The sequence below is a fragment of the Ipomoea nil genome, unplaced genomic scaffold, assembly GCF_001879475.1.
Source record: "Ipomoea nil cultivar Tokyo-kokei standard unplaced genomic scaffold, Asagao_1.1 scaffold3047, whole genome shotgun sequence".
NCBI lineage: Eukaryota > Viridiplantae > Streptophyta > Magnoliopsida > Solanales > Convolvulaceae > Ipomoea > Ipomoea nil.
Window position 1 is genome coordinate 672,299 of NW_017619475.1, and position 71,727 is coordinate 744,025.

Genomic DNA, 71,727 nt, shown 5'->3' on the forward strand with positions numbered 1-71,727 from the left:
CCACCCAAGCTCTGCACTGCTAGCTAGGTTCAACTTTCCAACTGGAATCTCAAGCTCTTCAACTAACGAACTCCTCTCGACAGGGGCTTTCCTTGCGACCTCTTCAAGAGTGATGTAGTCATCATCATCCAACTGAAACAGATTGCAACTGCGGAGATTTGTGGCATCTAGAACCATCTTGCCCACGGGCTTGGGCACATAGCCTTCAACACCCACCCCCTTCCTAACAAAGATCCAACTTAAAACCATACCATAAGGCAAACTCTTTCGGTTATGATCTCTACAATAGACCATATGTTGCAACATCAACGAAGGCAAGTTGAACTTCACCTTGTATTTTAGGCAGAAAGCAAAAGTGTACTCCAGCTTACCCAACAAAAGACTCTTATTATTGTTAGGCAACAGACAATCAGAAACGAGCATAACCAAAATCTTTTGCTCGGCAGAAAGCCACTTCCCCTCCGGCCTCGTGGCCTGGGTGAACCCACTAGTTCTTCCCAACAGATAACTCAGGTAATTCCGATAACTCATGCTGCTTGTCTCAATCCAAGAGTCACCATTGTACTACGGGACTCCCGTAACTGTCAAACTCAAAAGCTGAGCCAACCGCTTTTTGGTCAAGACAATTTTCACACCTCCTACCTTTGAGGTAATTTCCAATTTCCCACCATCTTTGGTCACACTCATGTGACAGTAGAATTCCTTTACTAAACTCGGGTAAGTTTCGGTCCTAATTGCGAGATACCCATCCAACCAATCTTGGTAATTCAACAATTCTAACAAAGAACTCGAAAAAGAGTCGGGATCAAAAGCTTTACATTCCAAGACTAGGTAATGGGCATCCACCCATTCCACTCTTCTCGCAGATTTAGACCTCCTAGGCATGATTTGAGATGACCCAAAACCAATGTAGACCCAAACTTCTCCTTTTTCCTCCTTGTTTTCTTCTTCTTTTCCTTCTTCGCGGCTTCTTCGCGTTCTGGCAGGTGGCAGCGACGGCGGCGAGCTCCGGCGGCAGCTAGCGACGTCGAGTGACGGCTGGCGACGGCTGGTCGGCGACGACGGGGGTGGGGGTTTCTCGGCTGGTCTCACGGGTAGAGGGGAAGAAAGAGGGAAGGGTTTTGGGGAAATTTGGGGAAAGAAGATTTTAATTTAGGGATTTGTGGATAGATTGGAAATTATAGGTTAAAAGGGGTTTGTGTGTGATAAGGTTCAAGAAGTACAATTAATTTAGATGGTTTAAGGGTTGGGTTAAAAACTCAAAGACCCAGGTTTAAAACTCACTAGTTACGAATTAAACTCCCTTTAGCTTTTTAGGCTTAACTTAAGAGGTTTCCTAATAAGGGACTATTCTAAGTTTTAAGGTAACGGTTTAGGCTTAGGTGACAAGGAGGTGAGATCCTAATTTTAATGTATACTCATAAAGTTTCGGGATTAAAACTAAGGTTAACCACTCAAAAGGAACAAACAAATCATAAAGGAGGAATTCACTCAAAAGATAACAAGGGAAAACACACAAAAAGGTGCAAGGATAACACGAAAAGGTACGTTCACAAGGTAAAAGGTAGGCTCTAGAGGGTTACCTGCGGACTCCTCCTCCACCAAACCCTCGGCCTCAGCCTGCGACCGGCTCATCACGAACACTCTGCTCGGAGGCCTTGTCCCTGCCACACCACGACCGGAACTCCTCCCGAAGGTCCACTGGAACTCGTGCCTGGTGGCAAGGCTCTCTGGTTGGATTGAAGACGGCACTCAAAGGCTTTGTGGCCACTTTCCCCACACTTGAAGTATCGAAGCGCGTGCCCATGGCAATCCTTCCCAACGTGATCCTTCCCACATCTCTTGCATCCAAAAGTCTTCACTTGTGCTCCATTCTCGACCCGAGTTGATCCTTGAGACTGAGGAGGCGCGGGTCTGGTTCTGAAATCTTGTCTCGGCTTCTTGAAACTGTGGGACCCACTTCCTTCACTTCTCTTCTTGGAAAACTCAAAAGACCCCCGCTGAAGCTGTTGCACTCGATACAGATCTGCTGCACTCAGATAGGCATCATTCAGCGTCCTAGGCTAGCTCACAATCAACGCCTTCCGGGCTTCGTAGTTGAGCCCCGCCACAAACTTCTCCACCTTTGCCAACTCGGTGGGAACCAACATCCGAGCAAAACGGGCGAGCTCAAGGAAGCGCTTGAGGTATTCCGCCACGGATGACGACCTCTGCTGAAGATGTAAGAACTCCTCGTACATGGCCGCTCTAACGTGAGATGGGTAAAACCTCTCCCTCAACTTGTCCTTCAGGGCTGACCAGTCGAATCCAGGTTCTTCTTGGCACGCGGGGCCTTCGTGCACCCACCAGAGGTTGGCCTCGTGGCTGAAGTAGAAAGAAGCCAACTCCACACGGCGATCTTCTGGGCAATCCACAACGGCGAAGATTTTGTCGAGGGACCGAATCCACTCCTCAAGCAACACCGGATCTTCCTCTCCGGCGAAAACTGGCGGCCTATGCCCCGAAACTAAGCGTTCCACGTCTCGATTCCCGACAGGCGGCGGTGGAGGAGAAGGGTTGTTATTGTGCAAAAGGGCATCACTCAGCTTCTGCATCATTTGGGTCAGATGCTGCAAGTTCTGAGCCAGCTACTCGTTGGTCGGCGTCTCAGGGGTACGGGCACGATGACGAGGTAGAGCCATGGCGAGACTTCTACAGAAACAACACGGTTACGGTAGGCACAAACAAACAGTGCACCCTTACCCGGCGCTAACGACGAGAACGCTAAAACTAAACAGAAACAACGAAACAAACACAACAAACAACAAACAACTCACAGCTCGCCACGCGTCCTAAAAGTCTTAAGTCCTAAACACTTAGGTACTTAAAGGTCATCTTATGGTCTCAAACCACACTTAACTTCTTAAAGTCCAAATCCTAACATCCTAGGCCCAAACCTAGGTTCTGATACCAACTGTAACACCCCCAATTTTTCAACATTTTTAAAACTTAATTTCAAAGGTAAGCATCTAATCATCAAGATAAACAACATCGGAAACTTAATTAAAACCAGAGAGATGTTATGCCACACCTATCTCAAACATAGGTGCACAGGCGGAAAACTATCAAGTCAATAAACAGAAAACGTCTAAGCACACAAGCCACTAGTCTAGGCTCACAGGTCGCTAATCTAGGCACACAGGCCAACAAAAGGTAACGTCTAAACATGGGAGCTACTCTATCTAGCGTCCACATCTAGCGCGCTCGGCATCTACTAAAAACCTGTAAAACATGGGGATAACACCCGGTCAGCAAATATTGCTGGTAACCCATCAATACGCGTTAAATAACATATATAGATAGATATAATCAAAACCATTTGGAACGGGAATACAATATATATCGTTTTAAAACCAAAGAGAGACGTCAACATCAAAGACTCATCAATTACTCTCAATAGAAACGAGGATCATCATCCTCACAATAACAACAAGACCACAAACATGAACGACAACACAACTCAGGATGCATCCTACTGATCACAAAGTAGAATACATCAAGACATTCTCATAAGCAAGGAATTCACATTCACACAGTGGCAACTACATGCCACAGTGACAACTACATGTCACAAGTTTCATAGTTCCAACCTTATGGCTACCCCCGGCCTTATTTCAGTTTCAACCATTACCTCCTAGTGCCACCCTGTACTTCTGAGTCCAACCTTATGCCTCTAGGGACCGTCGTCCCCCCACCTACATCCACCCACATTACCACCGAACTCTCAGTACACGAGGGTACCATTAATTTCATTCACACAACCTCCAACAAGTGAGCAAAGCTCAAATAACAACCACCAATCTCAATCATATATAGTCACACAAGGTCATCATCATTACCAAGAGGACTAAGGCTTAACAATAGCCTCAATCAAGTATCAACAAAGGGTACAACGATTTGCATACGATCACATCATAGGAATCAATCAAGAGATCACAATAAAGACATGAGATCATAGTCAACAACAAATGATTACAATCCAACACCAAATGATTGTCAACACAAGTTGCCAATCTCAATAAGAAGGAACAAACAACACATACTAGCATTTTAACATCAGACTAGCATGCTTATCAAACGGGTCAAGATGAAATCCACTATATTTTGTATAGAGTCGGTACATGTACAATTGGGTGTTCTCTAGAGAAATGTGGGATGAGAGGATCTTGATGCCTTTCCTTATTACTGACTAAGGCTTTTAGAGAAATAAATAGAGTGTATGGTAATCGGGAGTTATATTGTAATTTGATATTTATGGTGAGGTAGGGTAATTAATAAGATTTGGAAAGGGATTTTATGGAGGAGAAGGATAATTTAGGAGGTATGAGCTAATTTAGGTTAACTTTGATTGTTCTTCAATAAATGCCTAGTTGCCATATAATTCCTTTCTTTATTGTTGTGGTTGACCACCCGTAATCCATGTGCCATCATGGACTCTGATCTGGATCCTTCATTGACGCAAGGGAGACTCTAATTATATGATTTAAAAAATAATTTGTGAAATAAGAAACACATGCTTTCCAAAAAAAAAAAAAAAACATGCTTAATACCGAGAAAAAAAAATTAAGATTCTTATTTAAAATCAATCATTTTTTATATTTATTTATTTTTAATAAAAAAAAACACTAATACCAAATCGCTCTCTACACTCAGGTATCTGAAATCCAAAACCTAGTCAACTCGGCACACTCGGATTCGAACTGCCAAGCAAGGCGGATTTCAAACCACTGGATTAACCAAAACTCGTAGAATTATTTTCACGTCCGTTTTTCCAGATTCATACTTCCCTCGTCTCTCTTCTCCATTTCTGGCTGAATCACACAATTGATTCGCACAATCCTTTTAATCAATCAATTCCCACTCTCAATTCACGCTCCCGTGTTGGTTTTTTGTTTCTTTTTGCTGCATTTCTTCAAGTCTCTCTGCCAGCCCTAGTTAGCTCCAGTGTTCGCCATTTCTTCGACTTCAGCACAAGCTCTATATGGAATACGAGCCCTACGATAGCAGCGGTGAGTGTTCATTCATTTTTACTGCCAAAGATTTGAGCTTCTGGTGTGTTACTGAGCACTAGGGTTTGCTAATTATCATTTCCATTATTAATTTTAGTTCAATTCTTCAACTTTTTGTCGAAAAGGACCAAAGCTTTATTCTAACTGTGTTGAGAGAGTGGCCATTGTTGCAAGAGTGATTTCAGCTGACATTATATGCAGAGAATGTGTAGTGATTTCATTATACTCCGTATCAATTAGTATTCTTCTTAGTGGGTGGTGTACCCATTATCCAAATGCAGAGAGGTTCTTGAAGTTTGATCTGCTAATGATATTTTGGAATTATTGTGAAGTCACTGGTGTGAGTAAAAGTTGTCATTTTTATGCTACTGAGTTCATTCTGGCATTAATTATGGTTGACCTTAAGACTGTTGATTGTTTGAATGGGGTTTGATTTTGTTTATCAGAAAAAAAATGTTTATTTTATTTTTTAAAACCTAGAGAAAGAGAAAATGTTTATGTTTCTAACTCACATATCATATACCTAAGAATTGCAGTTTTGCATGTATTATATGTAAGTTGAAATAACAACTATCGGATGAAACAACAATGGGCAATGTCCTAATTTGTCCATTGCAAATGTCCTATGGAGCTGTTCTTGACTTTGATAGTCAAGAATAGTCAGCTATGAATTATGTTTTCATATTTCCAATGCTCATCTGGGAATGATTATATGGAAGTTCCATTTAGTGTATATTTATGACATGATTCTTTTTGGCCATGAGAGTTTTGTTTCCTCTATTATAAAAATAAATTTTTATGTATGCGGGATGGGCCAGTGGGCAAGATGCCTTTAGTCAGTAGTTTCTTTTTGTTCCAGTAGAAAATTAATATTCATAAATCTAGGTTTCAAGACTTGTCAACTTTGCACAACTATGGAAAGGCTAAGTTCTTCTTTCCATGATTTCTTGTATTCCCATTTTCTTCTGCAACCACTCGATTGCTTATGTTTTGGCCCATTTATCCTCTCTGCTAATCTTTTTTTTTTTAATCTCGTTATGATTATAAGCTGTAGCTTAATTTATATTGGGATTGAACTGTTTATTTCCTTGTTGGTTGAATGATCTGTCGGTCCATTCTGGGGGTTTGATGTTTATTTTATATAGGTTTTTACCTTAAGTGTGGTTTACTTCATGTTACATTAGTTGGTTTTAGGTTCAGGGAATTGGTTTACATTATATATAGGTTAGATCCATCTTGTTGATGCCGGTAATTATTGTTTTGTACATTTAGCTTAGACATAAGCTGGATTCAGTGTTTCTATGTGCATTTGGATGATATTTTGTATTCATACTCAATAAATTCAGACTTTTATTGTTGCAGGGACAGATGATGATCTTCCTCCATCTCATCAAAATAGGATTCCTAGAGGTGGCCGGATTGCTAATAATGGTAGATCTGCTGCCATAGGCTCTGTCCCTTATCCAAGGGTGCATGGGGAAACTGATATGGAGGCTCAAATTCACCAGCTTGAGCAAGAAGCATACAGTTCAGTTCTAAGAGCCTTTAAAGCTCAAGCTGATGCGATTACTTGGGTACCTTTAATCATTTTTAAAATGTGAATCTAATATTTGTATATTTGTTTGATCAGGGGTTTAAATGATTGCTCAATAAAATGTATTTTCTTCAGGAGAAGGAAAGTTTGATCACTGAACTTAGAAAAGAGTTGCGGTTGTCAAATGAAGAACATAGAGAACTTCTTAGCAGAGTAAATTCTGATGATGTCATCCGAAGAATAAGGTTAGCACTTAGCTATATTGTGTTGCTTGCATTTTTGTAGGCTAGGGCTCGGTGATGATATATATATATTTTTTTTAATTTTTTTTTATTTGTTAGGGAGTGGAGACAATCCGGTGGGCATCGACCAGGAATACTTAGTACAGGCCCTCAACCAGGCATGCATGGTACTGGTCAAGCTATTCATGATCCCGTTCCCAGTCCTTCTGTCTCTGCTTCTCGGAAGAAACAAAAGATAGCCCCGTCATTACCTTCTCAATCCTTTGGTGGACCATCACCTAGTTTTCGTCCAGCAGAGGTAACCACAGCTAACCAACCATCTTCATCAGTTGCAAAGCGAGGGCCTATGGTGGGGCCTAAGAGTAAAAAACAGAAATCTGTAAGTTATTTGGACGTCCGAATTTTACATGCTCTATTCATCTTGTTGCTATTTAACCCTTCTTTTTCCACAGGGCCCAATGTTGCCTGTTGCAACAAAGGTGCAATATCCTTCCTCTGGTCCTTCTGGAAGAGGCCGGTTTGGTAATAGGATTTCTGAACCTACTGAAGGAGCACCGTTTGATCCATTAATTGGGAGGAAAGTAAGGACCAGATGGCCTGATGACAATAATTTCTATGAGGCTGTCATAACCAATTATAATCCAGCTGATGTATGCCTCACTTTTTGTTGCTTGGATTTGGAAAATTACTTAAATTTCTTTTGTTGCTAAAAGAGTTGCTTTTATAGGAGTTAAATTCTGAAATTTTATTCGTGTAACATTTTAGGGACACCATGCTCTTGTTTATGACATTGGCACTGCAAATGAGACCTGGGAATGGGTAAACCTTTCAGAGGTAGTTTTTTTATTTGATGACATCACAATATAATTAGTTAACATATTTTATTGCTTTTAATATTTACCAGATGTTTCTACTGGCAGTTTCTATCACATTTAGGCTGGTCTGTAATTCTGCCATGCATGCCAAAGTTTCTCTTATTGGGAGGAGAGTAGTTGTGCCGATTGCTGATGTTTGGAAACAATTCAAAGTTGAATTTTCTTAAAGTATAACGCAATAGAGGAAAAAGAACATAGGGTATTTAAAAATTCCAAATTTGAATCTTTCCAATGAAATAATTGTTATAGGTATTAATTTTTCATTATGCTTTCCATTATGCTTCTTTTGTGCAGTTTATGATTATTCCTCATGAATTTCTATTATGTATAATCTATTTTGTTAAGGTGAGCAAAGATATAATACCTAGTGTCAGGCAATTTAGAATATGTTATCTACGTCTGGGGATAAACTGTTAGGGTGTCATATAATGCTATCAAATTCAAAATGTGCGTGTTAAATAGTTTTACTTTTCAGCAATTTCTTGGATGTGATTCCTGTTACATTTCCGTTTAGTGCTGTAGTTTCTTCGAAAAGATTGTTGGATTTTTACCTTTCTTTTTGAATTCACCTCTAGATTTCTCCTGAAGATATACAATGGGACGGTGGACCAGGATGCCATGGTGATAGATCGGGAGGCCATGGTGATGGACCGGGAGGCCATGGTGTTAATAGAACTATTGGTCGTGATAGTGCTCCATGTGTGGGCAGAGGAAGGGGATTGACTAAAAAAGCTCAGTCCAGAAAGGAATTTCTACCATCACAGAATGGCATAGGAAACAAAGGATCGGATGATATTCAATTACTGCACACTGATACATTAATTAAGGAGGTAAGGGGTGCAGCAATTTTTATTTTTTTTGGATGACAAGGAAAAACCCAACAACCCTTTTGGGTGTAGGTAAACCTTGCCTTGTGACCCTAGCCGGCAAAGGACCAAAAGAAAGTAAACCAACCTAGGTTACCCATAGCTGACCAGCTCGGGGTGCAGCATTTTGATATATACTATTTCTGTACATGTATGTATCGCTCCGCTTTTCAATTGACCGGTAATGCTGGTTAGGTTGAGAGGATATATGGTGGCAGTCATCCTGATCCTGCGGAAATTGAGAAGGCCAAAAAACTGCTAAAGGTTAGAAGTTTGCCTGCCTGCATGCTGGCCGGTTATGTTACTGCTTTCTCCCTTGATTGTATACTGATACTAATGGCATTTTAATGATGCAGGAGCATGAGCAATCACTCGTGGACGCCATTTCAAGGCTTGGTGAGATTTCTGATGGTGAAAGTGGTATATGACTACTAACTCAAATTATCACTGCTTTGTTTTTGTCATTTTATCATATTATTTCTTCTACAGTGTCTATAAACTCCACTGTTTATATGAATGATTTTGTTCGAGATCTCTAAAGTATGTGGTGCTTGGGATGGATGCTCAAAGATCCTAAAGCCATCATAATTTGGTGTTGTATCCACAGATTATGATGGCTTTAGATCTTGAACATGCATGTACAATTATATTGTTGTGACTTGTATCTAGCCCTGGACATAATATTAGGATGAAAATAAAACAAAATCCCGATGGGGTACATCACTAAATTAGGATGGTGTTGGATGTCTGATGTCATGTTTTCTTGCCCCATACTTTATCTCCATATTATATATATCTAACCACCAACCAGGGATATATTCTTTTTGACTTCTGTATGAATGAATATAAAAGAGTGCAAGGTGGAGATAGTTGAGTGGATAGGCAGATGATAGTTAATATATTATTGTTTTTTTTTTTTAACGTGATTATCCCAACATCCTTGATTGGGATGAGACTCGAACCTGTGACTTGAAGAAAGACATCATGGATTTTTTTTTTTGCTTTTCCCCCTCCCCCCCTTCCCCCCCTTTTCTCTTTGGGTTGTATTCTAATTGCAAAATAATTCTAACTTACCTGTATAATTGGAGTGAAGGACTTGGAAATGGAAAAAGAGCCAAAATTTACAGAATTGTTATAATATATAAAAGTTTTCATGAATATGTAATGTTAATTATATTAAAGTTCTCGTGATTGTTAATTATTGAGTATTTTATATATTAATTGTATTGTATCAAGAAAAAAAAAAACAAAAAAAACAAAAAAAAAAAGTTGTATGTTGTGTTTATTGAATTGTGGTTTTTGGTGTTGTTTCCTACAGATGAACGCCGCCGGCATTTCATGCATGGGCAACCAATGGAGGCGGAATAACATTACAATGGTAATAAATAGGTAGAGTAGTTGTAGCTGAAGAAGAAGCTGTTTCAAATTATAGTGTGATGATGGTTTTCCAGTGTATTAAACCCCACCAAAAACCCAAAAAAAAAAAAAAAAATGGCAGAACTAATCTTTGCTGACTATGATCCCTGTAATGTGTTTAGCTAGCCTTCAAACGTAGGTTAAACTATAGCTGTGGTGATTATTTTCCTTTATTTTTGTAAAATTATTGCCATAGATAGGATATTAATACGTTTGTTACTAATCATGTAAAGAATTTTTTTTTTTTTAATATGTATTGACTATTTTATTATTCCTATATTTTTTGGGTATGAGAATTTAAACAAATTTTAGCTGGTAGAAACTGGAGAAAATCCTACAATGACTAACCCTAGAATCAATCCGATCTGGTCATTCCAATTTCCAAAAGCAAAAGAAGCACCTGACCCACCCACCCGTAATGTACAGTTCCACTTAAAATAATAATTTATTTACACTAAGCTAAAATTAAATTCCTACGCCATTTCCCATTGATTTTACCTCCTGGTGCGTTTCTTTGGTCGTTTTGAGGATTCTTCTTTGTCAACACTAGTTTCTTTCCCACGCTTCTCCGGCGTGGCGGCGGCAGCGTCCCTTCCTCTCTTAGGTGGCCTCCCCACGTTCCTCTTTGACAGGCTACTCTCCTCTGCCGCTGCCGCCTCTTTCCTCCCACCGGCGCCGCCACTACTCCGCCTCACCGGTCCGTCTTTCCTCTCCTCGGTTGCCTGCTGCTGCTTTCTCTTTTGTTGCTCTCTTCTTCTACTGCTAGGCTTAGCGTCGTCGGAAGAGTTCTTCACTGAGACCGCCGCCGCCACGGTGCCTTGTGAATCCTTCTTCATCCGTTTCAAGAAATCAGCGGCACCACGCTTCTTGTCTGTGGTGGTGGTAATCACTTCTTCCTTATCTGTTTTCGCAACTTCTTCCTTCGGGGGGTTTCCTTTGCTGCTCCTCCTCGTGCTCCTTACGCCCGTCACAGGCTTTTCTTTCATCTTCAGCTTCGTCGAACTATCATCTTCGTCCTCGTCCAGATTGCTTGAAGAAGACAGTTTCTGACTGAGAGGAGGCTTCGGCTTAGCCTTTTCATCCGACACTTTTCCTTGCTTGTTACCAGAAGTGGCAGTTTTCCCTCCTGATATCGAACTTCTCTTCCGGCACACAACTATAGGGGCAGTAGACTTGTGCTTCGCCAGCAAAGAATCGGACCTTTCCAGTTCGAGTTTAGGCTGCTGAACCGGTTCAGGTGACGGGGTTTGATTCTTCTCCTTCTCCTTCTTCTTCTTCAACTCTTTCACGGCAATGTCACGGAGTTGAAACGCCGCTGTTGACTCCGGAGATGACTTGGGGAAGAAGACAATGGCATTGTTGAATAGCAGTAAGAGATCCAAGTAGAATCTGGTGGAGCAGGAAGAATAAGACCCGTCGTCAATCCGGGCTTGAACCGTTTCAAGATCCACGTGTCGCCGAATCGCTTTCTTGTAATCCTCTGTTTTCTGCGTTGCGTTAAAGACCATAGTTTTTGGTTAAATAAACAAACAGTCTATGAAAGGAAACCTTATCTACATAAACAATATGTACAACTAGAATTCAGTTTAGGTAAAGGTAGGTAAGACATAAATTATACGTGAAGCTGGTTGGTTGAGCTTATATCTAATCTGGAATAAAACCTGAAAGAATAATAAATAATTCCCGTTCCCTTTTTCCATCGCCAGAAATGATGAAAATGGAGCATTTAATTAAGTTTAAAAGAAAAGAAATTAATCAATACAATAAAATATACTCCGTAAATAAAAGCTTCGAGATTCGTGAGGCCCATTAGATATGGGCCGGCCCACAAAAATATATGGGATCCAAAAAATTACGATGGGTCAAAGCATTCGGTTCAGTGGGACCACATCACGCAAACAATGGAACAAAGCATTTGGTTTATGACATTTTCCTTCCCTAACCAACCTTCTATAATTTACCTCAAATCATTGGTGCACACCCCATAACTGAATAACTTTCAAGGCAAAAAATTTGTGTGATTGTTTCACACGTCTAAATCCGTGAGACAAGTCAGATCTTTAATTAATGAGGTCAAAGATCCAACCAATCTCACCGATTGAGACGAGATAGTCTCACACAAGCGTTACTCAATTTTCAAATATTTGGTTCCGTTTAGAAAACGTAATATTCTAACAATTTTCACGATTACTTAAAAATTAAATGCAATGAAAAATAAACAAAAAATTAGTCTTAAAATCCTATATTCCTACAAGACCAGCAAAAACATATAACACATTTTAATATTTTCAACAAATATGCAAGAAACAAGTAAACTAAAATTTATTTTTTACATTTTTTGTTAACTTAGAGTAACTAAAAAAAAGGTTATTTGGGGAAAAGACATTATGACCTTGTGGACCATGATACGGCAGTAACCACATACACGTCATACGACAAGCGTTATGTTTTATTAAGTTTTTTTAATAATAAATAAATAAATGGCACCCTTTTCTTAATTATTTTTTTTCTTGGATAAGTTCATTTAATGTACATGTTGAATAAATGTCCCGAACATAACGTTAACGGCGGAGTTAAAATAAAATCAATATGATCATTGATCGGGATTTGGGATTTTAAGAGACTAAATCAATCATGACGTTCCCGTTAACGGAAGAGTTAAAATAGTTGCATTTTTACTGTTCCTTTTTTTCATTTTATCTTATTTTTATCTATTATACTATTATTATTCATTTATTATACTTATTATTGGTCAAAATAAATTTTTTTTATTCTTTTATTATTTTTAATAATTAATAATTTTTTGTGTTTAAATATATAAATTTTGTATATTAATACAAAATTTAATATTATAAAAAATTAAATTAAAAATAAGTGAGTATTTGAACAAGGAAGCATGGGATAGTTACCTGACTATCGAGCCGCCGTTGGAACACCTGGCCGTGTTTGTGCGATCGGATAATATCTAAAAGCCCAACCAACGCCTCTGGTTTCACTGCGCCGCCTCGTTTTGTGGAGATGGCCGGCGGAGACGGAGACGCCGCCGCCGTCGTCACTCTTCCCCCGACGGAATTAGTTCGCTTACGCCTCCTCTCCGTCAGACTGGCAGAGCTTTGAACGTCGCTGCTATCCTTTGTCCCCTCCTTGGACTCGCTAACCGAGTCACGCAACTCGGAGTCTGTTTTCAGTTTGGATGCCTTGTGCCTATCGGAACTATCGTTACACGAGTCCTCCTCCCAAACCGGTTTGGCTTCTGGATCCGGTTTAATCGGGACCGAATCCGGTTCGAGCTTCTCACCGGTTCGCCTATTCTCCGTGGAATTCGACTCGTTGAAAGACCGGTTCTCGCGGTCTGAGTCCTTGCAGGAGAAGGAGACGTCCTTCCCCGACGTCGTCTCCCGTCCGCCGTTATTCTCGTCATTTTCCGATCGCTGCTCCTTCCCGTCGTCCTCCAGATCTGGCGGTTCCACGGACACGTCTTTGCTGCTCTGTTCTCTCTCCTCCAGCCGCTTCACTTTCAACTGCAACGACCTGTTGAAATCATCGATCAAACTCTCCCCCTCTCAGATCCGCAACAAAACAAAACCAAAATTTCCGACGTAAAAAACCTCGGAACAAAAAAATCAAAGGCAGAGAGAGAGACTGATTTACTGGATCGAAAGATCGTAGCGGTGGACCTCCTGTTTGAGCTCGGCGACGCGGAGTTGTCGCAACTCCTCGAGCCAAGGAATAGCGATAGCGTCGCCGACGCCGCCGCCAACACGGCCGGCCTCCGCATCACCATCCGCCGCCGCGTCGTTATTCATGAAGCGGCGGTGGAGGTCGTGGTATTTGTCCTTACATATTTGAGCGGTGATGACGGCGGGTATGGAGCACCGGTTCTGGAGCTCCATGGCGACGGAGTCCCAGTCCTTGAGGCCGTGCCGCTTCACGGCGAACGCCAACAGAAGCTCCTCCCATGTACTCCACGACGTCTTCTTCCTCGTCTCCGTCGCCCCCTTCAACATAATATATTTTAACAACTAAGCCTACACTGATTAAAGACATTCATTTTGAAGGGAAATTTTGTTTTTTGAAAATAAATAAAAAGCATAAAAGCTAGGGTTTATTAGTGCTGTGTATCGTCGTATTTGGTTCGTCCTTGTTCGCTCGCGTAGATTTAATTTTTTTTTTTTTTTTTTTTTGGAGTTCGAAAACGAAAAAGTGGAGTGGTTTCACTTTGGTTTTTGGGTATTTATAGGTCAACCCTCCCGATGGGCCTCATCTCCACCACGCTACTCGTTTTTACGGACATTAATTGACTATGTTGCCATCCGTTTTTTCCCTTTATTTCCGTTTTTGTCCTCCATTCAAATGCATTTTAGGAGCGCTGCCACGTCCGACTTGGCGCTACTGCCTACTGGATGAGTGGATGAAATATATATATATATATATATATATATATATATATATATATATATATATATATATATTCATGCTCATGCTTAAGTAAAGAATTAAAGATCACACATTTTTTCGTTTCAAGATAAACATTGTTGAAGGTTAGATTGCTATTAAAAGAAATCAGTATTTGTTCATGGTCAGTTATATGTGACTGCATCAAGAACAAGTAATCCAAACAACCTAAAAAATATTACTTTGTTGTGAATCATAAAATAATTATACTTCTACTACTACTATAGTTTACAAATAAGTTTTTAATAATTTGTAATTTAAACTTTCTTTCAATAAGCATTCAAAAAAAAAAACTTTCTTTCAATAATATTTCTTTTTTTTTTTTACAACAACAATTTATTTTTATTAAAATTGTATTTACCCCGTGCATTAGACTCCATAAAAGTTGGGTTCCATTTCTAATCTACTATAAAATATCAAATATGTATTATAGTAAATTATATATTGGTTTGGTGATAGCCCTTTCGTAGTATCTTGATTTTTTATTTTTTATTTTTTGCAGGAATCAAGCTATGTGAGTGCAGTTGAAGAGACCTAAAGAAAAAAAAAAAAAAAAAAAAAAAAAAAAAAAAAAAAAAAAAAAAAAAAAAAAGGACAAGCTGTGCATCAAATTAGACCAAAACAATGAACAAATCAAGATCTACCAAATAAAAGAACAGTCTTGGTTCAACAAGAACAGGACAGTTAATAACATGAGATGTACCTTAGACTCGACAAACTGAATTCTAAGTCCAAAGTTTACAGTACAAGAACTATGGAGCTTTTAGTTGATGTGTAACTTAACTTTGTAAGTAAAAATTAAGTGGGGAGCATGTAGATTGTACCAGATTGTAGATATCCCAAGCTTATGGTTAATCAACTGATAAAACTAATTATATCAAACTACTCTAAGTATGAATTAAACTTACATGCCATTTCGGTGGTATGTCAATCTTATTGATTAACCACCATACAACACTACTTAAAACACAAAAAAACAAAAGTTAACACTAAATTAAATTATCAGAATTGCAATTTAAACAGTCAGAAAAAAAACTTTGTGATTCAAAATTATAGTAAAAGAAGTAAATTAACTCTAATTTAATTAGTAGTAACTTACCTAATTTAAAGCATAAAAATGAAAACTTGCTGGTGGGGTGTGTAAGAATTCCTGTGATGGTTGTTTCCAGCCATAGTTCATTCAAAAGCATAATTATGCTCCATAGGAGAAAGCAAAATACTAAGTACATACTACCAAAGTTAAAAAATAAGAAAAAAAATATGTGATTCAAAATGCATAGTAAAATAATGATTTAAGGAACGGAATCATTTAAACCATTTTGTTAAATAAAAAGTCTACTTTAAAAAAATAAATAAATAAAAAATCAAACCACCAAGATCAAAGTATTTTGGTGAATTTATGATTGCAGATAATGGAGACAATTCATCATTAACAAATATTGCAACTGAACTCTCACAATATGATAGTTCTAACATTTCTAGAAGATACTCGGTTAGAGCTTATTCTACAAAAATAATACACTAATGAAGGTATTTTGTTTGTTTGTTTTTTTTTTTTTTTTTTGTATTTTGTTTTTGTTTTTGTCTATTATATAATTATCTAAATTATATAAATTATGTAATGATTCACTTATAATTTCAATTAATATCATTTATTATTTACAGTTAATGAAGGTACTTTTAGTATACCCTTTAGTAGCCGTAACAAGTCACAAACTAAAGGCTCAAACAATTTCAAGCATTTTAGATTACGAAATTTAAAGACCGTAATATCAACAGGATAGAAGCGATATATTACCGGGTAACTTTCTATACTCATATTTGTGTTAGTGTTTTAATTGTTCAAAAACCCCAACTTATAATTGGCAATATTATTATGGTATACTAAGATAGGATTAGTTCAGTGTCTGTTTTGTTCCACAGAGGACTGATCAACCAGATTCAACAACAGATCAGAAGGACTGACACTGAAGATCTGTTTTAGGAAGCTGTTTTCCTAAATGCTGTACGCGATTTTACAGAAGTCAGATTTGGAAAGAAGATCAGCGTATCTGCTTTGGAAAGGTATGGACCGAATCCTTAAGATTACATTCTTCAAATATCGTCCTACCATCTACAATCAAAGACATCTATGGAAGGAGTGTTCTTTTGACGGAACTATAAGTATCCTCATTCGAAGAGAATTAGGGTTACGACTTTGAGAAAGAAGAAAAACACTTCACATCAGTTTGATGAGATAAGATCTTTGATTATCAGGTGTCTTCTCAATACAACATGTTCATGGTGATTAAGATGACGAACTTGAGAAGAATCACTGCTGCTTAAATGAAAGGACACTGTGATCACACTGTTGTGGGAACAACTGTAAAGAGCGTCATTGAAGTGGACTGCATCAGAGTGGACTCTCCAAGTGAAGGGATTTCATTAGACTTCTGTACGCATGACTCTCCATCTTCAACAATCCACTAAACCTGTGTAGACTGGGTATGTACCTTGTGTGGGGCAGTTGGGTAAGATTATTGTATATCTACCTTTGTACATCGGATTATGATTTAGTGGATTGGACGCCTATGTGATCGTCCCCCAGACATAGATACACATTGTATCGAACTGGGTAAACATTTTGTGTTGTTGGCTTTGTGGTGTTATCTTTTCTTTAATCTTCACTATGATTTTCTGTTACTGATTGAATTCATCGCTGAATCAATCAGTCCTTTTAGTCAGTCGATTAATCCAGTTAATCTGTTTAAAAAGAGAAAATGCAAAATTACAATTTGATTTGTGGCGAAAATGTACCAATTGTAAGTACAACTAAAAATGTTATGTACAAAGAAATTTTTAGTAATGTGTAATAAAATTGTAATTTTTATCATTGCAAAATTTTTAGATTTTCATATATTATATTCTCTTCTTATTACCCTAAAAAAAATTATCTTCTTATTATATTATACATATTCTATATATTATATATATGGCCGGGGGATCAAGGATTGGGTATCTGCTAGGGGAACCTACAAATACAACCACTTCGTTGTTCATGGGCCGGGTTTGGGTTAATAAATTGCTTTGGTTATTTGGGCCTATCCTGAAACCAATTAATATATTATCATTGTTGGGCTAATTATGTTTAAATCTCATATCAATTTATAATTTGTTATATTTATGTGAAGAATAAATATTTTTAAGACATACTATAAAACTTTTTTATTTTATCAACATATCTATCATAAAATTTCATAATAATAGATTGCTTTAAGTTTTTGGGTTTCCTTTTTTTACGAAAGAAATATCAAATTATGTAATTACTGAATAAATTAAATTTTTGGTTTATATATTATTTTATTTTGGGTTTGCAAAAAATGTTGAAAATTCAACGGTCGCAAAAAATAATAATGCTATTGGGAAAGAAAATCAAACTAATTCATCTACGGGATGCATGCCAATGTTGTCCTTCTAATACAACCTTTTTGTAACATTGTATGTTATTTGCAGTTAAACACGACTCTTTGAGTATACATCTAAGTAGCCATAACATGGAATATATGACAAGCCAAAATAAATGTAGGAAGTTTGTATTAGGAAATATTGATCACTCATTGGGGTTGTGCAATGGTACAAGGATGATCATTTCAAAGTTGGTTGATCATATTTTAGAAGCTCAAATACTGTGCGGATCAAGTGCTTGTACAAATGTATTAATTTCAAGGATGTCCTAAACACCTTCTGATCCAAGATTGCCTTTTAAGTTCCAAATAAAACAATTTCCACTAATGTTGTCATATGCCATGACAATAAATAAAAGCTAGGGTCAAACACTATCCAACGTGGGTTTGTTTTTGAAGAGGACGGTATTTAATCATTGTCAAATGTATATAGCAGTGTCAAGATTTAGTAATTCTAAGGGATTAAAATTACTTATTTGTGAAGAAAATGTACAATCTAAAAATACAACTACAAATGTCGTATATAAAGAAGTATATTCAATAATGTATAATAAAATTCAAATTTTGTGTTATTTTTTTAAATTATAATACTATATAATCTATTAATTATATTTATGACCGTGCATCGCACAAGTGCAAATACTAGTTTACTTATTAAAAGAGTTAAGTTATTTGAGAGAGGAGAAACGTCTCGAGAAGCTATTTTGAATGTGCTAATAGAAGGATGTAAGAAAGTGGTGGAACATCAATAAGAAATCAAGTTGATTCATGTTTACAAGAAGTAACATATAGTTGCAGATTACCTCGCCAAGATGGCATTCTAACATTAGCGGGGGTTGAAATTGCTTATCAATATGCCACGCAGGTTTCAAGGAGATTTTTGCATTGAGTTTGATTTGGCATGTCTTGTGTGTCAATAGTCATATGTAGTAGTTGAGTAGTACTTACCTTTTCATCACCCCATCCAATTTAAATCCAAAAAATTAAAAACACAAATTCTACAACATTAAATAAGTAGTTCAAGGGAGGATCAATGAGAGATCAAGTTGATTCATATTTATAATGAGCAAAATAGAATTGTAGATTACCTTATTAAAAATAACGCACTAGGATAAGTATAGTTGAAAAGTAGATATATTTTGTTAATTAGAAATAAAAGAGTTTCCTAAAATATAGAACAAAAAAGGACCCGATTAAAATTAATTTTATTTTTGAATGATGTGTCATCTCCTCATTAACTGCCGGTGTATAGCATCTATACACCGGTGGTGCATCAAATATTAATCCTAGTTGAAATTGCTTATTGATATGCCACGTGTGTGGCGAAGATTTTACATGAAGATTGCTTTGGCTTCCTTGTGTATTGAATATTGTATGTAGTAGTTGAATTGTGCTTGCATTTTTTTTTTAAAGTATCCTCTGTCCAATTTAATTTCAAAAAAAAATTGTTTGTCAATTATTATAATTAAAAAATCTGTGATTATATTTTTTTAAATAAAAAACAAATTAGTTGCCATTATCACTATTTCGGACTTTACAATTTATTTATTTAGAAACAAATATTTTAACTCAATTTAAATTAACAACACATTTGAACTTTCATATTATAATTATATAAACTTTATGTAGGTAGTGTTTGCCCTGCTATATGATTTAATTTCAATCATGATATTTGTTTGTCTACTTTTGATACTTTAGTCTTTGATTCAAATTCTTTAGTAACTATAGATAACATTTATCTTCATATCCCCTACTTTTGAATAATGGAATCAAAAACATGAGGAAGAAAAAAAATTTAAAATTAAAAGGTCATCTTATATACATTCAATCTACAGTTCTAATATATATATATATATATTTGTTTATTTTTATTCTAATTTCTATTTACTATCAAAATTAGCTATATATTTTTTTTTTCTAAAACCCATTGCTATTAGTAATTATCTACTCTGTAATTTCTAACCCAATTTCAATTCTCATATACCAACTAAACTCCCTATTTATGCCATCATTATTCCATGGATCATGATCCACACATTTCTATTTTTTTTTTGGGTGTAAATCACGAGTTGATCCGAGTCTATCATTGTCAGTTTAACAGTCCAGGTCCACCCGACTAATCCTTGTTCGCTCTGAGAGGCTGGGAGCTTGTTCGGGAAATCGTCACTTGTGGAAATCGAATCCGAGTTACCCCAAAATTCTCCCCACGAATAGAGCTCATTTACCATCTGAATGATTAAATGTATATTTAAAAAAAAAAAACTAAAAATATATTATTTGTATACATAAAGTACATTATTTGAACGTACATAATTTTTTATATATTATCAAATAATAATGTACACTCAGCCACAAATAATACATTTTTAATATATTAAAAATGTATATTACATTTATAGTCTACAAAACCATGTGAATTATGGTCCACACAATAATTTGCCATATTCATTTCATAAGGGTACAATGGTACATGGCAACAAGATAGTATTGACCAATTAAATTGGGCTTAACTATAAAATAAGAAACTTTTAATAGGCCCAAAACAAAAAAATGTACGTTAGAAGTGTAGAGTTTTAGGCAAACATAATTGGGCTGTCCGATACTATTTATTTTTGTTTCTTTCCAACAGAATACGCTCAGTGTGCAAAAATAAATATATATACAAAAAAAATATGGCAATTTATATCCTACACCATGGCGCGCGTTGCACTGTGCGCCCAGATGCAAAACGACGTCGTTTTAACCTTTTTTTTTTTTTTTTTTGAAATTTCACGCCCCTGGCAGTTAATTTTTCTTTAAAAAAAACCCATGTTCAAAAATGTAAATAATGTTATACTATAATACACATAATTGCATACATGAATGTACATAATTATATAACAAAATATACATACTCTTTTTAAAATATAATACACATAATCTAACATAATACATAATAAACATAAACTTTTAACATAATACACATCAACTCTTAATATAATACACACAAATTTTCTGATTCGGATGTACATAATTGTATAAAAAGAATGTACATAATTGTATAAAAATGTACATAACTCTATGAACAAATATAAATAATTGTGTGAACAAATATACATAATTGTGTGAACAAATATACATAATCAGAGCAACTTCCTACCGCGCCTCCCAAAACGACGTCGTTTTGGGAGGCGCGCGGCGCACAGTGCTACGCGCGCCGTGGTGTAGGGTATAACGATTGAAAAAATATTGTTCCTAACATTAAAACAATGATTGTTGTATTAAAAAAAGATAATAACAATTCTTTCAAAACACAAATTGATATTAACATAAAAAGATCTAAAAATTAACATTGGTACTCTGGAGCTTTGTAATATTATTCTTTCGCTTTGGCTGTGGCATACCAGTTCGTTGTTCCTTTTCCTCTCTCCAAGTATATAATTTCTTCTTTTCATGCCCAAGTCAAACAGACCACAGTCATCGAGAGCCCAATTGAAACCATCCATCAGGGAGGCAGATTTGATTTTGTACGTAGGGTTCAGGGAATAACAAATTAGCTTCGTAACATTCTTGTCTCTCCAGAATAAGGCCAAGCCTCCTCTAACACCACCACCATCCACATAAATTAAAACAGCCCTTCAAAATTAATCTTACGCTTCAAACGTTCAGCATGTTCCAAGCCTACCTTTGTCTCCATTAAGAAAATGAACATTAGCTTTGTCTTGGCTTCGAGAGCCAATATTTCACGAACTGTGCATGGATCGCCAAGTCCACGATAGTTCTAACATAAGGTACCCATAAGGCCCGCCATAACCTTCTTAAACAATGATTTACCATTTACCTCATTATATAACTAATTAGACTTTAATATCATATATTCTATTTTGTCTCTAGGGTCCAAGATATTTTCATAAAAGATTAGAAAATTCATCTTATCTAGATCACCCTAATATTAATCAAACTTTGCCCTCATATTCAATCCCATAATCTTAACACTACTAGATTCAACTTCTCCCTATTCCTTCACAATGAGAATTTGATTGAATTTATATCTTGTTGATGTGTGGTGTGCAACACTCATTAGCTTTCCCATGGAGGAAATTCAATCACAATGATAATTTGATTGAATTTCCAAGCCATTACTTGCACGAACTCTATTTCCCACTATGAAAATAGGGAGATTTTAAATGTTGTGTTCTTTAAGAACTTGGATTTGAGGCATCATGAGGGTGAGACAATTCTTAATCTTAACCCTTGTTTATTCGATCGCGAGAATGACTTGTAGACTAGGATTCTTAGTGCATTCCCATTAATTCCCTAGCTGGGGGTGTTTCATTCGTCCAATCCTATAAGTTCTTTGCATCTAGAAGATTATGTTTCCTTACTTGAGCCCTTGATTTCCTTAATTACTTTTCAATCTTATTTTATAATCTTGTTATTTTTTTTATTTCCCCTTTGATTATTACTTGATCTTATCACCCTTCAACTTGCTTAGCTTCTTGATTGCTTCCTTACTTGGTGACTAGTGTTTAATTGTTGCATTTAACGTGCCATAGCGCCCAATCTCCTGAGGATGACATTTTATCCATTAACCATTTTACACATCATGTTCATTCATGATATCAAAAAATTTTGTTATTTTCTGGGAATTGAAATACCAACTAATGCAAAAGATACTCAGCTATTTCAGCAAAAGTTAGATGCTTTTAATTTTGTGTTTGGTCTCAGCCAGATCACTGGAAAAGTAGATGGTAGATCAATGGTTTCTTATGCAATAACATGTATTTGTGAGGAAGCAACAAAATCCTCTGATTATGATGATCTTAGCAAAAAACACAACACCAATCTCTACCGATTGTAGAGGAACAACCGAACAATCCTTGATCTTGAGTCATGTAGTTAAAAAGAGGCCCGCATGGGAGCTCAGTTAGTTATAGGGGTGAAGTTTAGGAAAAATTTGTTAAAAGGAGACTTGATTTTGATATTAATGAAGACAAGTCAGCAAATGATAAAGACAAGAGGGGGAAGGTTGAACGAAAAATGGGAAACATCGTCAATTGCAAATGCTGATCAAGATGAAGGTTAAGTATGCGTCACCTTTTGCTATCCCTATTAACAAATAATGATGACCTTTGTCTACTTGAAGAGAGCTAACCAGAACTCTCATAACTCACTTTTTGTATAATGCCATGTTTTGACTATATAAGAAACTATGTTCAGTAAATAAGGAGAAAATTCAGACATATATATTTTTTCTCTATTATGGAGCTAATATGATTATTAATTTATTATAATGTCATGCTTTGTTTTTGACTTGCCTATCCAACTTTAATACTCCATATCAACCTTTTGTAATATAATTAACTACATCTATATATGAATATTATGCCCTTGTTTTAATGAAATGTGTATCTTCTGATATAATTAATTATATTTATTCTCTTATTATCTTTAAATTACTATCCATATATAGCTTAATATTAAAGACATAATTAGACCTGTTGTAAAATTGGTGACCTAGCCGCCACGTATACAAGAACTAAATGCTAGAAAACTAAATTTACTAGCACATATATACTACCATTATGTTGATTTTACTTTTATTTAGATTTTAAACATTTGTTATATTGTGAATATATATCAATGATCCTATCAATATATTATTAATGATACTGTGCATGAAGAAATTGACAATACCAACTCAAATCAATTAATGTAATAATATTACTTAAGAATTAGAGCCATGCTCTTTTAACATGATTATAAAATTAAAATTTTATTTTTAAACTCGTATTTGTTCTTGCACTACACGCATCACATGTGGCCAACTACTATTAGAATTTTTTATTTTTTATTTTGAAAACGACTAGTATTAGAATTAAACTCAATTTTTTGTCAGATTATGTAACGTAATAGTAATGACGCCAACATGACATATTAAGACCATAATTATTGTCCTTGTTATAAATATCACCAACAACGGTGAGTAACAATAGGACTAGACTCAAACGATTATTAGAAGTACAAAAGGACTTAATTATTGCCCTTTATATATATATATATATATATATATATATATATATATATATATATATATATATAGGTTTAGGATAAGTGCACATGCCACTTCCCGTACGAAAATGCAGTTTGTGCACTTGAAGGCAAAAAAGTTGCATTCAAAGGCAAATAGATGTGCAGATGCAATTTCTGGTGTCAAAATGGAGGTTATTCAACTTAAGTGTTATTAGACCAATTACACATACAAATCGTTTGTAAATCTCACAAATTTCATTAGAAATTTAGTTATATGTTATTAAAAAGAATGCACAAGATATAACAAATAATTTTCAAAAATTGTGCACTTAAAGGCAAAGAAATATGCACCTGAAGGCATAAAATTGTGCACTTGAAGGAAAATAAATATACACTTGAAGGCATAAAACTGTGCACTTGGAAGGCAAAAGGGTTCACTTGAATGCTAAGTTTTGTTTATTTTTTTTTACACAATAGTAACACATACACTTTTAGGCATTAAATTGAGCACTTGAAAGCATAAAGAGGATCACAAGAAGACAAGGGAGAAAAATAAAAGATACTAAAAGGGAAAATTCTATTGAAATTAATTATGCACTTTAAAAAAGGAAAACATGCACTTGAAGGATACAAAACGTGCACTTGAAGACCAAAAGATTTGCACTCAACGGCACAAAGATGTGCACTCAAAATAGAAACTAAGTACTGAAAATAAAAGTGATGCACTCGTAGAAGAAAAAGTATGCACTTGAAGAAGAGAAAATGTGCACTCGAATACAAAAGACAAGCTGACTTATTTGCTCAAAATTACAAGAATGCCACCGTGCATTTTTTTAAGGGAAAAGTGTCAAATTGGCTCCCTAAGTCAAGTGGATAGTGCAATTGGGTCCCCTAAGTGAAAAAAGCTCCATTCAAGTCACCTAAACCTGTAAAATTGGTCAATTAAGTCCAATATGACTTGTTTAATAAATAAAAAGTATTTATTTTAAAAAATAAAATAAGAAAGACACGTGTCAACATCATATTGATTTAACCTGTTAAACAAGTCATATTGGACTTAATTGAACAATTTTACAAGTTTAGGGGACTTGAATGGCAAATTATGCTATGCGCACGGCGCTAAAACGGGGTCGTTTTCACGCTGTTTTAACTATAAAAAAAAATTTGTTCGAAACGCCGTTAACGGCATTAACGGCATATTCGTTATGAAATTATGAATATACAGTTATGACATTATGAATGTACAGTTATAGAATTATGAATGTATAGTTATGGAATTATGAACTTACAATTATGAACATAGAGCTTCGAAAATTATGAATGTTCGGTATGGAATTATGAATATACAGTTATGGAATTATGAATATACAGTTATGGAATTATGAATGTACAGTTATGGAATTATGAATGTACAGTTATGAAATTATGAACATAGAACTCTGACATTATGAACTTACAATTATGAACATAGAGCTTCAAAAATTATGAATTTACAGTTATTGAATTATGAATGTACAGTTACGGAATTATGAATGTACAGTTATAGAATTATGAATGTACAGTTATGGAATTATGAATGTACAGTATGAAATTATGAACACAAAGCTGTGAATATATACTCTATAACGAAGCGGTCTGAAATTAAATTTAAAAAAAAAAAAAAAGGGAAGATAACGGTGCCTGACGACACCGTTATCCGTGCCCATGAAGCACGCTGGGCACGAGCCCACAGCATAACTATCCGACTTGAATGGAGCTTTTTTCACTTAGGGGACCCAACTATCCACTTGACTTAGGGGGCCAATTTGACACTTTTCCCTTTTTTTTTTTTTAATTATCTTCAATCTAGGCTGTTGATTTGGACTATATCTATGGTTGAGACTTAACCCTATTTTTTACCTAAAGACCTCTTGCGCATTTGATCCACATCCTATATATATATATATATATATATATATATATATATATATATATATATATATATATATATATATATATACACACACACACACTGCAATTGTATAATATGAGCAAGTGCAGCTAACCTGAGTGTGAAACCTGATAATTAGTTAATACATTTGTCTGCCAACGGCATGAAATGAAATGAAAGCTTATTTGGCATACACAAATGTAGAGCCTCTGGGCCTCACAGGGTGCCTGACCCAACTCCCATCAGCAGTCCTCTCAAATATTCGGGGCTGTTTGGAGGGAAATGTTTCTCTCCAGTCTGGGTGTTCCAATACATATTCCCATTGCCTGTGAGAGAGAGAGAGGATCAATTTAAAGCTCAGTCCTCAGTAAATTAAATGTTACTCAGTAAATGCTACCAACAATGGTGACTACAAAAGGACTACACTCGACTATCACCAGAAATAATAGCATTAACCATGATAGCAATCTACAGGAGTTAATACCCAATTTGGCCCCTCGACTATTAGGATTTCACCACTTTCGTCATCGACTTCCAAACTTGCTCAATTTCATCCCCAACTATGCAATTTTTACCTAAAATAGTCTTTGGTCCAAACCATAGTCCTGATTGAGGACCATTTTGGTTAACAATTGCAACGTTGGGGATGAGAATGAACAAGTTTGAAAGTCGGTGACCAAAGTAGTGAAATCCTAATAATCAAGGAACCAAATCGAGTATTATATTTAGTAGTCAGTACATAAGAACAAGGTAACACAAATTTTCACTTTGAATGTGAACTATAGTGAAAACTGAAAACCAAGATAGCTATCCCTACAATACTTGGAGACAAGCACAATTTACCACATAGTCCAAGATAGCTATCCAAACTCCAGGTGCATGTAGATGTGTTGTCAAGTGGGCCTGACACTGATGTGGGGCACACGTTGGGCCAACCCACATTTTCAGATTGACAAACCAGCTAAATCCACTTAACTTATTAAAAATCTTTAAATTAATAATTTGAAAAAAAAAAGTTTATAAATTATAATTTATACTTTAAAATTTTTAATTGAAACTATAAAATTTTAATTTTATTAATAATTTATAATTGTTAAACTACATATTATTTGTACATTTATTTATAGTTTACTTACATAGGATCAGCTTCCCTAATATGAAAGAAAAAAAAAACATAGGCCCGGTCCAACATAACCCAATATGATTATTGCTAACAATTTTCTGCATACTTTCCTTTGAAAAAAGTGTTATATTTATAGTCTATGAAAATAGAAATAAAAAAGGTAAGAGTCACTAAAAAAAAGTGTTATATTTATAGTCTATGAAAATAGAAATAAAAAAGGTATGACTCAATCAAGGATAATCAACAAATATGTAATTCCATGATTTTAGCTCCCCAAAGTGTTGTAAGCCCATTCTTTGTGTCCTCACATGAGAGTCTCACAAGGATGCAATCATCAGAATCCAAAGGCATAACAAAAAGTCCACAAGCACTAGTTTGTTATACAAGGTTCATGGATCAAAGATTGTTGGCTATACAGAAATTCATTGGGTTGGATGCTCCTAGAATATTAGGTCACAATTAAGATATTGTTTTTCTTTTTTTGTGATAACATGCTTTCTTTCAAAAAAGTAAGGAGGATGTGGTTGCACAATCAAGTGCAAATGTTGAGTTTTGATCAATGGCACTTGGAACGTGTGAACTAATATGGTTGAAGCATCTTCTTACCAAGTTAAGGCTTTGTGAGCTAGGATCTATGACACTCATTGGTGACATCAACCTTCTGTTGACATCAAATGGTGTTAAATATTGCATCCAACCTGGTCTTTCATGAGACTAAAAAAACACATCAAAGTTGACTGCCTTTTTGTTCAAGAGAAGGTTGCTTCAAGAGAAACTCTTACGTCATTTGTTGACTCAAATGACCAGTTGGCAGATATTCAGCAAATCCTTAAAAGCCTAGAATAAGGTTACATTTGTAACAGTCAGGGTGCTCATGATATACATGCTACAATTACAGGGGGACTGTTGACATGCTAAGGATGCGATGGTTACCATCTAACTATCATCTTAATATTATTCCCACCTAGCTAGATTGGGTAGCCTATAAGACTTTCATCTGTGTGTATATATAAGTGCATTGTACTCATATGTTGAGATATACCAATATACACCTTTTTCCTTTTCTACAAGACTACAAATAAAATGGTCTTGGGTGAACGAACCTTAAAACAGGTAATGCAGCAAAACATAGACATGTTTACCTTCTTTGGTTATCCACAAAGTCAGGAGCCTCAGCAAAAGGTGAAGTGGAACACATATGAAGGATTTCTGAATCAGATAGGTTTTGCAACGATAGAGCAATATGCACTTGACGCTTGGTCCTAATCAATGAAAAAATTAAAACATATACTGAGGAAAATAGCTAGCTGAGTAATGTTTCAGTAAAAGACGTCAAACTAAACAGTAAAACAGAAATAGCAAGAAAAGTGAGCATCAACATCTATATGACTTCACAAATAACTAGTTTAAACTTCCTTCTATTATTTGAAAAATCATAAGTTCAAGGTTGGAATTTACCAAGCACAAGGAGCAATTACGAATTTGTCAGACTGAGTATCATATGTCTCCAGCAGTCTACCCTTGCAACTGGGGTCCTCAAAAGAAGCGGTCACTCGGATTCTCCTAACGAGTTCATCAGGACATCTAGTAGTTCCATCAAAGCTTGCTGGAAAAATTGATCCAGTGGCAGTTTCCACCTAGCAAAAACAAATGAGCCATATTGAAAGAGTAAAACTAGCAGAGATCCACCATATCTACATGTCCAAATTACCAGGAAACCATTGAAGATTGGGTATGGATTTCCTTCTGAATCTTGTCTGGTGTTATAACCAAGAACATGTAGAGTTTGAATATTGAACTTGTTGATGCTCTTTCCCAGAATTTCAACTATCTTGGAACACAGGGGAAAGGAATATCCCTCTAATTTTTCATGACTTTCTGTAACACCATTTTCGTGCTGCACAAAAAGCCCAACAGTTTCAACTTTACTATGTTGCCTCTAAGTGGGTAACTACATCTTGTGAAAATTAAAGACAACAGGAAAACTTGGCCCTGACTTGATGTGAGACATCATTGAAACCACCAATTAAATGCACCTGAACATTATATCCTTGCAAAGTTAGAAATTTATGAGAAAGTTTAAAGAGCTTATTAAAAATAAAGCTTAATACAGCAACAGATTGAAGGGAGAAAAATACATCCAAAATGGTGTCACTGTTTTGATCAAGAACAGAAGATAACATCTGGGTTAAGCCAACTTCAACAATACGTGGAGAATCCATATGGGCAACAGAGATCCTGCAACCAATACAGAAATATAGCATAGTTAGGGATGTACTTAGACAGTTTCATGAAACCACAACCTAGAGAGAATTTGGATACTTACATTCCACTTTTTGGGTTTCGTACGATAAGACCTACACAGGTTGTTGCCTCATCAGTACCAACCAACTTTCATATGACAACAAGAAAGTATTAAACTGTCAGTGAGGAAAAAGAAAATGAACAGAAGTCTGACAAGGAATTCCAGAACTACATCAGTGAACATCAAATGCAAAATGGAAGATAACACCTAGTAGCCTTTCATGAACCAAGACTTAAAACGAATTCTGAATTTTTTTTATTTTTTTTTCTGATAAGTACACTATATATGAGTTATAGAATTGAAAACAATCAAGTCCCCAGATCAGAGAATTAATATAAAGGTAAATTTTCTATTGCAAATGAAATAATATTAAAACGAAAATCAAATCACTCCACTGCAAGTTTACTTTGAACATATAAATAACATAAAAGTTAGGCAATGTAAAAAGTTTGGAGTAATATTTAGTGGATGCAACTAGGAAAAGGATGGTGAAAAGCAATACTAAAACAATAAGAAGTATACTAAGAACAAGAATATTTCGAACAATATAATTGATGGCATATTTTTTAATGCAAATATCAACAAGCAGGATCAATAGTCGCATAATTGCTTTGGTCCAAGTAGAGTTACTGAACAAAGAGAGAACTATTAACTTACATCAACAAGTGAAGGATCCACAGTTGCATATTCTTTTTGGAAAATATAGACCCATTTAATTTGTCTTGTTCTCACCAAATGAGAGTCATTGGAAAGAGAAAATTTCCTCTCCTGGACGGCACTAAATGAAGATGATGCAGATACCAAAGCAGGATGCTCCATTAAGGCCATCAATATATCGTTTCCCTGTTTAGAGAAAAAAAGGGGAAGGAAATATCTCTATAATTTAGTAGATTGTTAAAGCGGTAAATCTAAGAGTTCAAGTGAAGGTCCGACAAGTTAACTTTCCATTTTCCTTAACATTTTGTAAACCATAAAGTAACTTTATATACTTTTCTTATTTACTTAATCCAAATTCATATTTTTTGGGGGGTATACACAGGGTTTCCACCGTCTGACACAGTGACTAATCCACTCGATAGATTGTAGGCACCTCTTTTGGGTGGGACAGCAAGCCTCGAGATTTAAGGCTGCTCCATTCCTAAAGCCAATGATCAAACCCTTAACCTTTGGTTAAGGATGGATGAGTCCCTTCCACTCAACCACACCCTCCAGGTTAATCCAAATTCATATTATCATAAAACAGCTTTCTTTAGTACTTAGTAGGCATTTCTCCTTTAATCAAGTCAAAACACTCTGGTTAAAACAGCTTTCTTTAGTAGGCATTCCTCCTTTAATCAAGTCAAAACACTCTGGTAGAGCATCAGCCTTAAAAGATCACGCAACCATATTGATTTATTCAAACTAAACATCTTCATTTACAGCTTTTGTAGTTAGAGTTGCATCTAAATTCGGTCTCTTTACTAGTCTCCAAAAGGTTAAGCTTCTACCGCTCACAAAGTCTAAGAAATATTTCTACCAATCCATTCTGAAGTAGGGAGATAGTGAGGTACTGGGGTTAATGCAACACAAGTAACAACAGAACCAGACGAAATACATTATTCAAAAGCAGGACCGGTTTTTGTCAGAGCCAAAATGCGAACTCGTCGCAAATATATGAAAAAAATAAAATCAATTTTCGAGAATTGTACGTGCAAATTGCAAAACATATACTCCGTAAATATCACGAATATAAATTCAAAAGCACTCACAACTTCATTCACATTTCCTCAAGAACAATTCAGGTCAGAAAATTATGCTTCCAGAATACACCATGCACTCAAGCGATTGTATCGTTTACAGTTAAAGGATCCGATCTTTACTTGGAGATTCTGCCCGCATATTAACAATATCTTTTGAGAAGGTAAATATTAACAAAGTCTTAATGTACCTGAGACGAAGATGAATCATCGGAACCAGTAGAGAATGGAACCCCGCCGACGTATATCATGGTGATGAGGATTGACCGGAAGAGGTTTTGGGGAGGACGAGGAGTTTGTGAGAGATTCTTCCCAAACAGCTCTATTGGTCACAGGTTTCTCGGAGAGTCAGAGTTGAGTGTAAACCTCGAGGTACATAATCTGATTTCAGAAACTCCATGGGAGTATTATGCAATTATTGGTATCAGATGGTAGGTCAGTGCAATTACATAGACAGAAAATCAACACTTGAAACAACGCCGTTTAACCAATTATAGAATATTTTTGAAAAAGTGACACTTTTTCCTCTTGAATTATATAGTTATAGGCCTTGTTTGGTTAATGGCGGATCCGTCAAATTTTGGCGGATCCACCATTTTGGCATTTTGACTTCTGTCAAAACGCCAAAAAACCATGTTTGGTTATCAGCGGTTTGCTACAAACCGCTGAAATCCCAAACGCTGCTAGGAGCAGCGTTTGGGGTTGGCGTTTTGGAGAAAATTAAATTTTCTCCAAAATGCCCCTGTTTATATTAATTAAAAAAAATTAAAAAAAAAATTAAAACTGATTGAGGAGCCGAAATGGCTCCTTAATTTGAGGAGCCAAAACGGCTCCTCAATGTTGCCCATCTGGGATGGGCAACAAATTTGTGGAGCCTTGAGGCTCCTTAAATAGGAGCCTCAAGGCTCCATTCCCACTTTTCTCACCGATGTGGGACGGTGGGAAAAGTAGGAATACAAGAGGGGAGCAGCTTGTGCTGCTCCCTTCTTTCGTTTTTTTTTTTTTTTTTTTTTTTTTTTTTTTAAATTATTATTATTATTATAAATTATAAATTATAAATTATAATGTATACCCTTATGGTCATTTTATATGTTAACCGCCAATCTAAACAGCTAATTTTACCAAACACTTTTTTATAAACCGCTAATACAATCTGCTGGTCAAACCTGCTAATACAATCCGCTATCTGATAACCGCTAACACAACTCGCTACCGTTGACCGCTAACCGCTGATAACCAAACAAGCCCATAGTGTTTTTGTCGGCAAATTATATCATGCACCACGGTGCATGATCAATCATGCACTGCACGTCCTTTTGTTAAATAAAAAGAAACGGTGTTTGTTTTCTGCCGTTTCGCACCCTTTCGCAAAAAGTGACCCTGTTATTCAGTGTCATTTTGTATACACTGCAGTTTCAGTTCAACACAACTACAGTTTCATTTCGATATAACTATAGTTTCATTCGATATTTATAGACTCAAATATGTGAAAATGTTATTTTATTTTATTTTATATACACTATAGTTTCATTAAAACACAACTACATGATCATTTTGATATAATTACAGCTTCATTGTACAATATACACTCAAATATGTGAAATGTTATTCAGTTTCATTTTATATACACTGCAGTTTCATTTCACTATAACTACAGTATCATTTTGATATAACTGCAGTGCCGGTTTAGATATACTGTAGTGTTAGTTGGTGTTTAATACACCAAATAAACGGAATCCGTTAACTATAACGACGGGCCGTTTCTTTACTTAAAGAAACGACGCCATTTTTTACTGCGGTGCACATGCACCGCGAAGGCTGTTGAAGTGACTAATTCCCGGAAATTAGGAGGCGTTGAAAACAAAGAAATTGTTGAGGTTTTCTTATCATTTCTATCTAATCTCAACAGGTTTGATGTTAAGAAAAGATCTCTTGCAGGCGGTCTATGACGACTGGTTTTTGTCTCCTGAGTTGTTAATGTATCCATATTAGTCCCCTCAGTTATTTTAAAAATGATAATTTTTCTTCATTTTCTATTAAGTAGATATTTTTACCCTTAAAAATAAATATTTCATTTATTTTTGTTTTTCAACAAAATATTGTTTATATGTGAGAATATGAATAAATGTAAAAAAAATAGCAGACACCATTTGTAAATATTATATATATATAGATTTTATACTAATGCTAGTTAATATTAATGTTATAATTAATTAGAATTAATAAATTATTTGTATTTAATTCTTAATTTTGTTATTAGCATTAACTTTAAAATTATAATTATAATTATAATATTTATAGATAATGTCTGCTCTTTTTCACATTTATTCTTATTCTCACATATAAGCAATACTTTGTTGAAAAACAAAAATAAAGGAAATACTTGTTTTTAAGAGTAAGTAGCATGCGTGGGAAGTAGAGGGTAAGGAAGTAGAGCAAGGTGGGTGAAAATAGTGGTCTGGAGGAGGTTTGGTCCCTACCGGCTGGCATATAGTCGGTGGGGTGAGCCAATCAGACTCCTTAGGCCGCGGCGTGGCCAATGGGGACCGAGCACCTCCTAGTTCACTAACGAGACCCTCACTGGGTGGGAGTCATGGTGGTGAAGGTGTACATAGGCATACTTATGTAGGCGACATGGAAAGGGTAGTAATCGATCCCTACTTGCTTGATTAGCCATCAGACTCCTTGGGTATGGCGTGGCTAGTGGGCACTAAGCAGCACCTAGCGAGGGTGGGGACGTGCATACATGGGAAGGAAGGGGAGAGAAAAGGGAGGGTGAGCATAATAGCGTGGAGGGAGTCATCACCGGCCCTTGCCGGTCGGCGCATGGCCAGGCCCGGTCCTATCATTTTATAGGCCCAGGGCGTAGCAACTAAAATAGGCCCTACATGAAATTAATATACATTTTTATAACTAAATTTTAAATTAAATAAGGTTAAATACTAATGTCAAATAACTTAAAATAAGATTCAAATTTTTTTAACAATTTACATATAAATGAAAACAATTCTTGCCAAAGGCCTTGTGGTCTAGCGATATGGCTATGACTTCTCAAATGAGAGGACTCAGGTTAAAACCCCAATGTGAGGGTTGAGAAAGTATGTATGAACAGTTTATAAAAATGAATAAACAATTTGAAACTAAATAATCTCAATCACATTATTATTATTATTATAATAAAGTAATCATTATTAACAATTTATAAAACAAAATTTATAAACAAGAGCAGAGCATGAAATCTTAATTTTTAATTAATTCGATAAAATAGTTCGAATAGAAAACACATTATAAATCACATATTTTCTATATTGATATCATATTTATAAATACTTTTTCTTTTAGTTAGATCAATTTCAAATTTTTTCTAGATTAATTTGAATACAACAGACACACAAAAGAAGTAAATGATCTTTTAAAATAATTTTCATAACTAAATCACAAAATATATTAGGTATACATTATTCATTATAAAGCTCACAAAAATAACACGTGTTCTAAATATAAGTAGTAAATTACTCGAATAGAAATAGATTCAAAATTTGAGATGAATCACAAATCAATTTATATTATAAATCTCACTATAATTATAGAAAGGTAAAAAAAAACCACAAAATTACAAATTAAAAATAGAAATAAATTGCATAAGTTCAATTTTAATACTACATAATAATATATCTAAATTCATCTTTAAATAGTAGGGAGTGAAAAATTAATATAAAAGGTCACAAAATAACACGTGGTAGTAAATTACTAAATTAGTCAAATAGAAATTGATTCAAAACGTATCTTCTAAATCGCAAAGAGTGCAGTTCAACCCCTTAACCTTTTGGATACAAACATGGAATCATATCAATTAAGCTAACTAATATTTCAATTAAATGGATATATATTATTTACTAATACAATAACTATATAGTATATACATAGTGGGGTGGAGTGGTGGACCCCTTCCAAGTGTGGGCCCTGGGCAAGGGCCCAGCCTGCCCTTGCCCAGGGGCGGGCCTGCGCATGGCCGCCAGGGTGAGCCCACTACGGCCACTAGATTCCCTGAGCCACGACGTGGCCAGTGTGGGTAGAGTGCCCTTGCCGACAAGTCCATGGAGGTCGCTTACGCGTGAGGGTGTATGGTAGAGGGGTAAGGGGGTAGAGAAGAGGAAGGGAGGGTGGGGGGGGGGGGGAGGGGCAAGAATTTTGAGACGTGGGTGGAGACATGGGGCAAGGCATAGACACGTGGGTAGTAGGCATGAAAGATGAACCAAGATCATACGCTTGGCAGCCAATGGAGTGGTCCTCTACACTATAAAATGGGCAGCTTGTCTCCCTCCTAAACATGACATGTTTGATCACTACAAGACTCTTGGGGTGTCTTGTAAGCACTTTCAACTCATAGTTTCTAGTCTACTGTTTGGGCTATAGTACTCATTATTAAATTCTATTCTCCAATTTCCTAAGTTAACGACATTCTTTACTTTTTCACTGATTTCGGAAAAGAAAGAATCGGATTTTTCCAAATGGAGAAGTAGAGAAACATGCGTGAACGATCCCCTATGTCGATGGATCGAACCCGGCTCTACACATGTCATGCATTTTCCCTTCCCCCTCCACATACATTTTTTCCATTTCAGTTATTATTATTATTATTATTATTATTATTATTATTATTATTATTCTTATTATTATTATTATTATTACTATTATTATTATTATTATTATTATTATTATCTTAAAGTTGAATTTGTAAAATAAAATCAAAAAATTGGAGAAATGAAAAACTGGAGAAATGGAGAGTGAAAAATAAAAAACCGATATATAAAACTAGAAAATGAAAAACAAAGACAATTGCCCAACGTGTGCATGCTTGCAAATTATACCATGGACTATAGTCTAGCTTGCATTGTGGACCTTAGTGCAAAAATAACCTTCAGATTATGCAGTTGTCACATTTGTACCTATAGGTTGAAGTTAACCGTTTTTATACTTGTAAACAAATTGAAGACACATAACATGATAACTATAAGCACATAAACTGTTAACTGCAAGTACATAATATGTTAATTGCAAACACATAACATGTTAACTGTTCAAATCTCTGTATTCCATAATATTGAGTCAAGAGGATACATATATTTATACTAGGCTATACACACTAGCTACGGTAAGAATCAATAATATCCCTAAGATATTATACACACTATCCCTATGATATTATACACACAATCACTGAGATCATATCAAATATTCTTCTACCATATAATGTCTAACACTCCCCCTCAAGTTGGAGCATAGATATTGATAATGCCCAACTTGTTACATAAGTATTTTATTCGAGGCCCATTCATAGCTTTTGTAAAAAGATCTCCTAACTGTTCTCCTGTCTTCACAAATCCAATAGAAATTATGCCTCATTGTATCTTTTCATGAATGAAATGACAATCAACTTCAATGTGCTTGGTTCGTTCATGGAAAACAGGATTGGCTACAATATGGAGAGCCGCTTGATTGTTACACCATAGCTTCGCAGGAATTGAAGCCTTGAGCCCTATTTCATCGAGAATGTGATATATCCACAAGATTTCATAGGTTGCTTGTGCCATTGCTCTATACTCTGACTCTGCACTCGATCGTGAGACAACATTTTGCTTCTTGCTCTTCCACGAGATCAAGTTTCCACCAAAGAAGACACAAAATCCGGTTTTAGACCTCCGATTCTCCTTAGACCCTGCATAGTCTGCATCTGCAAAGCACTCAATGTTCATATGTCCATGGTTTTGATATACAATTCCACGTCCTGGAGCACCTTTCAAGTAGTTCAGGATTTGTTCAACAGCTTTCCAATGATCAACAGTTGGAGATGCCATAAATTGACTTACAATACTTATTGAGTAAGCAATATCAAGACGAGTTACAGTCAGATAATTTAGCTTACCAACCAATCTTCTATATCTTTCTGGATCATCAAATAGCTCCCCCTCTGATGTTAACTGTGAATTAGGGATCATTGGAGTATTGCACGGCTTAGCTCCCAGTTTCCCTGTTTCTGTCAATAGATCAAGTACATATTTTCTCTGGGAGAGAAGTATACCTTTCTTACTCCGTATTACCTCAACACCTAGAAAATATTTTAATGTACCAAGATCTTTAATCTGAAATTGACTATGAAGAAAGGTCTTAAGAGATACAATACCAGCGGTGTCACTTCCAGTGATGACAATGTCATCCACATAGACAACTAATAAAATAATGCCTTTCTTAGAGCGTTTATAGAAGACAGAATGATCAGACTTTCCTTTTATCATGCCAAACCTCTCAATCGCTTGACTGAATTTCCCAAACCATGCACGAGGGCTTTGCTTAAGGCCATACAAAGATTTGCGAAGTCGACAAACCTTACCATACTTCCCCTGAGCAACAAACCCAGGTAGTTGCTCCATGTAGACTTTTTCTTGAAGCTCACCATGTAGAAAAGCATTTTTAATGTCCAGTTGATGTAAAGGCCAATTAAATGTAGCAGCCATAGAAATAAGCAATCTGACAGATGTCAATTTTGCAACAGGAGAAAATGTGTCAGAGTAATCAATACCATAAGTTTGTACATACCCCTTAGGAACTAGACGAGCCTTCAACCGAGCTACAGATCCATCAGGGTTAACCTTCACCGCGAACACCCATTTGCACCCAATGGCCTTATTCCCTACAGGTAAATCTACCAAGTTCCACGTATCATTGAAATCTAAGGCATTCATCTCCTCAATCATAGCGTTACGTCAACCAGAATGGGATAGTGCTTGTTTGACAGTTTTAGGAATTTGTATAGAGTCAAGAGAAGCAATAAAAGAGTAGGAGATATAGGGTAAGTGGTTGTAAGAAACAAACGATGAGACAGGATAAGTACAAGTTCTTTTACCTTTGCGTAGGGCTATTGGCAAGGTAGTTGGATCAGACGACGAAGAATCCGGCTCAGGACATGAATCTGGCGTATTGTCAGGAACCAAAGTAGTGTCTGGATTCGGGTTAACCTCTTTTGGAACAGAGTGGTGTTTACGAGAATATACCTGAGTGATTGGTGGTTGAGAAGGTGGAATAGAAGCGCAAGCGGTGGTAACCGTATAGATGAGAATATCATCATCACTGTCGCCATGGCTTTCTGAATTTGAAGAAAGTGAGAAGGAAACATCTTCATGGAAGGTTACATCAATAGACACTAGATATCTTCCCGTTGACGGACAATAACACCTATACCCCTTTTGAACACGAGAATATCCCAAAAAGATGCACTTTAAAGATTTAGGATCTAATTTTGTGATATGGGACCTTACATCTCTCACAAAGCAAGTACATCCAAATGTTTTTGGTGGATATAAAAAGCCTTACAAACATCATAGATTCGAATAATGTCGCCCTTACCCGAATACAAAAAATTAAGATAGTCTAAGAGCTCTTTGACAGTTTCACAATGACTAACAAAACCAAATATCTCAGATTCAATTGAGTTCCGTATTTGAAGAAATAATTTAGCATCATCACGCAACCAAGTTTGCTTAGCTTTGTCATCCTCGGGTGGGATGGCAGTCATATGGGCATCTTTGTCAATACTACGCAGATATATTTTAATGGTTTGTTTCCCATCCAAATGATTTGAGCCATTTAATTTGTGTTCTGTGATTCTTGCATTAATTGGAAGAATATCAGACACAACTATAGACTTAGACTCAGACATTAGGCTATCCAACAGGAAGATATCTCAAACCAGACAACCAAACTTCCAGAATCAGACCTCTAAACCACAACAAACACACAAATAACCACACAACTTCACTGTCTTGCAAAGCAAAAAATAAGAGGGACATTACCGGGACCTTCAATGCCAAAACCGAGCCTAGAGCAGCGACGTAGAAGACCGGGCGACCTCGGGAAAGTAGACCGGAGTCGATTCCGGCGCCGGAGTGAAGCACACGCGCCGGCGCGTGGACTGCCGACGAGGACGAAGGCGGCGCGTGAGGGCCACTCGCCTGGCGAAATCACGTCGAAGTCAGCAGTCCGGCCTATCGGCGACCAGCGACTCTGCTCCTGATGGTGGTGATGACAAACGGCCGGCGACAATCCCGACCCAAAACTCCACCGTGCGCAGAAGCAGAAAGAAGAAAAAAAAATTCAGTTTTTTTTTTTTTTTTCTCTTTATGTGGCTCTTGATACCATGTTCAAATCTCTGTATTCCATAATATTGAGTCAAGAGGATACATATATTTATACTAGGCTATGCACACTAGCTATGGTAAGAATCAATAAGATATTATACACACAATCACTGAGATCATATCAAATATTCTTCTACCATATAATGTCTAACATTAACCAACATCGCATGTCTTATGTGTCTACCGTTAGTAAATTATGTTTGACATAGAATGTATGCTAGTCATGAATGACGACCCGTTGGGGCAAGTGGAGTGTTGGCAACCACTACATTGTTTTTTTTTTTTTTTTTTTTTTTTTTTTTTTTTTTTTTTTTAAATTATATATTTTTTAATTTAAAATTTTCACAAAAGAACCCCATCTAAAGCTATCTGCATCCTTGCAATTATCTCTTACTTTCAAAATGCCATATTTGCAATTATTCACTATTCACTATTTATCCATGCAATCCTCTTTCTTTTCAAAAGTGATCCCACTTTCACACCACCTAAAAAACAATCGTTATACCCTACACCACGGTGCACGTAGCACTGTGCGCCGCGCGCCTCCCAAAACGACGTCGTTTTGGGAGGCACGGTAGGAAGTTGCTGTGATTATGTATATTGTTCATACAATTATGTACATTCTTTTTATACAATTATGTACATCCGAATCAGAAATTTTTTGTGTATTATGTTAAGAGTTGATGTGTATTATGTTAAAAGTTTATGTTTATTATGTATTATGTTAGATTATGTGTATTATCTTTTAAAAAAGAGTATGTATATTTTGTTATATAATTATGTACATTCATGTATACAATTATGTGTATTCTAGTATAACATTATATACATTTTTGAACATGGGGTTTTTTTTTTTTAAAGAAAAATTAACTGCCAAACACTGGGGCGGGAAATTAAAAAGAAAAAAAATTGAAACGACGTCGTTTTGCATCTGGGCGCATAATGCAATGCGCGCCGTGGTGCAGGATATAAATTGCCCCTAAAAAAATTATATTATTTTATTAATAATTTTTTTTCTATTAATTAATATGGAGTATGGAATGAATTATCTATGATTATCTCTACTATGGCTGGCAACACCTTCTCTACATAGTTTTCTAATGCAATGCATGTTTTGACTAAGGAGAATGTGTATTTACTTGTGGCAGCTATGTATCATTTATCGAGAGAAAGGTGTTGGAAAACATTAATAGAAAAGTTCTTTCCCTTTAAAATGTTGCCACACCAATTTAATTTCAGCTTATTATTTTATCTCCTAATTTCGCCGGGAAGACTGCTTCTTGTCCACAGAACAATTCTCCATCTTGCGACATGCATGATCCTTATTCTCCGCCACTTTGCCCATGAACAGAGTAATGCAGATGGAAGTTGTTGGCTTCTCCAGTATAAATACCTTGCCTCTGGACAGCAAACAAGACGCCAAAAACACAAACCTTCTTCCCTGCTATCATTATCATAAGTCTGAGCTCTATTACTGGTTTGCCAAAGTGCAAGCTGAGTGTGCTTGTGCTACCGGTCGAAAGCACCCGTGGTAAGTCGGGAATTGCTTTTAAGGCAGTGTTCGTTCGAACACGACATAGTGCAAATTTCCCTTCGCCTCTATCGCCTTCCCACATTTGCTAATCACCAAAATCTAACACTCACAACTCCCAGGTTTGCAGACATTGTTCATATCCAAAACACAACATTTAAAAGCAAAATTCCCGATGACAATGTCTTCACTTATAACCAAACCCGCTGTTGATCTCGCCAAACTTGAGCCACTCAATGGCCTCAACTTTCGCAGATGGTCAGCAAAGATTTTCATGCATTTCGAGCAGACTGAAACGGGTTACATGCTGCTTCAAGACCCTGCGCCATTTCTCGTCCAGACTTCATCAGCTTCGACAAAGCAGCCTTCGTCCACTTCTCTTCAGCCTTCAGAATCGCAGACTACAGCTTCGGACAAGAGTACTGCTACTGTAGCATCCACTGCAAAGGAAGCTACAATCACTGAAGAAATTCGCATGAAATATGACAAGGTCAACAAATATGTCCGTGCAACTATACTACAAAATATGGTAGACTCCATCTTTGATCTCTACTCTAAACAAAGGTACGCAAAAATAATTCGGGATTTTTTACAGAACAAGTATGGTTCGGATGATGTCAGAAATCGCAAATACGTTGTTGCACGATGGCTCAACTTCAAAATGACAGACTCAAAACCAATGTTGGAGCAGGTCTATGGATATGAAATTTTGGTCACATATATGCTTTCAGAAGGTACCCAGGTAAATGATACATTTCTGTGTGATGCTTTAATAGAGAAATTACCTGATTCCTGGGAAAGTTTCCAAAACAAAATGAAACATAACTCAAAAACAACTACGTTGGAGGAATTGGTGAAATCCATCAATATTGAAGCCTCAATTCGCGAAAATAGGTCGGTTACCTATCCTGGAAACTTTAAAGCTAATATTGTTGAATCTAGTTTCAACCAGAACAGGACGAAGCACGAAGGTCAAAACAAAAATAATAATAATAAAAAGAACAACAAGCCCAACAACAATGATCACCGCTTCAGAAATGACAAAATCCAAAAAAAAGGGGAAAAGTGGTGCATGCTTCGTTTGTGGGAAACAAGGTCATCGTGCAGCACAGTGCTATCATCGCAAAGGAATTCAAAATTAAAATTCCCAGAAGGCGAATAATGTTGAACCAAGAAGTCAAGCTAATTTACTTGAGAATGCTAAAGATACCAAGGTAATTGAAGCTGTTATTACTAAAGCCAACATAGTACAAAATCAAGAAGAATGGGTGGTAGACACTGGAGCCTCCCGTCACTTCTGCAACAACAAAGACATGTTCAAGGAGTTCGTGTCAACTGAAGGAGAACAAGTTTTCATGGGGAACTCTAGCGTTTCTGAGGTAAGGGGTCGCGGAACAGTAGAAATTATATTATTCTTTAGGAAGAAACTGCTCTTACAAAATGTATTATTTGTTCCTACCCTCCGTAGAAATTTAATCTCTAGAGTCTTGTTGAATAAGGCTGGGATTAAGTTAGTTTTTGAGTCTAACCATCTGGTCATGACTCGAGGGGAAAATTACCTTGGGAAGGGATATTTACGTAATGGCTTCTTTGTGCTGGATGTAAACGTAGTTAGGTCTGAACCAAATCATGATGTTGTTAATTGGTATGGCCCAAATAATAATAATGCTTCTTCTGCTTACTTTTCTGTCTCAGTAAATATTTGGCATGATAGACTAGGTCTTATTGGCCTAAACTGTTTAAATAGACTAAAAAGTATGGATTTATTGCCAAATATATCTACTGATTCATATTCCCAATGTGAAGTATGTGTTGAAGCAAATAGACTAGGTCAAACTTAGTTGTTTCAGCCTTTCCTATAAATGTGTGGGGGATTGTTGGAAAACATTAATAGAAAAGTTCTCTCCCTTTAAAATGTTGCCACACCACTTTAATTTCAGCTTATTATTTTATCTCCTAATTTCGCGGGGGAGACTGCTTCTTGTCCACAAAACAATTCTTCATCTTGCGACATGCATGATCCTTATTCTCCGCCACTTTACCCATGAACAGAGTAATGCAAATAGAAGTTGTTGGCTTCTCCAGTATAAATACCTTGCATCTGGACAGCAAACAAGACGCCAAAAACACAAACCTTCTTCCTTGCTATCATTATCATAAGTCTGAGCTCTATTGCTGGTTTGCCAAAGTGCAAGCTGAGTGTGCATGTGCTACCGGTCGAAAGCACCCGTGGTAAGTCGGGAATTGCTTTTAAGGCAGTGTTCGTTCGAACACGACACAGTGTAAATTTCCCTTCGCCTCTATCGCCTTCCCACATTTGCTAATCACCAAAACCCAACACTCGCAACTCCCAGGTTTGCAGACATTGTTCATATCCAAAACACAACACAAGGAACACGACAGTATGGGAGAGAACTCTTCCACTACTTTCGAAGCTATGCTGGGCAGCAAAGTCATCACTAGACGCTTACCAGACTATCCACCATCGCATGCCTGCTACTGCCATAACAACCAACGCTACTGCCGCCTCTGCTGGGGCCGTGATCGGAGCTGCACAGATGGAGTCCGCCTTGCCCGCATGCTACGTAGATGCGACCTATCATCCCTCCAAGAAAAAAGCTTCATTCGGCATTGTCCTTCTCTCTTCGAATGAGGGCTTCACATCGGCTTGCGGTGGAGTGTTGCTAGACTGCTTCTCTCCTCTTATGACGGAATCTGTAGCTTGTAAGGAGGCGTTATCATGGTTGAGAGACCGTGGAATGCTATTTGTGAATCTTCATACAGACTGTTCTGAGTTGTGTCTCTATCTTTTGGCACAACATATTACCCCCTTATCCTTTGTTGGTTTTTATATTCGGGATTGCAGATCTATTATGTCTTCGTTTATTCATTGTTTGGTTAGTTTTGTGCCGAGATCGGCTAATGTTTTAGCTCACACTCTTGCTTCTGCGGCTTTTGTATAGGCTAGCACGATGTACTATGACTCAGTTCTCCTGACTCTATTTCTGCTTTAATTCAATAATCCATATCGATTTTTTGCTTTCAAAAAAATAATAATAATACGGAGTATATTTTCAACAAGGAAATGGGCCCATTTGGCCTTATGCAAGTCTGACCAATCATTTTTTTTTTTATTACAAAGGAAGGGGATACCCACATATATAAGCTACACCTACACTAAGGCTCGAACCCTAAACCTCTCACATAGAGGAGCAACCGGACACCAGTGGACCACAAGGTCCTCGGTAAGTCTGACCAATCATTATCGCGTGGACCGTGGTCTACACAATTGTGTGGACCACAATCCAAAAACACAAAGTATATTTTTCTAACTCATAAAATACATTATTCAAACACAAAGTAAATTAATCTAACTTATAAAATACATTATCTTATCTTAGAAATTTCATTATTCTAACACATTGAGTACATTATACATTATTCTAACACATAAAGACATTACCATATCCCCAGAAATTTCATTATTCTAAGTTCTAACACATAAAGTACATTATTTTAATACATAAAATACATTATTCTAACTCATAAAAGAAATTTATCTTATCTCAAAATATTCATTATTCTAACATGTATTCAAAGCAAAGAATTTTTTTTAAACATCAAAATAATGTCGTTTTGGAGCTGTGTAGACCACGGTCAACAATAAAATGTCACATAAGATTGCAGGTCCAAGTATTTCACGGGTGCAGATGGCCTTCAATTCGTTCATTGTTATCAGTTACACATTGTTGGTTGAATTAATTGATAAATGAACAGCTTTATTGTCAAAGAACAAGTGAGTGCAATGATAGATTTAATGAAAATAAGGCTCAAATTCACTAAACTGTAAAGCTGAAAACGTGATAAACATTCATTTCAAATTCAAAGTATCTGATCACTGATGAGTTGAAAGTTGAAATAAACAATATAATGAATCTGATGTCCATGAGAATACCACCCCCTGCTTGCAGGAAACAACAAATACACTTGAAAAGGACAAAAATTTGGCATTGTATGCTGTACCCAGCCATCCCATTCACCTTTGGATCCTTTATATTAGCAAGCAGAAGCTTGAGCTTTGCCATTTATCCAAACCAAATATACTAAATTCCCTTGGCCCTGCTTGGTAAAATAGTTAGCCTATAAGCCAATTTTGGCTTATTTGACCACTATTAATTGTTTGACTTGGTTAAAAATCAATATAAGTATTTAGTTAATTAGCTTTTTGCAACCCCAAAAATGCTAAAATTTAAAAAGATGCTCTAAGCAGCTTTTTCAATTAGCTTTTTGAGAAAAGAAATTATAACAAACAGCTATCAGCTAACAACTAATTTACCAAACACCTTTCTACAATCAGTTAATGTTATTAACTAGTTATACCCTCTAATTAACACAATCAGCTAACAGCTAACAACCATTTACCACCAAACAGGACCAAAATGTAGTAGGCAATAATAAAAGCAATCAAGAATGTGAACGAGAGGGGTAACCCCAGCTAAGATGACAAGAGACATTTGTAACCACAAGGTTACGAGTTTATATCCTTGCCCCCTTGTTTGAACTGGTCAATTATGGGTAACCTAGACTGGTTTACTTCCTTGTAGTACTTTTTCGACTAGGGTCACAACTCACAATGCGGGGTTTACCCACACCCAAAAAGGGTTGTGGGGTTTCCCCCGTCATCCAAGAAAAGAATGTGAAAGAGAGAGTAATTCAAAGTTTATGCAATGATGGAGGTGAGAATGAATCTTCATTTTAATGACAGTAGGAAAGTTGGAAGTAGCCTTGAAAAATTCATAACATTCATTGACCCCATCACATAAACATGTAAAGCCCAGCAACAAGCTTTAAGCCAATAAAGATGCTTAACCAAAGGAAAAGATAACCTACTTCCTAGTATACAATCGAGTTACACTCCATGTGGCTAACTCTAGTTGATGAAACCGTGTATCACAAGTTCCTCCATATTGGCCAATCGTGAAATCAGGCAGTAGCTGAATGTGTTCTGCCTATGCTTCTAAAGCTGAGAATATGTTAACTCGGTCAGACATTTATTAGCAAGGTAATATGAGTGCAAGAAGAAAAATGTAAAACCCTTACCTTATTAGTAGTTGGAAGTCATTAGTTCAATCTTCTCCTTCTAGTTTCGCGGGAAACTTCATTATTAGTGTCAGAAAACCTCAACAAACTAAATCTTCTCCTATAAGATGGAGTCCGTGGCAAAGGCTGATCCCTTTCACCACTTGTAGTGGGTATCAGGTTTCCCAATTGTACAACAGCATCAGAATCTTCATTTCCTCGAGAAGATGAAGCAACAGAATCTGTATCCAGAATCGGATGCTCCAGTCGTGCAACACTTTCATCTCTTACAAAAGAATCTTCAGCCCGCATTGCATCAGCAGCAGTTGAGCCTTGAGCGCTGTTTCTTTGCAATATGCGATCAGTAATCGATGCAGCAAGGTCCTCGAATATGCGCTGGGCATTATCTAGTTCTGATGACAGAGAAGCGGTGCTTTCGGAAAACACCCTTGAAAACACACGGGAGCGTACTTGATGGCTGCCATCTGCGTTTTGCAACTCCTGAGAAGTCGTGGGAACATTTGCATTCATGCCAATCGGCTCTGGTCGATTCGGGGGATCCCCCATTCCAATACTAGCCCTAATTCGCCTCAGTGCTTCTGCAACCGGAATATGAGATAAACCCCGGGTCAGATGCTGCTGTCTAACACTTTCTACACGATGAGCTTTTGGCCTTGGCGGTATCTTCACACCAGACACCAATTCCGTCTCACAATGACTGTTTCCATTACAATAAATAGGAATAACATGGCCATCAGCAACCTCTCCCTTGCAAACGGGGCACTCCTTGACCATAGAATCAACATATGGCAACTGATAAAAGCACGCCCAACAATACAAGTGACCGCAACAAGTCAAAACAGGCTCCTGTGCCATGTCCAAGCATATATTACAATCAAAAAACGTTCCACCATCCTTAGCAACCTTCTTCACCTCCGAATCTATTGCCAATGCCTTCGCCACTAAATGACTGCTGTCCCTTTTGCACCCTCTCCCACTACCAGAACTCATACCCGCTGCATCCTCATCACCCTCCGCATTCACATTCTGTCCAACCAAAATATTCGCTTCCACAGAACTTCGAGCACGGCGCCACCTATGGCGTTCCCAAACTCGGGCAGTGACAGCCTCGAGATGTCGGATTCTCTCCTCTATCCTACTCTGTGCACTCTCTAAATCATTCAAGAAAGACCTAAATCCTAAAACTGACTCAGGAGGCTGGTCTGAGGGTTCTTGGTTCAAATCAAGGTCCATTATCATATCATCCAATACATTGTCACCCATTACATACAACCCTTCTTCAGCTCAATATTCAAAATGCACTGCTCAACCCCTTGCCTAAATTCCCCAATACAACACTTCTCAAGTCCAACTGCAGAAAAAGAATAGTTCTTATAATCGCAGAAGTAAGGTTTAAGAAACCAAATGACTAACAAAAATCAGGAAAATTAAAAAAGAATCAATCTTTAAGCATAAACTTACAATTCCATATAACCAAAAATTAAAGACATATAATCAACGTTTTATAAATATATGTATCAAGTAATCAAGATTGCGAAATTGATTTGTAACCTGCACCAGAAAGGGGATCTTTGGCTATTGAACGCCGAAAATCCAAGGCCCCATAGCTCCTGGAGCTTTCTAACAAATATGGTATTAGGGTTTCTGTAGATAGAGAAAAAGCCGTCGATTATATCAGCGATTTTGAGAGAAAGATAGAAAAGAGAGGGCCATGCTTTTGCAGATTTGGCGCAATTATGGACCAGGGGATCCTAGGGAAGCAGCCAACTAAAGGGTGAAAAACTGTGTCGTTTTGTTGAGAGTCAAAACTCGCTAAACTAATCGGCTGAAACAGGGTGCAGCCCACCTGTCAGCTCGGCAAGTATAGAAACTCGATTTCTTCTTTAAAAGAAATATCATTTAAATAACCAAAATATTCCTATTTAAAATAAAGCACAAACAAATATATGCATACTCACCCACCATAAAATATGATAAATGATATCTTGGCTTGGTTTTAAATTCAATTTAACCTCTTTTACATTCAATTTAGCCTCTATTTAAAGAGAATTGTCATGTTTTTGGGGTATGAAGTGCTCCTAATTGAATGCCTTTTTGATTGTAGGAAATAATGAATCGACTAGCATGAGAACGGGCAAGGAATAACACTTTGTAAAGGTGAAAAGGAGTCGTGACGACACAAGATGAAGGCATAAACGCACGGTGCAATTTGAGGGGTTGAAAAGAGCAAAGGAAAAAAAAAAGAGGGGCACTCATGGTCAGACTCATGACGGTGAGTGCTGTCATGAGCAAGCTGGGCATCTCGCTGAACAGAGACCTCATGTTGATGTTAGAAATAATTATTTTCTAACAATGATTTATATAATAAAGGTTGTAATTCCATAAGGTACTCACGTTGATGATCAGTGATGTGTAAAGGCGGAATTACTGGGTGAAATTCCCTCCCTCTCATTCTGTTAAAAATTTAAGTTTATAAGGGTTAAAAGATGTATAATGGATAAGGTTATGGGTTTCACAATCCTAAAGGGATTTCTATTCCTAAAGGAGGTCATATTTCTAAAGGGATTTCTATTCCTAAAGGAGGTTCCCCATTCCTCTTGAAAGAGGGTTTCTCACCACATCTATAAATACCCAGGAAAACTCTAGGGATCAACACAATTTTCAAATCTCTAAGTTTTCTAATCTCCGTATCATCAGGAGGTGATTAAGGTATACGGATCAGAGAGGTGAAGCATTATATTCTTGATTCATTCAATTTAGAGATTACATCTTCAATGGAACCAAGTAAGTTCTATCTTTTCTATTTAATTAAAAATCCATGATCATGAACATTGTTTAGTTGATTGATTTGATTTACATGCGATCATTGTTAATTGTGCTTCCGCATTCAAGTTATAGCGCATAAAGGATTATTTAACATTTGGTATCAGAGTCTGCTTGTAAATTGATTAATCACTAAAATTAGGGTTCATGATATTTGGGGATTTTTTAATTGTAAGGTTTAATTGGTTGTGGGTTTGTTGATTATCCATGTCGAATGTTTTTCTTTGGTTCGTATATGGCGATTGTCGAATATATGTATATGGTATTACTATGTATATTGGGTAACTGTAATTAATAGTGTATACATATAATTGTTGATTTGTAATTGAACCTTGGAATAATCAACAAGTTTATACGTTAATTGTATATGTACTGTACGAAACCATTGTGTGCATATCAGCATATATAATGTTTATATAAATGGATATGATTTATATATGCTCGTACTGTACAATATATATACGTGTGGCAAACAACTATATTATTTGTTATGGAATCATTAAGGTGTATATGGTTGGTATGTATATACTGTAATGTATATATATTTTGGAATTGAATCAAATGGATTATTGGTCTGCCTACTGTTTATATATATATATATATATATATATATATATATATATATATGTAGCAAACATGTATGTTGTAGTCTTGCATATTCGTACTGTTTATTTTATATATATATATATATATATATAAAAGCTATTGATTTGCATGTTTATATATAAATGAGTGTACGATACAGTATATATATTATATATGGTATATATATGTACTGTTTATATATATGTGTAATCAATGGAATCGATTCACCTTCAATCGGTGGGCAACGGAGAGTTACGGCAATAACGGTAAAGTTGGCTTCTCGGTGGAGCAATACCGGGCAAAGAGGCAGCAGACAGGGGACGTTATGCCATGGAATCGTGTTCACCATTTATGGTGAACACGGTTCCAACGGTGTTAGTACATCATTATCTTTTTTTTTTCTTAATTAATTGCGTGACTTTTCTTCTTTATTTTCACATTTTGCGGTTTCACTTTAATTTGAGGTGAACAAAGATTTTGGACATTCATAAATTATGAATTCATGCCTGCACATTCACTTTGGAACCATGCCTACACATTCCCGTCCGAAATCACGGACATTCATAAATTATGAATCCATGCCTGCACATTCACTTTGGAACCATGCCTACACATTCACTTTGGAACCATGAGATTATGAATTTTCTGTTATAAGATTATGAATTTTCAGTTATGAGATTATGAATTTTCAGTTATGAGATTATGAATTTTCTGTTATGAGATTATGAATTTTCATTACATTCATAATTTCGGACATTCATAAATTATGAATTCATGCCTGCACATTCACTTTGGAACCATGCCTACATATTCCCGTCCGAAATCATGGACATTCATAAATTATGAATCCATGCCTGCACATTCACTTTGGAACCATGCCTACACATTCACTTTGGAACCATGAGATTATGAATTTTCTGTTATAAGATTATGAATTTTCTGTTATGAGATTATGAATTTTCAGTTGTGAGATTATGAATTTTCTATTATGCGATTATGAATTTTCTGTTATGAGATTATGAATTTTCATAAAATTCATAATCTCATAACAGAAAATTCATAATTTGATCAAACGCGCGCCGTTAACTCCACATCCGCAAATTTTTTTTTTTTTGCCTAAAAACGACGTCGTTTTGCCTTGTGTTCACCATTCTCGGTGAACACGATTCCATGGCATAATTTGCGAGCGGACAGTGGATGCATCACGACTTCAGGTGATCTTGTTGATGTATCATTTTGTTGGGCTAATTAAATTGAGTCTATTTAAGTTATTTAAAGTATTATGGACTCACTTTAAATTTTAGGCTCATTTAATTTGTGTTTATATTTGAGTCTATTTGGGTTATTTAAAGTATTATGGATTTGCTTTAAATTCTAGGCTCATTTAATTTGAGTTTATATTTGAACCGTTTGGTTTATTTAAGGCATTAAGGACTCATGGTTGGAGGTTATATCCATTATTAATTTATTTATATGTTTATAAATGAATTATTAGCATAAGGCGAGTGTGTTAGTCGCCAAAGCGGCCCACTCATGGTAATAGCTAATTAATCATTTATGTTTATAACATATATATAAATTAAGGTTTATTCACATAAATGATTTATTAGCATAAGGCGAGTGTGTTAGTTGCCAAAGCGGCCCACTCATGGTAATAGCTAAATGATCATTTATGTTTATGTTTGCTACATAAATTAAGGTTTATTCACATAAATAAATTATTAGCATAAGGCGAGTGCGTTAGTCACCAAAGTGGCCCACTCAAGGAAATAGCTAAATAATTATTTATGTTTACAAATGTTTATCGTAACAAGTATTTTGCATCGTTGAATGACACTAAAGGATTGATAAACATTTGTGATCATTAACACATGGTTCTAGCGGTTGCCCAAAGGTAGATCAGACATGTGATTAATGACAATTTAGGAGATTATGATTCTTGTTTTGTTAATATGTAGTGCATGTCCAAAGATGGCCTATATATTAAATTGAAACTTGATGAATAGTCTCATTCAAGTATGTGTGAATGATGATGTCGGTAAATTGACATTGTATTAAATTTGACCCAAAGGCGGATTTAAATACAAACTTAAGGTCTATAAATTATAGTCTGAATAAAGGTTTGTTACTCAAAGCAATTGATAAATGTGAGATAAATGTTTGCAGTGAACATTATCGTATCACGCTATAAGGTGACAGTTTTAATGTCAGTGATAATAGCAGCAAATCTAAAAGTAGTAAAGAAGGGCAAGCATCCTATGAAGGTGCAAGGTGATGTTCAGAAAGTGCAGAAATGCTATTCTGTAACAAACCTGGGCACAAGAAGGCTGAATGCCTGAAGAGGAAAGCTTGGATGGAAATAAAAGTATACATTCAGTTTCAGTATGCTTTGAATCCAATCTTATTGAGGTTCCTTCTAATACTTGGTGGTTAGACACTGGTGCTACAACACATGTTTATAACATTAAGCAAGATTTTTATGTTTCAACCTCATAGGGAAAATGAAAAGTGTCTTTTCATGGGAAACATGATGAAAGCTAGAATTGAAGGTATTGGAACTTACAGAATTAAGCAGAATACAGGTTTTTGCCTTGATCTTGAGAATTGTCTGTATGTTCCAAATTGTTCTAGAAATCTTGTTTCAACCGCTAGGTTGGAAACATTGAGTTTTTACTTTAAGATTGGAAACAAATGTTTGTATCAACAAAAAAAACTTTATGGTTTTGGTGTTTTGTTGGATACACTATACTGTTTCAATCTTAATGATAACTTTGTTAATTCCTTGTTTAATGTGATGTTTGTGTTAAAAGGAGTGCGCCAAAAGAATCTTCAGTTGACTTGTGGCATAAAAGGCTTAGTCATATATCCAAAGAAAGGATATTGAGACTTATTAAAGTTGGAATTTTGTCTCAATTGGATTTTACTGACTGGAATGGTGCATGTGTCGATTGCATAAAGGTAAAGGAAGTCAGACATGTATCAGTACACTCAGCTACAAGAAGCTCATGATTACTTGATTTAATACATACAGATATCTGTGGTCTCTTTTGATGATCCGTCTTGGAGTGGTGATAAATACTTTATTACCTTTATTGATGATCATTCTGGGTACTGTTACATCTATTTACTGCGTGAAAGATCTCAGTCTGTGGATGTCCCAGAGACATTCATATTTGAAGTTGAGAGTCAGTTAAATAGAAAGGTAAAGACAACTAGATCATATAAAGGTGATGAGTATTATGGGAAAACATCAAAAGTTGGGCAAATTCTCGGCCCATTTAAAGAAATTCCTCGAATCTAAGGGCATTTGTGCATTATACACAATGCTAGGCACACCACATCAAAATGGTGTGGAAGAAAGGTGAAATCGTACTCTAAGGGAAATGGTTAGGAGTAAGGTAAATAACTGTACATTGCCTGTTTCATTGTGGATATATGCATTAAAAACAACAGCATAGTTACTCAATAGGGTTCCTAGTAAGGTTGTTTTTTAAAAATACCTTACGAACTATGGACAAGAAGGAAACCTAGTTTGAGGCATCTTCACATTTGGGGCTGTCAAGCCGGAGTGAGGATATATAATCCACATGAAAATAAATTGGAATCCGGAACCATTAGTGGTTATTTCATTGGATATCCAGAAAGGTCTAAAGGGTACATGTTTATTGTCCTAATCATAAGTACGAGGATTGTTGAGTCTGGTGATGCTCGCTTCATTTCAAATGGCGAAGTCAGTGGGAGTATGGGAGCTCGTAATGTTGAGATTAAGGAGTCATTGATGGTTACAGATTCATCAAGTGATCCTTTTTCATGTTATTGTTCCTATTGCTGCAGTGCAGTGTAGCCTTATGTAAATACTTTGGAACAACAACAACTAGATGCTCAAATTTCACATGAGGAAGCTATTGTAAATGAAGATGAGGTTGAAACTCAAGATGATGATCAAGTGAAATCTCAGCAGGAAGTGGCATTAAAGAGATCTACTAGATAGAAAAGATCAGCCATTCCTGATGACTATATTGTTTATGCACTTGAGCATGAAAGTGACTTGAGCATTGATAATTATCCAGTCTCACTTAACCAAGCCATACAGGATAATAATTTTCCTTGAGAATTATTTTGGTTTTGGTGGCTCATTCTGTTCTTGAGCTCTACCAAATGGTTGTTAAAATTGCCTTTCTGAATGGTAAATTAAAAGAGGAAGTATACATGGATTAGCCGCAAGGCTTCATGGCCACAGGAAAGAAAAATCTGGTATGTAGATTGAAGATGTCGATCTATGGATTAAAACGTGCTTCTAGACAATGATACTTGAAATTGTCATTTGATTTTGATCACTGTTGATCAGTGTATCTACATAAAGGTTTAATGGAAGCAAGTTTGTAATCCTAGTATTACATGTTGACGACATTCTTCTTGCTGCTAATAATAAAGGGATGTTGCGTGATGTTAAGGAATATCTTTCTAAATGAGAATCACAAAGAAAAAATGAACTTTGAGATGAAGGATATGGGTGAGACTTCATATGTGATTGGAATAAGAAATATTCCGTAATAGATCACATGGGATTTTAGGTTCGTCCTAGAAGACTCACATTAACAAAGTTTTAAAAAGATATAAATTGGAAATCTGCAAAAAGGGTCATGTGATACTTACAAGGCACTAAGGACCACATGCTCACTATAAAAGAAACGAATAACCTGGAGGTTATATGTTATTCGGATTCAGACTATGTCGGATTTTTGGATACCCAAAAATCCACATTCGAATATTTTTTCCACTCGCTCATGGAGCAATATCTTGGATGAGTGTGAAGGAGTCTGTCATTGCTACTTCCACTATAAAGGCAGAATTTGTAGCATGCTTTGAGGCTACAATTCAATAATCATGGCCGCATAATTTCATTTATGGTTTGGGCATTGTCGACACTATAACCAAACCATTGAGGATTCATTATGATAATACAGCAGCCATGTTCTTCTCAAAGAACGACAGATTTACTAGTGGTGCCAAGCACATGGATTTGAAATTTCTGTCTGTTAAGGAGAAGGTACAAAATCAAAAAGAGTATCAATAGTGCATATTGGCACCGATCTTATGATCACGGATCCGTTGACTAAGGGATTGGCGCCCACGACCTTCATTGGCCATGTTGGAAGGATGGGCATACTGGTAAAGTCCTTGTATAACGGTTAACTCTGCTATACATGTATGGATTTATGTTTGATAGCACATTAGGTTGATGATACTCTTAGATATCTATTCAGGTTTGATTTTGTTATGGTTGATGTTGATCACTTGTTTATGCATAATTCAGAAGTGATAACAATGGTCTTGTTTAAGACATAAGGAATAAGGTACTTTCGGATTTTACCTTATTATTATGGTTCGAATTCTTATTAACTGTAATACATAGAAGGGAGTGGGACGCTATGTCAGGCCTGTAACCGCCATGATTCGGTTAATAAAGTTCGATAAGGTGGTGACTTTTGCATTTTCATATTAAGTGAGCTCAAATTAAGGATTGAAAATTGTAAAGTCACGCATATATGAATCAAGTGGGAGATTGTTAGAAATAATTTATTCCTAACGTTGATTCATATAATTAAGGTGTCATGCTCATATGAATTAGTGGGAGAATGTTAGAAATAATTATTTCCTAACAATGATTTATATAATAAAGGTTGTAATTCCATAAGGTACTCACGTTGATGATCAGTGATGTGTAAAGGCGGAATTACTGGGTGAAATTTCCTCCCTCTCATTCTGTTAAAATTTAAGTTTATAAGGGTTAAAAGATGTATAATGGATAAGGTTATGGGTTTCACAATCCTAAAGGGATTTCTATTCCTAAAGGAGGTCACATTCCTAAAGGGATTTCTATTCCTAAAGGAGGTTCCCCATTCCTCTTGAAAGAGGGTTTCTCACCACATCTATAAATACCCAGGAAAACTCTAGGGATCAACACAATTTTCAAATCTCTAAGTTTTCTAGTCTCCGTATCATCAGGAGGTGATTAAGGTATATGGATCAAAGAGGTGAAACATTATATTCTTGATTCATTCAATTTAGAGATTACATCTTCAATGGAACCAAGTAAGTTCTATCTTTTCTATTTAATTAAAAATCCATGATCATGAACATTGTTTAGTTGATTGATTTGATTTACATGCGATCATTGTTAATTGTGCTTCCGCATTCAAGTTATAGCGCATAAAGGATTATTTAACAGTTGACACTCACGAGCATGTGTATCAGCGTGAGGCCGAGGTTTAGAGAGTTGGTTTCAGCCCTCACGATGGACCTCATGACTGTGAGGTCCATCGCGAGTTGCTGAACCAGCTCGCGAATTATTGAGTTCATGTTGATGTTGATGTTCGCGGTCTGTGAGTCCAAACATTAGTGAGATGGTTCAGCACCTCAAAATGGACCTCACGACTGTGTGGTCCATTATGAGGGTTGAAAGCCACGTGCTTGCCTAGAGCTCATGATCGACCTGACGAGCGTGAGGTCGATCATGAGCACGCGTCCAGAATGTTTAAAATCTGTTCATTTTGGCGCGAATTGAGAGTATAAATAAGTTAGTGGTTATTTTTAGATCACTCTCCATTTTTCATTTTCTCTCTAGGATTTACTTGGATAGAAACCTCACAAACACCCTTGTTTCTTGTAATTGATCAAGATTGATGAAGATTTGAAGTGATTTTCAGCTTGTAATTCCGGTTTACTTTCATTTGAAGATTGTATCTCCAATTTCTCAATATCAAAGCTAAGTTCTTCTTTACTTACTCTACATTTACTTCAACTCAATTATGCTTGTAAATTTGTAATGGCTTGCATTTCAATTTGTGTTTACTTTTCAATTTTCATATATGAGTAGCTAGTGTAGCTAGTGTAGACATAGAAATTTTGAATCCGACGAATGGGTCGATGAAGTTATTATTGGACTTAATTTTGAGATTGATTATTAGACCAATTTAATTATTATTGGGTCATGATAAGTAAATTAATTTAATTAGCCCAATTAAATTTGTTGTTGGGTTATTGAATTAATTAATTAATTGATCCAAGCTCAATTCATATTTGAATTTAATAATAATTATAGTTTAAACTAGTTTTACATGCGCTTGCGCGAATGAGTTAGCCCAATGTTTATAATTAAATAAATATTTGAAAGTATATCAATGCAAGATCATATATGAGAAGTTCATGCATAAGTAATTTAATGTCGAAATTGTTTATTTAAATATGTAACTCATAGTATATGAATACAATGTAATATAGGAGATTCATTATAATTGTTACTAAGGGTGCATTTGGAAACCCGGAAAATGACTTCCGTAAATGTTTTTTGGAAAATGAGTCATTTTCCAAAAAACATTTTCCTTTCTGGTGTTTGGCTACACAATGAAAAATTATCTTTGTGTGTTTGGTTCATTTTCCCGAAAATGAGTAGGAAAATGAAAAGAAATGAATACTTTAAAATTTTAAATGTTTGTTACTTTTGATAAAATCCTTTTGTGAATAGCACTCTTTTGATATATATATATATATATATATATATATATATATATATATATATATATATATATATATATATATATATATATATATATATATATAACAATTTAAAAAATGTAACTTTTATTTTTAATTTTTTAATACGAAAAAATTAACATTATTTGTAGACTTTATTTTATTTTTTAACTTTGAATTAAAAAAAAAACTTCGCGAACCGCTCAATGAGGTCCGTGAACCCGCATGGGGCGGACTTTGGTTGCATGAACCCTAGCTTGCAGGTCTAGTGGGCCGACTCGCAAAAGCCCGCAAAAAATTAGACTCAAAAAATTTTGCATGTGCATCCCTTGGAAAATGACTTCCCAAAAAAAAGGGGAAGTCATTTTCCCCTAAAACATACACATTTTCCTTTGACTAATGCTTCATTTTCCATTGACCTCATTTTCCCCCTCTTGCCAAACACTGAAAACTTGGAAAAAATTTTCAGGGAATCATTTTCCGGGTTTCCAAACGCACCCTAAAATTTTTTTAAATAGTAACCAAGTATTTTTGTTGAAAATGGTTCTAATATATTTAATGAATGCACATATATACAAGATCAATGAATGAATCAACGGTACCAGTTCTTTAGGTGTTTTGCCCAGTGTTCATTTAGTTACCCCATTATTGTTGAATAAATTATTATGGATAAAGAAATTCCTAATTTAAGGAATTTAGATGTAGTAAAAATTTAAAATTTTTAATTATAATGTAACCCAAAGATAGGACGATTGGTAAATATGATGTAACCCAACGATCAAAATGCTAAAGAAAGTATTTGGTTATTCAACAGTTTGAAGCAACAATTTGTTCCAAACCACTGAAAATACAAACATTGTAATTTACAATATTTTCACTTAGCGTTTTTTAGAATGATTTTGCCAAAAACACCTTTATATTTATAAAAAAAAAAATACTATATAGCCATTTCGACTCATTGAATAACAAGAGACAGTTTCGCAGGCTCACTGTTTGGCCCATCAACGGATGGACAAGCTTAATTTTTAAATTGAAAAAGGAGCCTCAAGGCTCCCATGCCACTTTTCCCACCGATGTGAAAAGAGTGGCAAAACTAAAAAGGGAGCCGAACGTTCGGCTCCCCATATGTTTTAATTTTTTTTAATTTTATTTCTTTTATTAAATTATTATTATTATTTGTATTTTTTAAACAATTATATTATTATTATCATTAGTTTTATTTTTTAAAACCATTATTATTATTATTATTATTATTATTATTATTATTATTATTATTATTATTATTATTATTATTATTATTATTATTATTATTATTATTCCCTTAGGTCATTTTACATGTTAATCTAAACAGTTAATTTTTTCAAATATCTTTTTACCAACCGTTGATATAATTCACTGGTCAAATCCGCTAATATAATCCGCTGATGCTAACCGCTAACTGTGGATTGTCAACCAAGGACATTGCGAGGTAGTTTCACACTTCAATTTGTTGTGTGATTTGAATACTCTCTTAGCAAATCCCTCAAGTAGTTAATATGATTGGCTTAATTATATATTTTTTTTAATTTTTTCTTGGTACGTATTAATAAAATACTTGGTAAATAAATATATAGCATTATTTTGTATTATAGTTTTGATATTTAATTTAAAAATAGTGCACAAAAAAAGACAATGTAGTGAATATAATCAATTGATGAATTTGGATGTAAAGAATATTTTTACATTGGATAAAAATAAAGACAATATAACTAATGAAATTATTTCTCTTATTTAATTTATTGATGATGAATAATTTTTTTTTTTTTTAAATAAAGGCATTGTAGACACATAATTCTAAATTAAAGAAATGCATATGTATTATTTTTTTTTTTTGTAGCTACTAAATTATTATTTAATTTAATAAGAGTAAAATATAGTACTAATTATGCTAACTTTGATTGGGATGTGGTTCGAACCTGAGACCTTTCTTATTAAAAGAAATGAGTAAGTTACCGGTGAACTAACATAAGTTAACAGAAGAGATAATATTTAACGGAAAAGTTAACGGATAATCATATAATTAAGAATAAATTAGGAAATCACAAGAAAAAGTTAAAATGTTATTAATCTGAGCCATTCATTTGATTAAAAAATTGACCATCATTTTTTCTACCCATTAAGTTGGGCTATAGCACAGGGCCCTCAATTTAGAGAGCTCAATATACCTAGCTAGTTAAGAAATTAAAAAAAAAAAAAAAAACAAAAAAAGGCAATTACTCCTAAAAGACTATGTCTAAAACAAATCAGTTTCCCCAAGACTCCAACGTTAATTAAAATTTAACACGGTAATTAATTAAAGAACACTGTTTCCTGATGATCGATGTTCTATTGTTCGTCTCTTCCGAGTTCCGACTCTTTGAATTCGATTCTTCGTTTTCATTGGCGATTAGCAGAGGACTCTGGATTGAGAGAGTGAGAGGAGTTCAATTTGTCTTCGTCGTCTTTGTCAGTTCATCCATGAAGAGTTCTATTATGAGTCGTCCACGAAGACACGAAGTCACAAAGCAAATTGGCGAAATTGCGCAGGCTTGTTAGAGTGGTCGGCTGGTCCATGGCAAAATTGCGCAGGCTGGGTTCTGGCCGACGCCGTTCTGCAATTCTGCAATCTGGGATTCTAGGTTCTGCCATTCTTGGCTTCCTGCGAGTGTGGCGACTGGCATTCTTCCATTCTGCATTCTTCAATTGCGTATTTATGTAGGCGTAGCAGACCAAGGTTGTTTCAATCCTTTATTCCTCTTTCACTTTAAATTTTCATTTTACATGTGTAAATGTGTAATGTGTTTGCTCTTTGTGAATTGTCAATTTTTATTTTATTTTATTTATTTATTTATTTATTTTTTGTGTTTGCTGACTTTGCTTTGCAGTAAGGTTGTTTCAAATTTTCAATCATCTGTGTTTGCTCTGTCGTAAGGTTGTTTCAATTCTTTGTGTTTGCTCCGTCGTAATTGTTCATGTTGTTTGGTTTCAATTGTTGAATCAGTGATTTGCATATTTGCATATCATGGCTCTCGACATTATAAAACATGAATCTAGCTATGAAAAACGTAAGAAACAAAAAAAAAAATTGAAGAGTTACAACGATTACAAAGTAGAGCATTAGATAAGTTTGTAATTAAAACAACATAAGTTTCTTCTGAAATTCCAAATGTTGGTATTGATATTGAGAATGATAACAATGTGGATAATCATGATTCTAATGTTGAAAATGGTGATAATGTGCATATAGACATTGACAATATTGAGTAGAGAATGAAAATTTAATTCACCCAACAATGATGATGATGCTTTATATGTGTTAGTAATGTTATTATTTATGCTATTATTTGTAATATTAGTTTTGGCTAGTCTTATATTAGATTAGTTATTTCAGGCTTTCCTAGTTAATAGGAATAGTTAACGCTTTGTATTTAGATTGCAGGTCTGTAATCTCTATTGTGTTGGGAATAGAAACGGTGATCCTTATCTCATCTGGTATCAGTCCAGGTTCGTACAATCGGCATAAGATAGAGTATCGCTCTGCACCGTGTGTCTTCTTAGGTTACCCACCCAGCTTTAGGGGGTATATGTGCATGGACCTAATGAGTGGAAAAATCTATACCTGTCGCCATGTGCATTTTGACGAGTCTGTTTTTCCCTTTTCAGACTCAACAGGAGTTCAACACACTCAAACAAACACTGCAGCTACTCCGTGGGCTGTTGCACCGCTTGTGACTCATGAAACAACACCGAGTGAGGGGGTGTTAAATGACACGGTTCGTGCTAGTACAAGCAGTCCTACACAATTGGCTCAAGAGCCACCACCCTTGGCTCTAGAGGGGCCGGCTCAGGCTCGGACTGAGCCACCGCGTGCACGAACCCGAAAGGCTCGCCCGCAAGTTCAAGAGCGAGTACATGTTATGCGGCTACGGCGCCAAACAAAGGGCACTGATGAACAGTTTCATGCTTTGACTGCGACTGTCGATCCAACTTGTTACTCACAGGCAGTTGGCCATCAACAGTGGCGAGATGCTATGGATCAAGAGTTTAACGCTCTTATACATAATGATACTTGGAAACTTGTACCGGCTGAGCCACACATGAATGTGGTAGGATGCAAATGGGTGTTCCGCACAAAACGGAATGCTAATGGCTCAGTCGAGCGGTACAAAGCACGCCTTGTGGCTAAAGGGTTTAACCAGGTGGCTGGTGAAGACTTTTTTGACATGTTTAGTCCCGTAGTCAAACCGACTACTGTTCGTCTGTTATTTGCTCTTGCGGTATCACACGACTGGACTATGCGACAGCTAGACGTCTACAATGCCTTTTTAAATGGGCATTTAGCTGAAACTGTTTACATGAAACAGCCACCGGGGTACGAAGACCCGACACATCCGGATCATATGTGTCATTTTCAACGGTCGATGTACGGGCTTAAACAAGCGCCACGGGCTTGGTTTAAGCGTTTGCATGACTTTTTGCTTTCTGCAGTTTTTTTATCCTCGAAAACAGATGTGTCCCTGTTTCACTACTCTATTGGTACATCACGTGTGTACTTACTTGTCTATGTCAATGACATAATAATGATGGGCAACGATCCTGCGCTCATCTCGCAATTGTTACAACGCCTATCAACGACGTTCAAAATCCGAGACCTTGGAGTACCTAGCTTTTTCCTTGGGATTGAGACGTTAAAAGATGACACGGGGTTGTTACTATCACAACAACGTTACATGAGGGACATTCTCAAGCGAGCTGGCATGACGGATTGCAAGCCATTGGCCACTCCCGCTGCTGTCACTCAGCCAGTAACTTCGTCTGATAAACCATTCGACAATCCGACGTAGTACCGTCGCCTAGTTGGGGCACTGCAGTACCTGACTATCACCCGTCCTGACTTGTCCTTATCTGTCAATCGGCTGTGTCAGTTTATGCATTCGCCAACCAGTGATCATTGGGGTCTATTGAAGCGTGTACTACGGTACATCAAAGGCACTATCTCATACGGTATGCGCCTTTCTGCATTTACTTCATCCACGATTCACGGGTTCTCTGACTCGAACTGGGCTAGTTATCCGATCGACAGGAAGAGTACTAGTGGGTACGCTGTGTTTCTCGGTGATAATCTCATCTCGTGGCTGTCTCGGAAACAGCGCACAGTAGCCCGGTCTTCAACTGAAGCTGAGTATAAAGCCCTCGCCGATGTGTCTGCGGAAGTCACCTGGATAGTTTCTCTTCTTCGTGAGCTTAGGTTACACTCGGGAGAGCCGTCTACACTCTGGTGCGATAATCTGGGTGCTACCTATCTTTGTGCCAACCCAGTGTTTCACGCCAGGACCAAGCATGTGGAGATTGACTTCCACTTCGTTCGAGACAAGGTAGCGTCGAGAGACTTGGTTGTTAATTTTGTTTCGACGAAGGATCAGCTTGCAGATATATTCACTAAACCATTGCCAGGACCGCGTTTTGCAGATCTACGTGACAAGCTCAACATTGTTGCGCACCAATCTTGAGCTTGAGGGGGTGTGTTAGTAATGTTATTATTTATGCTATTATTTGTAATATTAGTTTTGACTAGTCTTATATTAGATTAGTTATTTCAGGCTTTCCTAGTTAATAGGAATAGTTAACGCTTTGTATTTAGATTGCAGTTCTGTAATCTTAATTGTGTTGGGAATAGAAACGGTGATCCTTATCTCATCATATGAAACTAACAATTGTGATGTTGGCCAAGATTATTCATGTGAAACTACTCATTTGCTTGATTTTTTTATCTAAGAAATTTGGGATGGACTTGATTCAAAAAATGATTGATTTATTAGTAATCAAAGGTCCTAAGAGAGATAATTCTATTTTAAAAGGTCCTAAAGATAAGTTTTCTAGGCGATTTACTGCAAATTTGTATACTAGGGTCTTATCAAATGGAGAAAGATGCGATAGAGAATGACTAGTTTACTCAAAAGAGTTTGATAGAGTTTTTTTTTTGTTTTTTTTTTTGTTTTTTTTGTTTTTTTGTTTTGTTTTTTTTTTTTTTTTTGTTTTTTTTTTTTTGTTGCAAAATCTTTAAAAATGGTATTGGTAGAGGTCAATTAACAAATGAGGGTTTCAGTAATTGGGATCATATTGGTGAAAGACTTCGAGAACATGAGACATGTATGTAGCATATTAAAAATATGACAACTTGGTATGATTTGCGTCAAAGGTTTAAAAAAAATTCAAGGATTAATTAAGAAGGAGAAAGATCATTGGAAAAAAGTTTTGTTAAGGATTGTTTCTTTTGTCAAGTTTATTGGCACACGTAATTTAGCCTTTCGTGGTACTAATGAGAAATTGTATCAAAATGACAATGAAAACTTTTTAGGCTTAGTTGAGATGGTGGTTGAATTTGACCCTATTATCCAAGAACATGCAGTAGGCATATTAAAAATGAAGAAATTTACTTTCATTATCTTGGTCATAGCATTCAAAATGAACTAATATCTTTGCTTGCTTCCTCGATGAAATCTGAAATATAATATTAAAAAAAATAAAGCAATCAAAATACTTTTCTGTAATACTAGATTGTACTCCTGATATTAGCCACAATGAACAAATGTCACTAATAATAAGATATGTGGATGTCTCTACACATCAAGTTAACATTGAGGAGTCTTTTTTTTTTTTTTTAGGATTTTTGAATGTAAAATGATTCAACTAGACTAGGTCTTTTTAGTACTTAGCAAAATGAATTACGCTTTCTTGATCTTAATATTTATGATATACGTGGACACGGTTATGATAATGGGTCAATTATGAAAGGTAAATATCAAGGTGTGCAGAAAAGCCTTTTAGATGAAATTCTAGAGCTTTTTATACTCCATGTGGTTGCCATAGTCTTAATTTAGTACTATGTGATATGGCAAATGCTTGTAGTAAAGCCAAAGATTTTTTTTGGAGTTATGCAACAACGCATACATACATTTTTTGCAAAATCTACCAAGAGATGTGGTATTTTGAAAGATAATATACATGGTTTAACTCTTAAGTCATTGTCTTCCACTCGTTGGGAGAGTCGTGTTGAGAGTGTTCAAGCCATAAGATTTCAAATGGTAGAAATACTAGAGGCTTTACTCCAAGTTGCAGATGTCGATGGTGATTCCTCAGTAAGAAGTTAAGCTAAATCTTTAGCAATAAATGAGCTTGGTGATTTTGAATTTTTTGGTGGCTATAGTAATATGGTTTCATATATTGTATCGTGTTAATTTTATTAGCAAGTACTTGTAATCCAAAGACATGCTTATTGATGTTGCTATCGAAAAAATTGAGGAGTTGATTTCCTTTTTTGAGAAATATAGTGAAAGTGGTTTTATTAATGATGTCTTGGGTTTTCAAAAAAAAAAATGATGTCTTGGATTCTGCTAAGGAAATTGCCATTAAAATTGATATAGACCCCGTTTTTCCTAAGACGTGAAATCCGTATAAAAGAACAATTTGATGAAAATTCAAATGCATGATTAGAAATTTTATTACATGCAGAAGATTCATTTAGAGTTAACTATTTTCTTTTCATTGTTGATCAATCCATTGTTTTTCTTAAAAGTAGGTTTGATCAATTTCAAGAGTATGAGAAAATATTTGGTTTCTTATTTAGTTCTGACAGGTTAAGTTCTTTAGATGATATGAGTTTGAAGTCTTCTCGTAGTCGTTTTGAAAATGCTCTTAAGCATAATGGACATTCAGATATTAATGGAGATGAGTTGTATGTGGAGTTAAATAAGAATAGAGTTATATGGACATGAAAAAATAGGACCCATTGAAATTGTGAAAGATTTGAAATTGTTTGATTGCTATCTTAATGCGGTTATTGCATACCAAATTTTATTAACTATTTTTTATTTATGTTACTGTTGCATCTGCAGAAAGAACTTTTTCTACGTTGAAATTGTTGAAGTCCTACTTACGCTCTACAATGTCACAAGAACGACTTAATGGATTAGCGATGATATCTATCGAAAATGATCTTTTGGATAAAGTAGATTATGAAGAGTTGATCGATGAATTTGCGTCAAAGAATGCTATAAGGACATCTATCTCTTTTTTAAATAAAAGATCTCTAGTTTGCATTATGTTAGAATTTTATTTATAACAAACAAAGTTGTTTGAATTTTTCTTCTTTATATTGAAAAATAATATATAAATAAAAAACATATATTTTACGATATTGGTTTTAAATATTGCGCTTATAATTTTGGTAGGGGTCGTAGTGCCTCATTTATTTACAAAAACGGGGTCACAAAAATCTAAAAACTGGTCCTGGTTACAACGTAACTAGTTGGGTGGACGAAGAAAATAGAGCAACAAAACAAGCGTCACAAGGATCAACCGAAGAATTTCAACAATATTGCAAAGAAATTCTGAATTACATGACTCGCAATTGCATCATCAACTTCGTGTGAATTTGGTTGAACATATATGGATCAACAACGACAATTAATTTAAATATTTGTATTTTAATTTTTTATGCACTTTAATTTATTTGTAACCACTTTGTAGTTTAATTTTTAAGTAATTGGTTTTAATTTTTAAGCAATTAGTTGTTTAATTTTAATTTTATAATTATCATTTTAATTAAATGCATGTGTGCTTATTTTAACTAATTTTCATTACAATTATAAATTTATAATTCAAACAAATAAAAAATAATAATTAAAATATAAGATAGTAAAATGGTGGGTCAACCAAATAATGACCACGATTGATGCTGGGCCACATAAAACTGCGGGGAAAACCCCCGGCTGTTATATCATGTACCACGGTGCATGATCAATCATGCACCGCGCGTCAGACACTACAGTGTGTCTAAGCCGACACTGTCTCACATATTATTTTTATATTATCAAATGAAACTACAGTTATATCAAAATGATACTGTAGTTGTGGTGAAATGAAACTACAGTATATAACTATATATAAAATGAAACTGAATAACATTTCACATATTTGAGTGTATATTGTACAATGAAGCTGTAATTATATTGAAATGATAATGTAGTTGTGTTTTAATGAAATTATAGTACCTGTATATAAAATAAAATTAAATAACATTTTCACATATTTGAGTGTATAAATATTGAATGAAAGTGTAGTTATATTGAAATGAAACTGTAGTTGTGTTGAACTGAAACTGCAGTGTATACAAAATGAAACTGAAGAACAAAGTTATTTTTTCGCGAATATTCTGTTTCTTTTCATTAAATAAAATGACGTCGTTTTGACAGTGTCAGTTTACACACTCTAATGTCTGAGGCGCGGTGCATTATATAATTTGCCGAAAACCCCAACTCATGAGGAAGCTCTAAGTTTAACATCTCCCAGCAGAACATCTATCATGAGTTTAGATATGCTTCTGCATTATAATTTGTTACGTGTTTTTATGGTTTAATGTGAGATCTTGGGACTTGTTTAATTAATTCCATAAAGATACTTTTCATAACAAGTTCTTCTACAGAGATCTGATCACAGGTGAAGGAAGGGATACAGAGGTGCGAACATATGTGTTTTTAAGCTGGCGATGGTGAGAAAATTGGCAACGGTGTAAGGCGCATATTATATGGACATCTATCGATCATTTGGCCGGAGAGGAGATTTGTATGTATATATATATATATCTTACCATAGAATAGAACTAATCTGCTGTCTGTTTGGAGAATACATAATCTATTATATGTCTTCCACTTCTAAAGGGAATTGAGCCAAATCTTGCATAGAGACCTCATTCATCCAACCACCACCGGAAAATCCACCTGATTGAATTAATTAACACGAGGGGTCAGAATTAACAAAAATCAATAATTAAGGAATAAATATATAAAGACCAGATATTAAGCTAGGAAGACAAACTTTGTATTAATGAATTATACTAATTTCTTTCAAAAGGCTGAACCCCAACCCTAAGGTCTCCCCACATCCCGACCCGACAGATCATTTGGGAGGATGTAAATCATGGTAATTCAACTGAACATGAACCACAGAGGCTAGACCGTGCTCACTGCGCACAAAGAACCCCCTCACTTTGAGAGGTTGCTCCCACACTGCCGCTGGTGAGACTCGATCCCTGGACAAACTTTGTATTAATGAATTATACTAATTTGACCTCGTAACCGCCCACGAAAAAAAAAAAGTGGACAATTACACCCTTTTGACCACATCCATGTGCTCCACCTGGCCTATTGGCCGGGCCTTGACTAGCCGAGGCCGAGCTCTGAGCTCAGCTTTGGCTGTCGAGGCCGAGCTCTGAGCTCAGCTTTGGCTGTCGAGACCGAGCGCTGGGCTCGGCCTTTGGCTGCCGTGGCCAAGCGTTGGGCTCGGCCTTGGCCGCCTAAGGCCACGGGGAAGTCAAGCTTGTCTTGATCCGCCTCATCAGGTTAATTTACTTTGGACCCGTCTCTAATATATCTATCACCACCATCTAATTTTCCCTTACCATTATTGCAATAATCCTTCTGCAACATAGGAGGATCTCCAATAGTCTGCATGGTGCAACAACTTCTGCGGCGGTTGCTAGAGCTACTACCTCTACTTCCTCCATCCACTGCAGGTTTCCCAGTAAGCCTTTGAACAATCTCACAGAAATCATGGACGCTGGTCTTTATCACTTCCGGCGGAATCAAATGAACGATTCGTATCTTCGGCTTCGCCTGCACCTTGGTGGTTGCATGTGGCCAGCCCTTGTGCATGGATACCTCAGAAGATGAAGATGAAGAAGCAGCTTTTTGCGACGACGGCCTCATTTTTTTGTGACGACTGATCGAAATTAATTATCAATGAGACATACACAGGAAACACACATATATGAATTAATGGCTCAATTATGAACCTATGGTATATGTATGAATGTTTTCTGTTTGCCTGAAATTTTGCATTCGATGAAGGCTTTATATGTGTGTAATATGTATGATGTATCTGTGACGACTGTGTAAACATAAAAATTTTTACTTGTTCAAAGCAGTGTTTTCTTGTCTTATTATTGTGTAGTATATAATATAAATTCACACGAATTGAAGATCGACATAATTGATATTTGTCTCACTAGTTGAAGATGTAACGGAATTAAAGAAAAGTTGATAAGATTGACTGAAATGTAGTTGGTCATAAAATAATGTGTGACGACACATTTAATTACTACGTACAATAATGTGTTTACACAGGCTAGGGAAAAGTCAATAGTCGTATTCTGTATTTGGTCAGTACGTGTTTGAGAATGCGTGGACTTAAAGTTGGGACCAATGAAGGCCAAACATTTAATTTATCTTCTGCCCGATCCACACTTGGAGTTGTTGAGTATAAACAATTTTGGACTTTGTTCACACTTTATGCCTTCATGCGCTCCCGACCACTTCTAACATTGTTAGAATAATATACAATTATTTATATACTTCAAAAAAAAAAGTCGAATAAATAGTGTAATTGTACGGTTAACTGAAATCAACTCCATCCATGCCTTTACTAATTTTATAAAAAATGATTTTTTTTTTTTTTTTTTTTTTTGGTGACGAGAGAAACTCGCAACTACTATTTGAGAATGAACACGGATACAATTCAACAAGTTTGATTGAAAGGGTGTTGACAATTATCAACCTCATGACCTTTAGGTATAATAATCGTATTTCATCAACTTGGTCGATCACCTCTTCGATGATTGTTGAATTTTAGCAGGGGTAACTCTAATATCAAGATCAATACTTAATCAATTTGTTAATAACTAACAAACACTATACACAATAGAGTTAAAGAGAAGTAGTTAATGAACTAGTTCAGCCAGTAGTTCATAGACGAATTCACACACACAGATAGAAAATAGCATACGCAATCAAGAAAAACACACAAGAACACAGTAACTAATTTGTTAACCTAGTTCAGAATAATCATTCCTACATTTTGGAGCACCATAGAAATGGTAGCCCAGGCCAATTCTTCATTCATAATCAACATCAAAGTTTTACCAAACACAATGATTAATGCAAAGCACTCTCCTTGGCTACTCCATAGCCTTTTAAAAACGAAGAAACTTCTTGAAGAATTGGTGAAGGCCAGATCTACCGATCTTGCAAGTTGAGTCTCCCCTCAACTGCAGATCTCCCGAGTTGTATTCTTGTGGTAACAGCCCGAAATCATCAAAGATCAAATCCAACTTGATATGAATGTAAAATCGTCAAGTTGCTCCGTTAAGCCCCTTGAAACAACCCTTTTATTTTCTGAAATTTTTATAGAGTAATTCTTGAATCGTCAGCACTGTTGGAAGATTGTCAAGGCTTTTATATTCATCTTTCGGATTATTCTGTAACAAAATAATTTCTTGAAATATCTTATGAACTTGTCTTGATAATTTGTTTAGGCCTTGGTCTTCAGTCTTCAATGTGTGTCAGTATCATATCTCTAACTAAGTCTAAGTACAAGTACAAACTCAATCAATCTTAATACAAATACAGAGATGTATATATCCTGAATTAAATCTTGAACAAGTGTATTGTTCCATATATAAATCATAACTTAATGGAGGATATTTTCTTTTGTAAATTCTTTTTCTCAAGGATCTGTTTTATTAACAATTGTTTAGTAGGTTACTGTTGAATTAAAAATGGTTAAATTTCCATATATACTTTTATTCAAATGCAATGGTGACTTGACCTGCCATTAAGATGAATCTTAAAATCGTTAGAGGTTTATATTTGGACTTAAGACGAGGGAGATCATATAGCTTAGAGTCCAGATAATAGCCATGGTTATCTTGGAGTACTGGAGTACAGTGCCAAACATAGACAACTATGGCTATTTTTGTCCGATGTTTCAATTTATTTATTTACTTTTAAAAATTAAAAATATTATAAATAATTTTTTTAATTTATTTTAATGCTCCAAATCACCACCATGTACATTTGAATTAAAGTACACATAAAATCAGCGATAACATGTTTAATATGTAAGATTATGACTCAATGGCACATTTATTTTTATTTTTACTTTTTGCAAATATGAAGGGTTTGGACGGGGCTTTGTTTTATTTTTTATTTTCACTTAGGGACTTAATTATAATATTTGCTTGATTTAGGGAGTTTATTTGATTCATTTTAATATTTTATTAAGATAGTCTATACGTTTTAGAGTTCTTGTTTATGTTGTAGCAGGTAACGTAACTGAAATTATGGATTTATGGTTAGACTAAGACTGGATCGGATCTAACCTTCTCTTCTGCCTCACGGAATTTTCACCAATACCTAGTTTAATTTCTGCATATTAAGAAGCAATTAAGGGATAATCAAATACAATAAAATAAGTTTATCATGCATTATGAATATCATGGATTAAGGTAAGTACACTGGGGTGTTTGGTAAATAGTTGTTAGCTGATTGAGTTAGTGATTTGACTAATTGATAACATTAATTGATTGTAGAAAAGTGTTTGGTAAATTAGCTGTTAGCTGATAACTGATTACATGCAAACTGACTTTCTCAAAAAACTGATCGAAAAAGTTATTTTGAACAATTTTTTGAATTTTAACATTTTGAAATAAGTTGTTACAAACAACTAATTAATCAAACACTCATATTGATTGTTTAACTAAGTCAAATAGCTAATAATGGTCAAATAAATCAAAATTAACTTATAGGCTAACTATCATTCTATTTAATTATTTTTGATTATTTATATGTTTCTATAATTATGTCGATCTTTCTTGAGGTGTTTGGCAAAAGTTTTCTTAGCTTTTTTTCTTGGTCCCATGAAAGAAGAGGCGAGGGATTGTAATTTGCCTCTCTTCAAATCGTCTAGAAAATTTTTGTAAATACTGTCCAATAGATCATCAAGAATAATATACTTCTCTTTGTTCACCTAATAACTTAGAACAAATAACAATTCTAAATGGTGTATTAAAAGTAAGTCCAAGTCTACAAATGATGTACGATATTTTTTTAGGTAAGTACGCGTGTTATGTCATTTTTCGGGATTGGGAGTTATGATACGTAGTATGCAATCACAAGCAATTAGACACTAGTATAATAAAATTAACAAAAAGTTAATCCATCTATAAATAAAAGTGAGCAATTAAGACTAAACAAAATAAGACTAACACATATACACAAAAGATAAACATGAAATAAGGAAATATGACTTAATGTAGGGAGCATTATCTCCTAGATGCATAACACAACCTAAGGATTAAAGGAAAATAGCACAACTAAGGAACCAAGGGGATGCACTTAGAAATCCTAGTCTATACGCAACTCTCGTGATCAATAAATTAAATAAGGATTAAAACAAGGAATTGCACTGCTCTCGTAATGTACCAACTCCAAGTTCTTCAAGCACACATAGAATCAAAACTCTCAATTTCCCCTATTTTCATATAAATAAATAGGGTTTATGCATGGAGTGACTTGGAATTTTGACTCAACTCTTGTTGTAGATAAAATTCCTCCACAAGTTTGCTAATGAATGTTCTACAACAGGATACAAATACAAATCGTTCATAAACTCAAGAACCTTGGATAGACAAAAAATCCCCTTTATGCAATAATCAAGAATATATATGACATCTAGATGGATAATACAACCTAACTCAAGTCCATAAACTAAATTTCCACACATATTAAGTAAAAACACAAGTATAAATTAAAGCATAAACATTGCAAATGAAGAGATCGATGATAGGGAAATGGACCTTATTAATTGAAATGATGAAATTCAAGCTTCAGATCCTTGATCACAAGCCTCCGAAATGTTAAAATATCTAAATCTAAGTATAATCTAACTTAAAAATATGAAAAGAAAGGTGAAAAATAACTAAGGTTTGAGTATGAGTCGAAACCGTGTATAAAATGTTCAAAATAGGCATAATTACAAACACAGCAAGGTAGGCATGCATGGGTATGGGCACGGCCAAGGAAGAACCCATGCCTGGAAAAGAATGCACACTCGAATGT

General features: G+C 35.6%; 5 protein-coding genes and 2 long non-coding RNA genes across 15 annotated transcripts; 2 read left to right on the plus strand and 5 right to left on the minus strand.

Annotated features, from left to right (window-relative positions):
- Window positions 1–1,324: 1,324 nt before the first annotated feature.
- LOC109163876 lies at window positions 1,325–8,754 on the minus strand. 2 transcript variants are annotated; one of them, XR_002051340.1, is made up of 3 exons: window positions 8,605–8,754; window positions 2,080–2,081; window positions 1,325–1,336 (listed from the first exon to the last, which is right to left on the minus strand). It is a non-coding gene; the product is annotated as an uncharacterized LOC109163876 (long non-coding RNA). The 2 variants fall into 2 exon arrangements; XR_002051341.1 differs by lacking the exon at window positions 2,080–2,081 and adding an exon at window positions 2,449–2,450.
- LOC109163871 (protein EMSY-LIKE 3-like) lies at window positions 4,714–10,228 on the plus strand. 2 transcript variants are annotated; one of them, XM_019312583.1, is made up of 11 exons: window positions 4,715–5,048; window positions 6,411–6,622; window positions 6,718–6,827; window positions 6,924–7,203; window positions 7,277–7,474; window positions 7,590–7,658; window positions 8,275–8,302; window positions 8,345–8,529; window positions 8,761–8,829; window positions 8,922–8,985; window positions 9,884–10,228. In XM_019312583.1, exons 1-11 carry the CDS (start codon window positions 5,021–5,023, stop codon window positions 9,931–9,933), a joined length of 1,293 nt encoding a protein of 430 aa, XP_019168128.1. In that variant the 5' UTR covers window positions 4,715–5,020; the 3' UTR covers window positions 9,934–10,228. The 2 variants fall into 2 exon arrangements, with proteins under 2 accessions (XP_019168127.1, XP_019168128.1); XM_019312582.1 differs by having other exon boundaries at window positions 4,714–5,048; window positions 8,275–8,529.
- A 49-nt stretch (window positions 10,229–10,277) lies between these two features.
- LOC109163870 lies at window positions 10,278–14,198 on the minus strand. The gene is made up of 3 exons (XM_019312580.1): window positions 13,633–14,198; window positions 12,891–13,512; window positions 10,278–11,468 (listed from the first exon to the last, which is right to left on the minus strand). The coding sequence occupies exons 1-3, from the start codon at window positions 13,986–13,988 to the stop codon at window positions 10,476–10,478; spliced, it is 1,971 nt and encodes a 656-aa protein (XP_019168125.1). The 5' UTR covers window positions 13,989–14,198; the 3' UTR covers window positions 10,278–10,475.
- Window positions 12,345–26,717, plus strand: LOC109163875. The gene is made up of 3 exons (XR_002051339.1): window positions 12,345–12,661; window positions 15,582–15,588; window positions 26,707–26,717. It is a non-coding gene; the product is annotated as an uncharacterized LOC109163875 (long non-coding RNA).
- On the minus strand, window positions 25,917–31,375 carry LOC109163873 (protein N-terminal asparagine amidohydrolase). Of its 3 annotated transcripts, none has more exons than XM_019312586.1 (9): window positions 31,177–31,375; window positions 29,907–30,092; window positions 29,271–29,335; window positions 29,083–29,182; window positions 28,942–28,980; window positions 28,656–28,841; window positions 28,403–28,581; window positions 28,087–28,206; window positions 25,917–26,147 (listed from the first exon to the last, which is right to left on the minus strand). In XM_019312586.1, exons 1-9 carry the CDS (start codon window positions 31,234–31,236, stop codon window positions 26,003–26,005), a joined length of 1,080 nt encoding a protein of 359 aa, XP_019168131.1. In that variant the 5' UTR covers window positions 31,237–31,375; the 3' UTR covers window positions 25,917–26,002. The 3 variants fall into 3 exon arrangements, with proteins under 3 accessions (XP_019168131.1, XP_019168132.1, XP_019168133.1); XM_019312587.1 differs by lacking the exon at window positions 31,177–31,375 and adding an exon at window positions 30,998–31,148; XM_019312588.1 differs by lacking the exon at window positions 29,907–30,092.
- A 14,069-nt stretch (window positions 31,376–45,444) lies between these two features.
- On the minus strand, window positions 45,445–47,568 carry LOC109163872. Of its 2 annotated transcripts, none has more exons than XM_019312584.1 (3): window positions 47,363–47,568; window positions 45,813–47,162; window positions 45,445–45,737 (listed from the first exon to the last, which is right to left on the minus strand). In XM_019312584.1, exon 2 carries the CDS (start codon window positions 47,072–47,074, stop codon window positions 45,833–45,835), a length of 1,242 nt encoding a protein of 413 aa, XP_019168129.1. In that variant the 5' UTR covers window positions 47,075–47,162; window positions 47,363–47,568; the 3' UTR covers window positions 45,445–45,737; window positions 45,813–45,832. The 2 variants fall into 2 exon arrangements, with proteins under 2 accessions (XP_019168129.1, XP_019168130.1); XM_019312585.1 differs by having other exon boundaries at window positions 45,445–45,734; window positions 45,812–47,162.
- Window positions 47,569–66,204: 18,636 nt separating this feature from the next.
- On the minus strand, window positions 66,205–67,647 carry LOC109163867 (VQ motif-containing protein 25-like). 4 transcript variants are annotated; one of them, XM_019312578.1, is made up of 2 exons: window positions 67,234–67,647; window positions 66,205–66,541 (listed from the first exon to the last, which is right to left on the minus strand). In XM_019312578.1, exons 1-2 carry the CDS (start codon window positions 67,537–67,539, stop codon window positions 66,470–66,472), a joined length of 378 nt encoding a protein of 125 aa, XP_019168123.1. In that variant the 5' UTR covers window positions 67,540–67,647; the 3' UTR covers window positions 66,205–66,469. The 4 variants fall into 4 exon arrangements, with proteins under 4 accessions (XP_019168123.1, XP_019168121.1, XP_019168124.1 ...); XM_019312576.1 differs by having other exon boundaries at window positions 66,205–66,552; window positions 67,233–67,647; XM_019312579.1 differs by having other exon boundaries at window positions 66,205–66,579; window positions 67,233–67,647.
- Between the last annotated feature and the right edge of the window lie 4,080 nt (window positions 67,648–71,727).

What these genes read in the sequence shown, in the direction of transcription:
- LOC109163870 (XM_019312580.1), bottom strand. Translation starts at nt 13,988, where the DNA reads ATGTTGAAGGGGGCGACGGAGACGAGGAAGAAGACGTCGTGGAGTACA. An exon ending in CGCTACGATCTTTCGATCCA is followed by an intron (nt 13,513 to 13,632) that starts GTAAATCAGTCT and finishes TGATTTCAACAG; the next exon opens with GTCGTTGCAGTTGAAAGTGA. An exon ending in AACGGCGGCTCGATAGTCAG is followed by an intron (nt 11,469 to 12,890) that starts GTAACTATCCCA and finishes AACGCAACGCAG; the next exon opens with AAAACAGAGGATTACAAGAA.
- LOC109163873 (XM_019312586.1), bottom strand. Translation starts at nt 31,236, where the DNA reads ATGATATACGTCGGCGGGGTTCCATTCTCTACTGGTTCCGATGATTCA. An exon ending in ATGATTCATCTTCGTCTCAG is followed by an intron (nt 30,093 to 31,176) that starts GTACATTAAGAC and finishes TTCTCTAAACAG; the next exon opens with GGAAACGATATATTGATGGC. An exon ending in TGGATCCTTCACTTGTTGAT is followed by an intron (nt 29,336 to 29,906) that starts GTAAGTTAATAG and finishes GTCATATGAAAG; the next exon opens with TTGGTTGGTACTGATGAGGC.
- LOC109163872 (XM_019312584.1), bottom strand. Translation starts at nt 47,074, where the DNA reads ATGGGTGACAATGTATTGGATGATATGATAATGGACCTTGATTTGAAC.
- LOC109163871 (XM_019312582.1), top strand. Translation starts at nt 5,021, where the DNA reads ATGGAATACGAGCCCTACGATAGCAGCG. An exon ending in AATGGGTAAACCTTTCAGAG is followed by an intron (nt 7,659 to 8,274) that starts GTAGTTTTTTTA and finishes ATTCACCTCTAG; the next exon opens with ATTTCTCCTGAAGATATACA. An exon ending in CTGATACATTAATTAAGGAG is followed by an intron (nt 8,530 to 8,760) that starts GTAAGGGGTGCA and finishes AATGCTGGTTAG; the next exon opens with GTTGAGAGGATATATGGTGG.
- LOC109163867 (XM_019312576.1), bottom strand. Translation starts at nt 67,539, where the DNA reads ATGAGGCCGTCGTCGCAAAAAGCTGCTTCTTCATCTTCATCTTCTGAG. An exon ending in GAAGGATTATTGCAATAATG is followed by an intron (nt 66,553 to 67,232) that starts GTAAGGGAAAAT and finishes TAATTCAATCAG; the next exon opens with GTGGATTTTCCGGTGGTGGT.